This window comes from Maylandia zebra, linkage group LG23, assembly GCF_041146795.1.
Source record: "Maylandia zebra isolate NMK-2024a linkage group LG23, Mzebra_GT3a, whole genome shotgun sequence".
Classification (NCBI taxonomy): Eukaryota; Metazoa; Chordata; class Actinopteri; order Cichliformes; family Cichlidae; genus Maylandia; species Maylandia zebra.
The window spans coordinates 41774226-41835988 of NC_135188.1; the positions used below are offsets into that span (position 1 = coordinate 41774226).

The window sequence follows — 61763 nt, forward strand, 5'->3', positions numbered from 1 at the left end:
GGCTGGTGTGAAAAATTGCTGCCACACCGCCCCCTCGGCCTGTGCTTCGAGGTTTCTGGTAGTTAGAATGACTCGGGGGTGTTGATTCATTTAAACTAACATAATCATCCTGCTGCAACCAGGTTTCTGTAAGGCAGAGTAAATCAATTTGTTGATCAATTATTAAGTCATGTACTAACAGAGACTTGGAGGAGAGAGACCTAATATTTAATAATCCACATTTCACTGTTTTACTCTTTGGTTCAGATGTGGATACTTTATTGTTCTTTCTTTGTAATTGTTTAAGTTGTTTGTTGCTGGTTTTTAGTTTGTTTTTTTGTCTGTTTGGGAGCTGACACAGTCTCTATGGAGATGGGTTTTTGGGGGGGTAGCAGGAGGAGAGAAGCTGCAGAGAGGCGTGTAAGACTGCAACTCTGCTTCCTGGTCCCAACTCTGGATAGTCATATTTTGGGGGGTTTAATAAATTTGTCCATATTTCTAGAAATGAGAGCTGCTCCATCCAAAGTGGGATGGATGCCGTCTCTCCTAACAAGACCAGGTTTCCTCCAGAAGGTTTGCCAATTATCTATGAAGCCCACATCGTTTCTATTATCCCTATTATCAGGATGTCCTAAAAACTCTCTGAAAAGGGAGAAAGACACAATCTGTACTTTTAAAAGGAGGCTTTCCTGTTTGCTAAAGCATATATTTAGGGCTGGACCAGGTGACCCTGAATCCTCCCGTAGTTATGTTGCAATAACTGTAGGCTGCTGAGGAATTCCCATGATGCAATGAGTATTTCCACTTCAGTCAATTTACCATTCACTATGTGTCAGAAAAAATACTGTGAATTAATGTAATTTTCAATTTTAGATTTGAAGGAAATGTCTGTAAATACTGCAGATGATTTACTGTCAATCTACAGAATTTTCTGTTTTACCACAGAAAAGTCTGTGAACCTCTGTAAAAAACACAAAATCTCCTGGCAAAAAACTACCAGGACATTTTCTGACATTTTTATGGAAGTTATTTTTACAGTTTATAGTGCTCGCTCATTCCTAGGTTAAACTCTTTTCCCAGTCTGGCGATTTGAGGAGACAGATGATGCAATTGGTCCAGCAATTTTTGGTTTGGCCTGGGATAGGTTGGTTCCTCTTGAAGCTTGTTTCTCACAGTCAGAGTAGGGTGGAAGTGAAGCTGTGGAAAATGTGTTCAAATCTGGCCCTGGATATAAGTCTGATGATGTTGACCTTGCTGGTCTGTCATTTTGCTCTGGCCTTTTTTGTCAATGTGGTCTAGACTAGTGTGGACAAGAGAGGAGGGAATTCATCAAAGTGACCCAAATAAAACTGAAAGCATGCTTATATAAAAAAACTTGGTCTAGATCAGTGGAGGAAACGGAAGAGAACCACTTTTTTATAGCACAATGGATATTCAGGTATGCTAATGTGTCAATATTGTAGGAAAAACAATGATTAAATACAACTGCCCTACATAAAACAATATAATATAAGAACAAAGAATATATATTTTACCTTAACACCATATAGTCCAATATATAGTCCATGTAGCACCACCTACCTGCTTTATTCACAGGTAGTCGGTGCAAAAAATATGACCTTCATTTGGAAACTCATAAAAATCTATTAGGGATAGCCTGACCTGTAATCAATGTGTGAAGGGGATAGAAAATGACAATATAAGTAGCTTCGGGTAGCTTCAGCTTACTCTTTGGCTGATTTTGCTTTGCCATCATTACAGTCACAGTCACACAAAAATACTTTACATACTTTGAAGTTTCATCAGAAACTTTATCGTACAGATTTTTGTCTCGTTCTTATTTTCTTTAACTTTTTCTTTTGCAAATTAAATCCAAATAACCTTCACAGAAAATCAATACATGTACTTTTGTACTTTTTGTTATTTACTGTATGTTAAAAATGTTAACTATAAGAAAAATGAAAGCTATATCCATATAACCTGTTGTCTGCTGTGTAACTCATTTCAGTCCTTGATGTTAGACTGTCCAAAAAAAATTCTGTTGTTTGTTTTAAGTCTTTAATTGGCCTTGCCCCACCCTCTTACATGTGCACTCACCCTCCTAGTCACACAGGTCAGCTAAGTTGTGAAGTTCGCTGCCATTGCATATTAGACTTGCTTCTGCATTGCGTTTTTTTTAATGTACTTAAGAAACTACTTAAAGTGCTTTAAAACAGTAAAAGGCTAGGCTGGGCTGGGCTTTGCATGTCTCTGCTAATGAATGTGTGTCCTGTACTACCTGTAGAGCACGTTGGCTGAGTGGCTGGATTTCACTGACCTATAAAGAATTCATGATTAGATACTTCTTTTACTTTTCAGTAGTGAAAGACCTACATTTAAAAAGAGCCATTGTATTCCACATGGTCATTATTTGTTATAGCCATGAACTACAACATGTCTATGGAGCTGTCATGGTTTGGTGGGGATTAGTAGTGATGGCCATATGACACCAATGCTTTGATACAAGCTTTGAACTGAAATTTGCATTTTCCTTGAACCACTGCTTCAGAGCTTACTTCGCTGCAGGAGGAAAACCCAACAAACAAACAGGTGGACCATGACGTCTCCTGATTGAGTCGCATGAATGGTTGAACCCATCTTTACTGCAACGGAATGCAAGATTCTTTGTAACGCCTGCTTCCCACGTAAACGTGTATTTTTGAAAGCTGGAGAAGTTGGCAGCAAGAAAAAAAAAAAAAAAACCCAAGACAGTGGAAAAAAATATTGTGATTAAAAATCTTTACATCCCCGTCCCATGTACATAATCATACCCTGACCTAATTACACAAGCACACCCTACCATCCCAGCACGTCCTGTTTCCCCCAGCACAATTTCTTTCAACTGCTACAATACAACTGTTTAAAGGATCAACTTACAAGTCAATCCAGCTCTCCAAAATTGTATTTGTATCAATCATAAAAAACATTGTTACATTCAGCACATAATTACTGAGACATTGTTTTGCTGTCTCCCATTTCGCCGCCAACCTATTTTCGGTTTGCAAACAACTTTTAGGTGCATTTACTGCCACCTTCTGGACTGGAGTGTGGGTTGGAGCAGTTTGTCTACAGTCATGGATACACACCTGTCGATCTTAAAAATCCAAACACTGCCCTATAAATTACATCCCCCGCATTCCTTTGAAATATGTCCCTTACCCTTAGGTGAATTCTATTTTCCTGCAATTCAGACTTCAATATTTCCCTTTCTTGCTTGTACTTATTGCACTCCAGCACTAACTGCTCAAATGTCTCTTCATGTCCACAGAAGTCACAATTCCCTGTGTCATGTTATCCATCTTTTTAAGTGTGCTATTCAAGCCTGTGTGCCCAACTCTTACTCTCAAGATTATATCCTCTTCTCTTCTATGACAGAGCACTAAAGAAAACTGAGGGCTTAAATAGACATCACGCAATCATGGAAAGAGACACAGCTGGGGAAAACAAGGCGCAGGTGAACAGAATCAATTAACTAGCAAGAGGGGACGCTAAACTGAACACAACGTACATGAGATGAGAGACTATCAAAATAAAATAGGAAGCCTAAACACTGAGACACAGACTAAGACACAAACTGGACTGGCACAAACTGGACGGACCAAAGTAAAATCAAAAACAACTGATTCCTGACTAAACACGGGAGACTTAACAGAAACATAGATTATGCACAGGGAACATAGAACAAAAGAAAAAAATAACAAAGAAAACTATGAATACTAAATCAGAATGAAAACACAACCTAAGTCAAGCTAAATTATGTTAAATTTGGGCGAGGTGAGATTGATTACAGACAGAGCAACTTTACTGAAATCCCAGGTAAATCGCGGCATTTATGTTTTGCCCCATTTTTCGGATCCAAAAAGATCTGACGAACCAAGTAGAATAAGTCACGTGATATTATTTACAACAGACACACAGTTACACGATGCTCCGGTTCAGTCAGCTCTGTGAAATGATTTCTCTGCCTCAGATCTGGTCCCAACTCTGCCAACAACACCTCAAGCTGGCCCACTGACATCCTGAACTATGTACGAATACACAACTTCAGCTCCTGGATCCAACCAGGAAATTCTCCCTACTACTGTTTTCTTAGTTTCTTACTTTTATCAGCTCATCATCATTTGACACCATTTTTGTTTTCTGCCAGTGTGAGAGTAGCAACATTGTAATAGTAAACAGTGTAAAAACATTGCTTTACAGACTGTATTTTAGTTAATTACTTGATTGTTCTTATTGTGCTCAGTGTTCAGAGCTGATGTTCACTAGAGAGTGTTATCTGTTGTAATTACTGCTGCTATATCTGCACCTGTTTTCGCAGACAGCCCCATATGTGAACCCACTGTCAGAGTGCCTCTTGAGTATTCTTTGGTCCACTAGAGGACAGTGTTGAGCCACAAATTCAAGATTCTAGAGTCAAAGCTTTTATTGTCATGTGTCCAAAGAAAAAAGCATTTCTCTGTACAATGAAATTCTTTCTGGATAAAATGATGGATAAAAAATAGATAAAATACAAATAGTATTAATAAATAAGATCTTGTTTGTTTTTTTGCAAGGTTATCTGTAGTGACAGGCATCCTTTCCTGTGTTAGGACTTCTGGAAGTTCATAGAAGGCATTGTTGCCCAAACCAGGAATTTCAAGACCAGCAAGTTAGTGTGTAGAGACAACCTTTTCTTGATCCATCGTTTTGTAACAGAAAGTGAGTGTCAGCGGTTGGGTGGAGGCGAGGAAGAAGGAACCCAAACGCAGGACTCGCAGGTAGGTGACGATTTATTATAAGGAGTGGATGAACAGAACAAAGGGAGAAAATGGCTGGCTGGACGGCTGGCTGGACGACTGACTGAAGCACTGACTGACTAACTGAACATACAGACGGAGAGACAACATCACAATAACATCAATGACACGACATTGGACTGGTTGAACTGAGGGACATAAATACACAGGCTGAGTGATGAGAGATTAGAACCTGGTGAGTACACAGCTGAACATAATGAACTAATGATAAACGGGAAGAGGAAGGAACATAATGCACATGGACCAAGGCTAACACAATAAAACAGGAAGTGGAACAGGCAGAAGATAAACAGTGAACGTGAACTGAAAATACTGGGTCACCGACCCAGGAACCCTGACAGTGAGTTTGCCCACAGGTTTTAGCCTTTGCATATGCTCTGAACAGACACTAGCTGAACTGTCAAAATCTAAAATTGCATATATCTGTATGACATGACTACCTTTAACGGACTTTATTTGAACTGGCAGAATGGAAAGCAAACCACTGTCTCTTCTGGCCCCTGTATGACCACATGTTTTTATAGGAGTTATATTCTTCTGTGTGGATTCTGGATTCTGGACTTAAACTATTTGTGTCTCTGTTATCAATATGGAGGACAGTGAGATGACCTTTACCACATGTCCTACATGTCAAACACTTGTACAGTCTTTACTTATGTGCCTAGCACATAAGCAACCAAAACACAGCCCTTTCTTCTTTAGAAAAAGCATTATGTCTCTGTGCTTCTTCCGCTGAAACTGTTGGCACTCCTCCAGTGTGTGTTGTTGAGTACAGCAGACAAAAGATGCCTTTACTGTAAAGTCATGGTTTGTTGTGGTAATTAACCTTCCTGTGCTGTAAGTTTTATCCATGTTCATGGGTGTGACTGTAGAAGCAAAGCTGTTCCCTTTAATTTGTTTGGTTGGGTGTAACTTCCTTCGGTTTGTTGTTGACCTTTCAGACAGGGATTGTTGATCTTACATTCTGAATGTCCCCAAATAAAGGACCCAAAAGAATTTGAAAATTTTTAGAATTTTTCAGTATATCATATGCAAAGGCTCCATTTCTCTCTCATTTTGTATGGCAGTTTGCATAAAATGATTTTCATGTTCTTTGGCATATCCAGTTCCTGCATACATTGCAGGGTTTTCATGACATTACAACTCCCATGTAAGAACAGAGAATGAGCTTTCAATGATTTCACATCTTCTTTTTTAATGGCAGGCCAGGATAATGTCTTTTCAATGTACGCAGTTGCGAGTTTATATTCATTTCCAGTGTTCTTTGAGCATTTGCTTTGCTTGTATATAGCCTTTTCCTGCAGCCATATATTGGCAACTGTGTACTAGCTCTCTTGGCTGTCATGTTGTAAACTGTTCCGAACAATACAGTACAATACAATACAATTTTTTCCACTCCTTGTTCAAACGTGCCGATGAAAGAGATGTACTGAAGAGGATCACCATTGAATACAGGGATTTTCCTGGATGGTATAGATCAGGGGTCAGCAACCTTTAACACCCAAAGAGCCACTTGGACCCGGTTTCCACGCAAAAGAAAACACTGGGAGCCGCAAATACTTTTTGAAATCTAAAATGAAGATAACACTGTATATATTGTTTTTTACTTTTATGCTTTGTGTGAACAACTAAAGTAAGTAAGTAAAGTTTATTTATTAAGCGCTTTTCACAGACAGGCAGTCACAAAGCGCTGTACACAAATATTAAAATAAACAATACAATCAATAGACATTATACACAATGTAAAAGATCAAATGTAAATAATGTAAAGAATATAAAATACGTAGATCAACAAAAGGCTTGTTTGAACAGAAAAGTTTTTAACTGCTTTTTAAAAGAATCCATAGAGCAAATAAGGTGTGTTACTTATGAAATCCATGAAGTGCTGCAGAGAAAATTACATTTTATTTATGTAATTAACACATTTTGAACTCTTAAAGAAATATAACAAAAAGGAAAGACACCCAGCTGAACTAAAATGATCCAGCAAACAAAAACTGTTGTGTGCCACCCTTATATCGCCTTTGGGCTTTTGGAGCCTTGACCTGACTTTTAAAAAGTAATTGGAAAAAAAGCTCTGTGCTGCTAACAAAAATATATATATATTTGCAAAATTCTGCCTAAATATGTATTTTACCTGGTTAATGTGTGTGGCGGGGCGTGGTCTGCAGCGCCGCTGCAGGGGAGGCGACGCACCTGAGCGGCACCCGCGATCACGCCTCGCCGCCTTAAAGTCTGTGCTCTCTCTGCTGTTGTATGGAACGCCAGGACTGCCATAATGAATTAATTAAATACACCATTAAATAATTAATTAAATGTGGCAATAATTAATTAAAATTGGAATTAATTAATTAAATAAATAGTTATGACACATGTAATTAATTAATTATTGACACATTTAATTAATTATTTATGTATTTCACATTTTAATTAATTATTGACACATTTCATTAATTATTGACACATTTAATTAATTATTTAATGCTATATTTATTTATTTCGTTTTGGCAGTCCTGACGCCTGGCTCTCATCATGAAATAATTTTATCTGTCAGCCTCACCCATCAAACTCAGGGGGCGGGGTTAACGCTGATCGAGTCAAAACCATTGCTTTGGCCTGGTGGCCATTGTTTCTAGCACACAACAACCGGCATGTGGAAGCTAACAGAACTGAGCTTTGAAAAACCCTGTTTGTGTGTTACCAAATACCGTTTTAATATTTTTTTAGCCGAGAATGTAGTGGTTTAATCTTCATGTGTCTGGTCGGTTTGTCAAGATACAGCCTCTTTGCAAAAGTGTTTCGATGATTTCGGAGATGTCTGCCCAGTCTCACGGCAAAGCGTGGGATAGACCCGCTCGCCTCGCAAGCAATCCCACCGACAAAGCGCAGGCCCCGGTACACAGCTGTAGTAACCCCCGCTGACTTCTTTTACTGAGGTTATATTTATCGATGTTTTATTTCCTGATGTTCTTATGTGTCCTACGTGTTTCAGTCGCCAATTCTGAATTATAACTAACATTAAAAACATGTTTAAGGAGGAGAGAGAGCAAATAAATCTGTTTAACATCTGATCTTTGGGTTTTTGTTCAGTAATCAGCGTGACCTGTGTATAAACGCATAAAAGAGATAACGTTGGTGTTTCCGTCATGTAGTAACTGCTGGCTTTAACTGTACAAAGGTTGTTCGACACTATGAAACACATACAGACTTCATGATGTTCGGCTAATATTTTTATTGTGAATATTAATCATGCTGACCTCGCTCTGTACACCACGCAGCGAGGTCAGCATATCCACGATATCCTCAGCTCCATGAGTTAACACAAAGTTTCCCAGCTGACTATCTAACTGCCAACTATTCCAGAGACGTGAAAATATACAGCATAAAGAAAAGTGTAAGAGACTCAGCAGCAGATTGGAATAACAGTTATACATTTAATAAATCACCAAATGAATCCAAGAAACGAGCAAACCTGTTCCGACAATTTGAATTTGTATTCCCTCAGCTGCAGACTCGCTGCTGTTTAAATGTTTGAAAAGGAAGATTAGATATAAAAAACGTCAAACATAGACTCAGTCTGCCTTCACATTTGATATGAGGCCAGCACGTATAGTGGCCTCAGCAGGCTATTACTGAAATACACGTGCTATATCATAAACTATGATATAAACAGGGAGGTCCTATTAACATGTTTAGTTTTAAAGGACACCTTCCTGCCTTTAGTCTCATTCATGAGCAGTATTAGTTTTCTTCTAACATCCAGAAGTCTGCACGATGTGTTTCATAGTTTGTAACAAGCCTTTGACAGGTAAACATAACATGACCGAAAAAGCAAAAAAAAAGCAAAAAAAAGAGAGAGTGGTTCATTTATGTCTGATGTGATTATTCCTCCCTAAATATCGTCGGTGAAGTTTGCCATGCATGTCAGATTTTCCTGCGCATTTTTATACCTCTGCCAACAGAGAGAGAAAAAAAATCACATTCTAACAGACAGCTGGTGCTTAGAATACAGTTGAATAACTATTAAAAAACAGATGATATTTAGATGATAGTTCAGTCTAACACATGTGCCAGTGGTTCATTAAACGTCTGTGAAACTATGCAGTTATGAAACGTAACTTTAACCTCAGCCAAACCGATTTGCTCAGTTGTAAATAAAACAGCGAAGTAAACGTGACCCGACAGACAGAACCTGAGTGAATGAAGTCCAGCGTTTAACCACTGAGAGCTAAAACTCAGCTGAGGTTTGAAAGCTGTGTGCCGGTGATTGGACATCAGCCGCTGATAAAGCTGGCTCGCCTATAAAGTGCTCTGTAAGGAAACAAGCTCCAGCAGCTCTGCGCTCGGGGAAAATACTATATTTACTTATCTTGTGCAGAAAAATGCGCTGACATTGCGTTATATCGAGCACCGGCTGCCCAGTTAAACTGTGACTATCACCAGGTAACTAGGCGTGTTTCTTGAATTAGCAGCAGGTGTTAAACAGCTGACAGATGAGGAGGAGGATGCATGCAGGTAAACTGAGGGTCTGCTGAGCTGATCGCTGGTTTCGTGAGAAAAATGTCAGCTCGTTCTTTATGTTACAGAAGCACAGAGACACAAGACCAGGCGGAAAGAGACGATCGTTCGGTGAAAATGAGAATCTGCGAATGCAACATGTGGAACACGGAGAGTGGAATATGTAAACAAACCGGTTAACGTAACCCCCTCGGTGCACTCTGCATGCTAACTGTTAGCAGAGCTAGTGAAATCTCTGAAAACATCTGAGCACTTTTGCAAACATGTTCTATGTTGACAACCTGACCAGACATACGGCGCGACATTCGCGGCTAAAACACTGTTAAAAGTGTAGCTGGTGACAGAAAAACGGGGTATTTTAAAACTACACCACCACCATTGCTGCTTGTGATTTGATCTGCATTCTGGGATACCTGGCTGCCCCAAGTCTACACAAGCAATCGATTATCTAGGATCGACCTGTTTTGACTTACTTTGCACGGCAACCAATCAAATGTTAGAGAAGCTGCATGGGCAGCGTTAACCCCGCCCCCTGAGTTTGATGGGTGAGGCTGACAGATAAAATTATTTCATGACGAGAGCCAGGCGCCAGGACTGCCAAAATGAAATAAATAAATATATCATTAAATAATTAATTAAATGTGTCAATAATTAATTAAATGTGTCAATAATTAATTAAAATGTGAAATACATAAATAATTAATTAAATGTGTCAATAATTAATTAATTACATGTGTCAATAATTAATTAAAATGGGAAATACATAAATAATTAATTAAATGTGTCAATAATTAATTAATTACATGTGTCATAACTATTTATTTAATTAATTAATTCCAATTTTAATTAATTATTGCCACATTTAATTAATTATTTAATGGTGTATTTAATTAATTCATTATGGCAGTCCTGGCGTTCCATACTGTTGTGTTGTCGGGCTGTGAGCTGAAAAGCTACAGCCGGCTGTGTGCGTACAGCAACCGTGTGTGAAAAGTGGTCAATAAAGAGATGCTGAAAAGCCTGTTCATGCAAACATCGTCGGGTCTGCCGTGATATGTTTACAACGGGACTTCTGCTCCTGAACCTCTGCGCACAGCGGCTGCAAATCGGGGTTGTACGAAGTCACTTTCATCTTTACGCAGGACTGTAAGCTGTCATCTGTGAGGCGTGAGTGGTGTTTGTTTTAACATAGTTCATGGTGGAGCTGCTGACATAATGTGGATCCGAAGATCCATAACTGGCCTACCTGGGGTCGAAAGTCTCGATAAATACACGGCGTTTCGGCGGGTACACCGGCTTCCGCGAGTGTGACACTTATTTTGAGCAGTGAAAAAATAATAAGATATAATTTTATTTTTATATTTCAAAATCACAATAATCTTCCGATTTAGAACTACAAGTTAAAAAAAGAACTAAACACAAATAAAATACACTTCAGCGAAATACTTCTAATTTATTTTCCCAAACCACGCGGAGCGCCGCAGTATAAGGACAAAAGAGTCGCATGCGGCTCCAGAGCCGCAGGTTGCCGACCCCTGGTATAGATTGTAGCAGCCTTGGCATCAAGAACGACAGAAGAGTCTCTAACGGGTGCAGCCATTTATTTCCTCTCCACACACGGCTGATTCTCTTGACATTCAGCACCGTGAAAACTATAAAATAAGAAAAAGTTGATACCGTACAGTACTTTTTGAACTAATAACAATGAGCAATAACAACAATGAGCTTAAGTTAATTCAGGTAAGTTCAAAACAAGTAATTCTGAGATATACAGTCACAGATTAAATAAAACAAAAGGGGTTACTTCAAACAGCATCAAGGGGTTACACAGTTCAGTTAAATAAAATATAACAACAGATCACCTCTCATCACATACCTCAGTCCGCTTGCCAACTGCCCTGTTACTGTAAAACCTTAATAAACCACGGTGAAGCAAAATGTCTTGTGCTTAAGACTCTATGTGAAAGTTAAAATATATATGTTCAGTGCACATAGAGATATAGAGTATATAGTTACATAGTTATACATATCATACAAAAATCCTCCACACGGAGAGTATCCTGTCAAACTCCATCACAGTGTGGTACGGGAACTGCACCACTCAGGACAGAAAGGCTTTCCAGCGTGTCATTAAAATGGCACAACTCATCTGTGGAGTACCCCTCCCATCACTACAGGACATTTACAACACTTGGGTCAGGAAAAGGGGTTCATCAAGGACCGCACCCACCCACAGCACACATTGTTCACACTCCTGCCATCTGGCAGATGCTGCCTAAATGTGAAAGAGATAAGATAAGATAAGATAGAACTTTATTAATCCCTCGGGTGGGTTCCTCTGAGAAATTCGACTTCCAAAAAGCACAGCAACGACCGAAGTTACAGTTACAGAATTGTTTTATATATATATATATATATATATATATATATATATATATATATATATATATATACATATATACACACACACACATATATAAATACAGAGACAAATATAAATAAAATATACAAAGGGGATAAATAGAATAAATAGGAATAAAAAATAAAAATACAAGTGAATTGCACATTTCAAGTATTGAGTCTATTGCACTGTTGACTATTTACAAAAAGTATTGCACAAGGTATTGTACAGTGAGGTGAAGAGGCACTACAGCTTAGTTGTTCCCCCCTCCTTTGTCCTCCTGTTTCCCCTCCCTCTCCCCTCCAGGGAGGAGTTAAACAGTTTGATGGCGTGTGGGACAAAGGAGTTTTTAAGTCTGTTAGTTTTTGTCTTGGGGAGAAGCAACCTGTCACTGAACAGACTCTTCTGATTGTTTATGGCCGTGTGCAGAGGATGCCCAGCATTGTTCATAATGTCCATCAGTTTCTTTAATGTCCTTTTCTCTGGCACTGTCACCAGAGTGTCCAGCTTCATGCCGACCACAGAGCTAGCCCTCCTGATCAGTTTCTCCAGCCTGCATGAGTCCCTCTTTGCTGTGCTGCTCCCCCAGCACACCACAGCATAGAAAAGTACTCCAGCAACCACTGACTGGTAAAACATCCTCAGGAGCTTCCTGCAGATGTTAAAAGACCTCAGCCTCCTGAGGAAGTACAGTCGGCTTTGGGCTTTTTTATACAGGTGCTCTGTGTTGCATGACCAGTCCAGTTTATTGTCCACCCACAGCCCGAGGTACTTGTACTTGTTGACCACCTCCACCTCCTCCCCCTCTATCTGAACCGGCAGTGGACCTTCTCTGGACCTCCCGAAGTCCACAACCAGTTCCTTAGTCTTTGAGGTGTTGAGTTGCAGGTGGTTTGTGTGACTCCATGCGACAAAGTTCCTCACCAGACTTCTGTACTCCTCTTCCTGATCATCCCAGATACACCCCATGATGGCCGTGTCATCTGCAAACTTCTGAATATGGCATAATTCAGAGTTGTAGCAGAAGTCAGAGGTGTACAGGGTGAAGAGAAGAGGGGACAGCACAGTTCCCTGTGGTGCTCCTGTGCTGCTGACCACTGTGTCAGACACGATGTCCTTCAGCCTGACGTACTGTGGTCTGTCGGTGAGGTAGTCGGAGATCCAAGCCACCAGGCAGGGGTCCACCTCCATCCTGTTCAGTTTTTCCTGAAGCATACAGGGCCGGATGGTATTAAAGGCACTGGAAAAGTCAAGAAACAGTATCCTGACCGTGCCTTTTCCCCCATCCAGGTGTGAGTGGGCTCTGTGTAGGAGGTACAGGATGGCATCCTCCACTCCGACACCCGCCTTGTATGCAAACTGTAGTGGGTCCTGGGCATGTTGTACCTGTGGTCGGAGGAAGTTGAGGAAGAGCCGCTCTAGAGTCTTCATAAGATGTGACGTCAGTGCCACCGGTCGGAAGTCATTCAGCTCATTGGGCCGGTTCTTTTTGGGGACCGGGACGATGCAGGATGTCTTCCATAGGGCGGGCACTCTCCCCAGTCGCAGACTGAGGTTGAAGACTCGTTGTAGCGGCTCCCCAAGTTCAGCAGCACACGCCTTTAGCATCCTAGGACACACCTTGTCTGGGCCTGCTGCCTTTCTGGGGCGAAGCTTCCTCAGTTGCCTCCTGACCTGATCCACTGTGACACTGGGAGATGTTTGGGAGGAGGGGAGGGGGGGAGATGTCTTGCTGCTGAGAGAGGGATTGGAGGAGGGGGGTGTCATGGTGTCAGGAAGGGGGGGAAGCGAGGGAGGCAGGAGAGTGGAAAGCAAGGAGCACCAGACTAAGAAACTGTTTCTATCCACAGGCCATCAGGCTACTAAATCTCTGACTTACTGTCGAACTGTAATTATCCATAACTGTAAATCTGTTGTGTGAAGGGAACCTGCAAAGTAAGAATTTCATTGCTCTGTATAACCATCTGTATTTTGCAGTGTACATCACAATAAGCTTCTTGACTCTTGAATCTTTAGTTTACTACCTTTTGTTTCCGAGTCCTGCATTTGGGTCCTACCTCTGCTTGCCACACAGCACCACCATGAGCAGCAAGTGTTTTTGTCACAAAATGTACTTGATAATGAGGGTCGGAAACTGCAATAACATCTCTCAGGAGTCCCAAAGGCCGAGAGGTGTAGCTCTCTTCACTACAACACAGACACAGGTCGGTTCTTTGAAACAGGGGTTTATTACTTGGGCTTTCTCTGCTCTTTAGTTATACCATCGAGTCTTCAGGCCTTAACCCCAGTACACCATTATGCCAATACACAGTGAGAACTGTTTAAATTGAGTGAACGGTACACACACATTAGCAATTTTACAGTACATATATTTAGTCCAAACATAAAATAAAGACAGAAATACCTCGTTGACCGCTTGTCCTGAAAAGAGGTCCTGATGTCTTTGTGTTACTTTGCCTTGATTTCAATAAACCTTTAGTTTAGCTTAGCAGAGCTTCATGAGTGACATCTGCTCACCCGCAGTCCAAGAAAGAAATATACTCTCTCATTGTACTCTCTCTTGTATAATCTCGCTAAGGGTGTTCTCATGAGACATTAGCCCTTACACATTACACATATACATTTTAAATGAAGACATTTTTAACATGAAATTACATATTCATGAAATTACACAATCCATGATAAATCAGTCATCCACATCATGAGCTCTAAATAGAACATTGTTTAACAGCATTTACAAGAGGCAATGAGAAGCCTGGCATGCCAGACTGCTAGACCCTGCTACATATGTGTCAAGAACAGGGTCCCAGGTGCTCCACACTATATCTGTGCAGTTTTATCTCAAACGACTGCATGATTCCAGAGAACTTAAATGACCTTTATGCTCAAATGAAACAGGTTCAATAGAATGTGATGACATATCAAAAATTCAGTGAAAATCTTTGTGTTCTCATGAAAATCTAAGTGTTTCTTCTTCTTCCTCACCTACTAAACATTTGTGCAGATGTTCATCTGTTTAATGTCAAACTGCTGCCATACTCTTGAGAAATTAAAGCACAACTCTGCTCAAATTGAATAATTTGAAAGGAATGTGATAACTTAATAAACAAAAAATTACAAAACAATCATATCTGATATCACATATGATAACAGATATCATAATGATATGAAATTCTCAATGAATTTCTCTTTTTTGTGACTCACACTACAAGCTTAAAAATTGTCATCTCAAACCGCTGCAATATTCTTTAGAAAATAAAAAACAATTATGCTAATTTCATTATATCATTCTGCTAAAAAGTTTATTAATATTCCTTATCACAATGTTCCTTTCCAGTTTTGAAGATCAGTTCATTTTATTTCAATCAATAACTTTTTTTGTTCATTCCTATTAACACAAACTTGCCAACATGATGTTTTTTACTTTTCACATACATTATATACCATATGGAGTACAGTTGAATGTTTATCATTTAGTCCTGTGTACAGAAATGGTTGCAGAACTTGAGAAACCGGAGATGAACTTAACAGCTTGAATGTTTCATCAAAACACAGATGCAAAATCAGAGGAACACTGGAGCCAGGAATAGTTTTGCACTCCTTGCTCTGTGTTCCCAAGTTTTTGTTCTAGGGAAAATTGCGGAGTGCAAAAAATTGGAAACAAGTAACGTAAAATTATGACGATAGGACATGACAAAGGACAGTGGAAGATGGAGAAAATAACTGCAGAATGAATAACAAGACAATGGGGTTAACCTACATAGAGGAGAACAGGAGTACTAGACAGGGGAGGGCGATAAATGCAGATGAAACCGAAACACCAAGGAACAAATCAGGATTAACTAGATGAGGGGAGTAAAATTCAATATCAAGCACTTGGACTATCAAAGTAAAGCAGGAAGTAACACAAACACACATACAGTCAACAGGAAGGGGGAAATGACTGAATGGGAGACAAATAAATAGGGAAACAGACAACCTGGGGCCCGTTCTTCGTACGTCGCTTACTACATCCAAGATCAAATGACACATCCAAGACCAAATCATCGCGCTAACCGTGAGCTCGCTAATCCGGTTCTCCGAACACACCTGCTGTTGACGATTAGTACAGCTGGATGAAGTAATGTGAGATCACTGGGTGTCGTAAAAGGGGCTACGCATCGATAGTAGAAACATTGATCGGCAACCCTCTGATTGGTCGGCGAAAATGTCGAAGGAGCGCGCTCGGTATTTTTCGGCAGCAGAGCAAGAACTCTTGAGTGAGGGATTTCAGGAGTTTCAGAGTTTAATCAGAACGCAAGGGAACACTGCAAAGGCTGCAAAAGCAAGGAGAGAGGGCTGGCAGAAAGTTGCTGACAAATTAAACTCGTAAGTATTTTAATAATAACAATAATAATGGAGTGGATTGATATAGCGCTTTTCAAGGCACCCAAAGCGCTTTACAATGCCACTATTCAATCACTCTCACATTCACACACTGGTGGAGGCAGCTACGGTTGTAGCCACAGCTGCCCTGGGGCAGACTGACAGAAGCCAGGCTGCCATATTGCGCCATCGGCCCCTCTGGCCAACACCAGTAGGCGGTAGGGTAAATTTATTGTATTACACTATATTATCCAATATTATATTACATTATATTATGTTATATTATATCCCCTTACACATTAGAGCCACAACAGGACCCACTAGAACATGGGAACAAGTAAAAGTGGAATATAAGAATATGCTACAGAATGGTAATATTTATCACTTATATTGCTTTTCGTCTCTAGGAAAGAGACCCTGAAATAATCTGTTTGTTTGTTCATAACAGCAACCAAGAAAAGGGCAGAGCAAAAAAAAAAAGACAGGTGGTGGTCCTGCACCCCCTCGTCAACAAGTTGGTTAAGTAAATAATGCCCTCACGGGAATATCGATATCTCTCTATGAGCACACTGTCGCGCTGAGCTAAAGGATCCTGTCTATCCCGCAATATACGCTGAATTCTGAAAACTCTCCTTATCAATCTTGCACCTTCCGCAATGGGCTGCTCGCGTATACGGACAGGACATGGCTGCGACAGGCTTCCCAAATCCACCTTCGCTTTTATAGCCGTGGTCTCTCATCTTGATTACACAAAGTAATTTGCAATTACTACTCTGAAATATGAATTACATCTGTAATAATCACATACATGTAATAGAATGTTAATAGTACATTTCCCTTTTTTAGGAAATAACCTGTATGTATCTGTGTGACATCAATAAAAGGATCAAGTGCTGCATTATCTTTAGTTACATTGATAATATTTATTTATGGTGAAACAGTGGTGGAATATCGCTGTTGCTTTCGTATAAATGAAGCGGACATACCTGCGTGGCCGCGATCTAATCCTGTTTACATAAAGTGAACCTGCTCCCGAGCAGGTTTACGCTTACGGCTCTGTTGCTATGGCAGCAAGTCCCGGATGAGCTTCGGGGAACCGAACGATCCAAGATCACGCGAAATCGTCAACAATCTAATCCAGCTAACTTACTTAGCGAGGTACGAAGAACGGGCCCCAGGGCACAAAGAGACAAGACAGATACAGGGACACAAATAGGAAACAGAAAAGAATCATAAAAGAAGGTAAGTTGGAAAAATAAAAACCAAGTAGATAAACTGCATTATAAAGAGAAACTACAGATGATATAATCAATTCTAAAGGAAACTAAACAAACCTAATATACAAAAAGCCAAACTCAAACACAATAGATTCTCAAAAACATCAGGAACATCCAGTAGACGAAAAGGAAAAACTTGAGAATAACTAACAAAGAAAACGATAAATACTAAATCAGAATGAAAATATATCTGGAGCAGATGATAAAAGGTAATATTCAAACTGAAAACTGCAACAAAGGCTAAAACTGAAAACGCTGGGTAAAAATCCTGGGATTATGACGGAAGCAAGTTTTAGATTTTAAGAAATAGATGTTAGTGACACATGCAAATTAAGAAGCTATGCAGCTACAACTACATTAGACTGCCATCAGATAGAGAGAATAATAGAAGTCACATGACCCAAAAAGAAAGTGAAAGGACATTTATAAATCCAAAGTCACACGTCATCTACACCAGTGTGAACAATAAACCAAGGGACGACAACTTCACAGCACAGTTGGACATTCAGGTACGGTAACTTTGTGTTAATAATCCAATGCAAGAAATCCAGTTATTAAATTATTAAATTGACCGGACTGAGTCATCTCTGCCATTTGGTTCAGATTAAGTTAAAAGAATTTAGTTTCTTGAAGAATTTAACGAATTTACTATTTTTTAATTTACTATCTTTTCTGTTTGTTTAATTCACAATTAGTTGATGACAAAAAAAAATGGAAAAAATTATAAATATCTTGTCAGGTAAGCTTTTTTTTCATATTATATTCATTGTTGTTCATTGTTCATAACGTCCTTTGATTTAAAAGTCAAAAAAACATTTAATTTAACTTAAAATCTAATAGAACTGAACTGAATATGGAAAAGTGTTGCTAACATGTTTTTACTTTGTCATATTTCAATTGCAGGAAATCGCTCACCACCTCCTCGTAAGATATTTAAAATATGATACAAAATCTCGAAGACAAAACTTGAGGCTTTTACACACCGGACGTGTAAAATCTGTGAAAATATTTCCTATCTTAAAAATATTGTTCAGACTCATCTGTTCTTTTTGCAGCTGTTCACACTGACCGTTTGAGCTGAACAATTCCAGGAAATGTAAACAAAATTCCTGGACTGGAACTTTGGGCGAGGCACGATTGGTTACAGGCAGAGCAACGTTACTGAAATCCATGAGTAAAAAGCAGAATTGATGAAATTATTTATTTATTTATTTTTGCAATTCAAGATCGATTTGTCAGATTTTTTGGATCTGAATAAAATGACCTGAATAACATATAATAACTGCGTCAGACAACGAGTGCCCTCTAAACTCACACGGCACGCCTACTGAATACACAATCAAATGGAAATAGTCACGTAATACTAATTACCTCAAAAACACAGCTACACAATGCGGCTCAGTAAAATAATTTCCTGCCTCGCCTCAAACTGTCCCACTGACATCCTGAACTGTACAAACACACAGCTTCAGCTCATGGATCCAACCGTTAAATTCTCCCTGCTGCTGTTTTCTTAGTTTCTTACTTTTCTCAGCTCGTCATAGTTTGACGTCGGCTTCAATTTTAGTTTTCACAGTGCGTTTATTGAGGAGGAATTGTCCTCAAAAACACAACGCGTTCAGTGTGTAACAGCCTTAATACATAATGTGTAATTAATTTAAAATGTTATGCTTCCAATGTGACTCATAGAATTTACATTTTTACTTTATAGTGTTAAAGGCAGAAGAGAGGATCATACCATGGGGGTGAGTGTTAAAAGTGTGGTTAATTAGAGAGGTGTACTAGAATTAATAAAAATAACCCTTTTCACCAACTCTGTGTTAATCCTAGAGTCACAATTTTATATCACAAAATCAAAGTGCTGCTCCACATCGAAAGGAGCCAGCTGAGGTGGTTCGGGCATCTGACAAGGATGCCCCCTGGGCGCCTCCTGGGTGAGGTGTTCCAGGCATGTCCCACCGGGAGGAGGCCCCGGGGCAGACCCAGGACACGCTGGAGAGATTATATCTCTCGGCTGGCCTGGGAACGCCTTGGTGTTCCCCCGGATAAGCTGGAGGAGGTGGCTGGGGAGAGGGAGGTCTGGGCCTCTTTGCTTAGGCTGCTGCCCCCGCGACCCGGCCTCGGATAAAGTGGATGAAGATGGATGGATGGAAAATCAAAGTCTTTTGACTTGTTTGATCATTTTGTTAACTTATGTTTAATGTCCATTCAATTTTACTTTAAACCCATCTGTGGATCTCACATTTACATTTTGATTCTGAAGTGATTCTCTGCTGAATAAATTGTATACATTCAAATTGTTACAGCAGCACAAACCTCTGAGTCACAATGTGGAATTCACATACACTGAACAAAAATATAAACGCAACACTTTTGTTTTTGCTCCCATTCCCCATGGGATGGACGTAGAGACCTAAAATTCATTCCAGATACACAATATAACCATCCCTCCCAAACAGTGGTCACAAATCAGTCCAAATGTGTGGTAGTGGGCACATCTGCCATATTGAGATAATCCATCCCACCTCACAGGTGTGCCACATCAGGATGCTGATCTGACATCATGAGTAGTGCACAGGTGTACCTCAGACTGCCCACAACAAAAGGCCACCCTGGAATGTGCAGTTTTGTCTCACAGCAAAATGCCACAGATGCCACAAGCAATGAGGACGCGTGCAATTGGCATGCTGACAGCAGGAATGTCAACCAGATCTGTCGCCCGTGCATTGAATGTTCATTTCTCAACCATAAGCCGTCTCCACAGGCGTTTCAGAGAATATGGCAGCACATCCAACCGGCCTCACAACCGCAGACCTCGTGTAACCACACCAGCCCAGGACCTCCACATCCAGCAGGTTCACCTCCAAGATCGTCTGAGACCAGCCACCCAGACAGCTGCAGGAACAATTGGTTTGCACAACCAAACAATTTCTGCACAAACTGTCAGAAACCGTCTCAGGGACGCTCAACTGCATGCCCGTCGTCCTCATCGGGGTCTTGACCTGACTCCAGCTCGTCGCCGTAACAGACTTGTGTGGGCAAATGCTCACATTCGATGGCGTCTGGCACGTTGGAGAGGTGTGCGCTTCACGGATGAATCATGGTTCACATTGTTCAGGGCAGATGGCAGCTGAGAATGTCCCAGTTCTTGCATGGCCAGCATACTCACTGGACATGTCACCCATTGAGCATGTTCGGGATGTGCCTGACCGGCGTATACGACAGCGTGTACCAGTTCCCACGAATATCCAACAACCTCGCACAGCCATTGAAGTGGAGTGGACCAACATTCCACAGGCCACAATTGACAATCTGATAGACTCCATGCGACGATGTGTTGCACTGCATGAGGCAAATGGTGGTCACACCAGATACTGACCGGTTCTGGGTCCCCAGACCCCCAATAGCGCAAAAAACTGCACATTCCAGGGTGGCCTTTTGTTGTGGGCAGTCTGAGGTACACCTGTGCACTACTCATGATGTCAGATCAGCATCCTGATGTGGCACACCTGTGAGGTGGGATGGATTATCTCAATATGGCAGATGTGCCCACTACCACACATTTGGACTGATTTGTGACCACTGTTTGGGAGGGATGGTTATATTGTGTATCTGGAATGAATTTTAGGTCTCTACGTCCATCCCATGGGGAATGGGAGCAAAAACAAAAGTGTTGCGTTTATATTTTTGTTCAGTGTAGTTTCACATGGTGACACAGAAATGCTTATTTGGTTATTTCAGGCTTCTGACATTGCAGGTAGTAGAAAACAGATGTCAGCCTGTCTCAGTAGTACACCCCTCAAGTGTTTTGCTTGTTTGTTGTTATTTTGTGTTTGTTCATAACACTGTTGTGTAAACTGTAAGTGCACACTAAATCCTATTGTAATTTTCTTTAGAAACAGTGAAAGAGAGCGAGACCTGCAGCTTGTCAGAGATTACAAGCCTCACAAAGATGTCCAGCATCTCAGAATTATGCTTCATGGACCACCAGGTGCTGGAAAGTCCAGCTTCATCAACTCTGTGGACAGTACTTTAAGAGGCAAAATCGCAACTCGAGCATTGGCAGATGCAACCTCTGGTGATAGTTTCACTAATGCAGTATGTATGAGGATGTATCTATCCTTATCATAGTTGCACACTCATTTCCTTTGAGGTTTTCTATGACTACAGGAGCGCACTGCAGTGGTAGCTGCTTTATGAGCATTAAACTATAAAAAGAGTGAAAAATAGTCAGCACAACTAGTGTGTCAATTATTTTGAAAACTGTTTAGGATCTTTAGTATTTGGCACTAATATAACAACACCACATTTTTTATTTACAGTACAGGACATTTAAAATTCAGAAAGGAAATCCAGAAACTTTTTACTCTTTTGTCTTCACTGACACCATGGGGCTTGAGAGGGGCGCTGAGAAAGGAATACATGTGGAAGACATCAAACTTGCCATTAGTGGACATGTCAAAGAAGGTTACACGGTATGATGTTTTTCATCCAGATGCTTGTACACAGTCTGTGATACAGAAACTGTATCGTGCAAAAAGGTTTAAGTGACTTTGGGTTTTTTTTCCCCAGTTCAAACCCACAGCTCTCTTGCGTGAATCGGATCCTTACTACAACAGTTCTCCTACTTTAGATGACAAAGTCCAAATTCTGGCTTTTGTTATTCCAGCTGACACAGTGAGCATGATCAGTGATGAAACTTGGAGGAAGATGAAAGAAGTCAGACTACATGCTCGTGACAAAGGTGAGAGCAGATGTTCTACATGATGTCACGATTTCAAATACTAGAAAAACATGAGATAAAGTGATTGCATTGCTTTCTGTATTGGCAGGGATCCCACAAATAGCCATCATGACCAAAATTGATGAAGCCTGTCCCGAAGTCAAAAAAAACATAAAGAACACCTACAAGAGCAAGTACTTGAATGACCAGGTATGTTCCAGGAAGTAACTTTCATGCTGTACATTTCAGTATATTTGAACAGAAACCTCAGCTGGAATCAGTACAAATAATTCAATAAATAATTTATAATCATGTCACTAGTGCAACAATACAGTTTCAGTTTTTAAATGCAATATTTTTTAAACTTAGATGCAAACACTAAACAGGAACCTGGGTATTCTACTGAACTGCATCTTCCTCGTGAAGAACTACCACAAAGAAACTGACACGAATGACAACATAGATTCACTGATACTGTGTGCACTGAAAAAGATCATTGACTATGGAGAGGACTACCTGAATGACCAGGATATAAATGATTGAATGAATGGTTGTATATTGTTGGGTTGAATAATCCTGGCCTGTAACAGATGTTTGAGGGGGATAGAAAATGAAAATGCTCAGTTACTCTTCAGGTTATTTTTCTTTGCTGATATTACAATCACAGTCACACAAAAAGTGAATTTCATCAGAAACTTTATTGTACTGATTTTTGTCTTGTTCTTATTTTATTTCACTTTTTTTCTTTCGTAAATTAAATCCAAATAACCTTCACAGAAAATCAATATGTACTTTTTATTTACTGTATATTCAAAATGGTAATGGCATAAAGAATGACACATATATGCTTGTAACCTGTTGCCTGCTGTGTAACTCAAATAAATCAGTTCAACCCTCGATGTGAGACTGTCCTCTGTGAATCAGTGATTTCTTGTTTTCTAAACTGTAATGAGAGTTTAGAAGCGGAAGAGGATGGATAGATATTTAATGACTTAGGTTATCAACCCATACGAGCATCCAGGTAATTATACAAGTCCAAATTAGGACTTGTATATGTCCTTAGTCGTCCCCCCCTTGGCTATGCATTTGAGAGCTTAATCAGATGTTGCAGATTATTTGGCTTCTAGTTAGAGTCGGACTACTATTCATGAAACTCGTAAGTTTACCTTCTCAGCTTTTTGTTTAGTTATTTCCATTCAGTCTCCGGTGTAGCGGCACATCCTTCTTTGCCACTTCTGCAGGACGTAAAGTTTCTGACTCATGCTTTTCTTAGATTACTTGTATGCCTTTCAGTAGCAAAAATATCAAAACACAAGCCCTTTGATTTGAGGAAATAAAGACTGAAAGAAATGTCTGATGGAAAAGGAAACACTGTGTTGTGCTGCTAAACTTTGAGGTTATAAGTCATCAGTGTTTAAATAAGAAAATGCCAAGAGGAGACTTGGAGCCCCGAGTCTGCATGCAAAACATGAAAACTCCATAGCAGTGATACTTGTTCATACATAGGTGTGGGCTACTTATTCTTTCTTATGGTGCTTTGCTGTTCCAATGAAACAAGAAGATCTCATTTGAAAGTACATTTTTGGCCATCCTGTGATCTCATTTGCTATATTCTCTTAATATCTTAGAGTTATTTCCAAGGGAAAGAATGTTTATGCTAGATTCTGTTTTAAATCAGGTTGTTATCTAAAAGTCACTCTCATAAAAGTGATTTTAGAGTAATGTGCAGCTATTGTAATGTCTTCTTGATGCATTCTCAGTCATCCAGGTGAGTAAATCTCCAAAAGTCGATTCTGTTCATCTGGGCGTAGCGTTTTCCGTAGGAGAAACAACCTCCCAGCCCATTGTTCCTTCAGTGGGCTGGTTTCAGTCATTATGCAAATGTAATGTTCATAAGATTGGGGAAACCTGCAGTCAGCTGAGACTGAAGAAATCACTTGGATGAGTGACGAAACATTTTTCCCACGGAAAACGCTAATGCTAGATATTCACAAATTTCATTTCACTAGCTGGGCTCACATCCTCATTTTATGTTTGACAGCTTTTTAGTAGGTAAAGATGAATGATTGGACATGAATTGAGCTATGATTTGGGGAAGGACTGTTGACGGTTCCCGGGCCTGGCAGATCCCCATGTACTAGAATTGAGAACAAGGAGGGAGGGAGGGTGGGGCACGTAAACGAGAATGAACAGCTTGCAGAACTGGGGGAACCAATATAGATGACAACCGGAAGGAGCGTGTTAGGAGGTGTGGTCCTGCTCCTGAAATTCCGATACATAATCTCCAACTTTAACAACTTAAGCTGTTTTGTTTTTATGCTTTACACTTTAAACTTCAACATTTTATATTTTCAAATGAAAGCACAGTGATGTTGCTGCATCAGTGTCAAATATTAATTATTCTGGGATTTGATGGTCAAACTATGTGATTTTCCAAATGTGTGTGGAGTAAAATGAACTTTCTCTGATGATGCAAATGTCATGACCAAGAATCATTCAGGATTAACAACACAAACTGTTCTAATAGCAGAAACATAGTCTTATAGTTCTTGGACGTTACCACTAGTTTTACAAACACATTCTTTTTCATGTCTGTCTATGTGGTTTTTATGGATAAAGTGATTTTCAATAGTACAAACATCATCTAACTTTTCTTTGCTCTCCAGTATAAATGCAGGAACCTGCAGGCTTTATTAAAACTGTCATAATTTAACACTCAATGCCGAAAACAGGGTTGATCCATGTTTCTATGAAGACCACTTCATATATCAACAGCTCTGAAAATCCCTTTTGTTTTTAAAAAAGTAATGTAGAACATGATTTCTCTCACTCTGTGTCTCTAAAAACCGCAGCAAACTGGTAATCACTTCTAAACAATGGGTTAGTTTATGGCTCTTTATCAGCCGCAACACCACGTAGCACCTGGATGTTAGAATCTTTTACAAAGCGGCATTGTGTCTGACCTCTAACCCTTGCTGGCATATGGCCCTCTGAGGCACTTGTGCAGTAGCAGTTGCAGTAGCAGTAGTAGTACTAGTATTGTGCAACAACCAGGCTTCAAGAGCGGTCACTCTTCTGGCTTGCAAATGGTGAAAACATATCACATACACATGTCACAATCTTAACTGCAAATCAGAAATGCTGCTAGGTAAATTATAAAAGGGGTTTAAACTTTAGGTTTGGCATAGACACAGACTTTATTAGTCCCACTCTGGGGAAATTCACATGTTACAGCAACACAAGGGTCAGCAAGAAAAATTGAATCCGAGATATATTAGAAAAATACAAAAATAAATAAATAAATACTGCACAAATTTAAAATGAGTAAAAAACCTATGTGAGTAATTACTACTGATCTACAAATGGTGGTTATATACAGCAAATACGCTCAGAGAATTTTAGCATTTTAGCACACAGCCCCTTCCTCTATAAAGCTGAATGTAATTCCTGGTCAGTTCGTGCAGTAATAATAAATTAAAGTTGCACTTCAGTTAACTCTTTTTTTAATAATTAATAACAGGTTTGTTTCTTAGATCTAATGATACAGCCAAAACATACTGCTTGTATAATGCTGTATGTCTCCCAGCACCACAGCAGGATGATTCCGAAAGTATGACTCAATAAAAAAAGACTCTAAAGCCAGAACAGAAAGATACAGTTGGAAGATCAAAGATTAAGGACTGTGTTTTTATAGGATGTAGTAAACTATCCCTTTGTCTTCTTGGCCTTGTTGTGTGTACTTTAGAAGTCAAATTATACATTTGCCAGACTTTGAAAAAACTTTTGAATTTCATTTATAACTGAGATGGCAAGCTCTTATCAGAAATCTTATGCTCACCAGAAGCATGTAATCCCACTTTCAAAACCTTTAAGTGTCAAATCCACAAACCCAACATGGGGTCAGAGCGAATGTCAATTTATCTGCACAGCCCAATGTGTGAAGACGCATTTTGTCAGTGTTAGGGAGTTTTTATTGTTTTATTTGTTTATGCTTCAAAAGTTATGTTACACATATTTCACCAGACACAGTTTTCTGTTGAAACAGGAAGCTGACCCTGTGACCCTGTGACATTTAACGCAAGAGATCAGTACAGAAATACACATCTGCAGAAGTTGACTCGCAGTATATTATTCTTAGAAATTGACTTGCAACACACATACTTTGTGACACACACACACACAGCTTACACACAGACAGCATCAGGACCTGCGTAACAGGAAATGTGATTATATTTGCATATTGACGATGTAACCTATAAAAATAAACGAAGTGTCTCAGTGTTGTTTACTCACCTGACTGTTTGTTAACTGTAAATCTCTGACAGTCAGGGATCCTGGGTCTGAGCAACCCAGGATCCCTGAGCAGTTATGGATTATATTATTATTGTATGTATATTTGGTGTTTCTGTCCTTCTCCCTGTTTGCGTGTGTGTATATGTGTTTCTGCGGGCGCCTTCAGGCCTGGTGGGTGTGGCCCTGCTGGCGGACTGGCCACACCCGAAGCCACGCACCTGCTGCTGATCAGGCCTCGTCGGGGGAGCTACTTAGGAGAGTCTTGGAGCTCCCACTGACGCGGGATCCTTCCATGAGACTCCACGTTAGTCATCCAGTTGAACTGAGTTAGTGTGTGTATGCCCGCGGTTATATGTGTCCTGACGGCTGCGTCTATTGTGTCCCCATGAGAAGTGTGGAGCGCCAGACAGCAGCCAGCACAAGGAGTGCTGAGACACGGGAGCGGAGAGCACTGAGACACGACCCTGTGACTCAGTGCCATGCCAAACCGTGACACATTTTTACTTTTCTCGTTTGTAAGGCCAATTTTGATTCTGATTTCCTTTTTCTGGCCTAAACAAAAGCAAATACAATGTAATAAAGCTGTCCATCGGGGCAAGCAGCCTCCAAATCTCCCCATTTTCACTGTTACAAAAGCAACAGTTCAACTAAGAATTTTATTTTGGCTTGACCCATTTTCACATGCACGCAGACACAGACAGACACACACAGACAGACACACACACATACACAGTCCCCCCAAAAACTAAAAAGGTGGAATGTTTGGTCAAAAAAGTGAACTTTTTGTCAAAAAAGTAAACTTTTTTTTGTCATAAATCATAAGGTGTATGTTCCTACTCTAAAGTGGAATGAAAGTGATTGGTTGAACCGGTGTTCATGATGTCTGTTCTGAGTTATCTGCACTTCCATCAGCGTAAAAAACTCAGCAGCAGATTAGAATCAAACAGAACATCTATTGGCCACATTTAATAAATCACCAAATTAATACACGCATCTGTGACAATGCTACGCACTGTTTGCCCTTCAATCAGTGATTTTAGTACAGCAGGCTCCATGCTGCTCATTTTAAACACATTCCCAAGTTTTAAACACACAAAACATGCGGTAAATAAAAGGCTGAGTGAAAACATGGCACTTCCAGCTGACTTATAATCAGTGTTGGGAAGATTACTTTTAAAATGTATTCCACTACAGATTACAGAATACATGCCCCAAAATGTATTGTGTAACGTATTCCATTACGTTACTCAATGAGAGTAACGTATTCTGAATACCTTGGATTACTTAACATATTATCATGCTTTTTTACAACTATATGAATGTACTATTACCGTGTGATTTATTAGTATTACTGAAGGTTACTCGCCATACCAATACCAACTAGATATTTAAATCTTAATATAAAATGAGTAACAGTAAGGAGGACATTAGGTAAGGCTGCACTTTTTGCAGTGATCTCGTATTGAAAACTATTGATCCTGTGCACGAGAAAATGCTAACTTCCTGGTTTGAGACCGGATGTAGGGTTGTACATTTCCTGTTGCTTTACTGGAAGCAAAGTAAAGCGGGAACACCCCCGCTGTTGTGTCATAAAAAATCGAATGATCAATTTTGACGTTTAAAGAGTTTAGATCGATCAGTTGTTTACATCACTCAACACAAGCAGAACTGCATTACTGCATGCAGAAGACACATCGTCCACATTCAGAAGCACATCTCTGTATAGTGACTGGTCTCATGATTTAAACAGGTAAATGTTCAGCACTCAAACTACAGGTGAACAATAGTCAAACCAGATGTTTCCCCCATTATGTTGAGATCAGCTAGTCAAGTACACACCTACACAGCATGTTAACAAATTGTGAAAAAAGCCACACAAAAAATGAATGATTGCTGGTAAGGGTTTCTATACATTAGTATTTAGAAGGGTATGTTGTGACTTACCTTCAAAATTACAGTGGTCCCTTGCTAATAACGCGGTTCACCTTTCACCTCGCTGTTTCACAGAATTTTTTAGTGCAAGTTTGCACGTTTTTTTTTTTACGTCACATTGTGTCCTGTGTCCTGATCGCTGTAGACGATCTCCTCCGTGACGTCTCTCCTGTACAGTACAGAATCACTGCATCGATCGCTAGAAGTGTGACTCTGAAGTGCAGTACTGGATGTCCACGATGTCCACCAAACGTTTTGCACCGTCAAAAAATAAAATTGGCTACTTGATTTCACCTATCGCTGGTTATTTTTAGAACATAACACCCGCGATAAACGAGGGACAGCTGAGAAATATAACATTTGAATCCCTTTTCTCTTTTGCTCTGAGGCGCAGGGAAAAATATCGACAAGTCGATGAACATCATTTACAGCTATATTGGGTAAATGCCCAAGACATCTATAGAAATGTAAATCGCCGCTTGATTCATTCATTTGTTTAACTTGTTTTGGACCGTAAACCAGGCGCAAATAGGACACCGGAAACAAAGCTCCCCACAGGAGTTTCCGCACCGGAAGTAGCATATGCTAACGTGCACATAGTCAATTCCGCACGTATTCAATTCAATTCAATTTTATTTATATAGCGCCAAATCACAACAAAAGTCGCCTCAAGGTTTAAAACAGGTCCGCGGCTCCGAACCGTAGTAAAGAGACCTCTGGCTAATATGTTGGGCTCGTAGCCGAAAACTAGCTTTACTTTGTTGTCTGGGTCAACTTTGCTAGCGAGAGACAGACAGAGGCGTTGAAAAGCTGCTCCAATGGAACTTATTGTTTCGGAGGAAAACACGAAAAATGCCGAATCTTAATAGCTTACTTACAACTGGGCTCGTCAGGCACTCTTTTTAGCTGCAGTGGTTATTATTTACATGCTTCCAGCTCCCGTTTCTGCTCGGTGACAGCTCATACTTTTCGACTCTCCTTTTTGTTCCTCCCTGGCGCTCACAGACACATAACAGGTATGGCAGTCCATTCTCCCTGCAGCACTACTCTGCCCATAAGGCTACATTCTTTAGGGCGATGCCTGTAACACTCTGCCTATTTCCTTCATATTAAATAATTTTTAAAAATATTTCTTCAAGTCATTATGAGACACGAGATTGAGAGAGGCATTTGAGCCTCTTAATGCGTGTTTTGTTTGGGTTTCCACCGACGTGGAATTACCAAAATAGAGAGGGGATAGCCTCTCCTGAAACAGGAAGAGACCGCGTGTAATCCCTTTATTTCAACAAAGTAACTGTATTCTGAATACCACTTTTTTTAAACGGTAACTGTAATGGAATACAGTTACTCATATTTTGTATTTTAAATACGTAACGGCGGTACATGTATTCCGTTACTCCCCAACACTGCTTATAATGGAAACAATCAAACCTGCTCCGAAAGTTTGAGTTTGTATTCTCTCAGCTGCAGACTCGCTGCTGTTTAAAGATTTGAGAGCAAAGATTAGACATAAAAAGAAACGTCAAACATGGGCTCAGGATATGAGGTCAGTAACTACAGTGTCTGTGTCCTGTTTTAAGATCGATGTAAAATGTATGTAAAATTGTTTTCAGCCAACATGAGAAAATTAAATAAACTTGTGCCTATGATTTTATTACTGATGCCCATCAGGGAAACACAAAGACTGTAGAGGCAGACACGCTATTTTCATCATCAACACGTTTCCATTTGTTTTGCAGTTTATCAGCAGGACCCTGCTGGAAAACTATCTGCACAGCTGATGAATGACCACTTTTTAGTTTCAAAGGGACATGAGGGATACTTCCCAGAGTCTGACCTGCATCGATCCAGCTGCTCAGTGTCCGTGGTTACCATAGTTACTGCATAAGGTCCTGTGAATTAAACAGCTGGCACTGCAGTAACTTACCGGCGAAATGAGTGTTTACATTTTCATTACAAAAGAACTGTCTGGCTTGGTTAACTTGGTTAAATATGACTGACACCCGTAAATGAAGCAGCATCTGGCTGCAGTTTAAAGATATTGTGAATAGCAGAGCAGAGTGCTTTTACTGTAAAATGAAAATAACAGTAAGAGCAGGTTCCACCACAAACCTGCACAGACAGATCAGAACTGTCCATCCCACAGTGCAGTTGGAGGATAGAGGGCAAGCTGGCTCAACGTCTACTGACCCTGTGGTGTCTGGTCCCAAACCAACAACAACTGCTGCAGAAGCTACTAGTGCATCAGCCCATCTTACTGCAACTCAAAGCACAATAAGTCAGTTTATACCAAAGCAGATGACCTCAGCCAAACAGCACAGTATTGATGAGGGGTTGGCTAACATGATTGTCACTGATTTCCAGCCCTTTTCCATTATGGAGGATAAAGGTTTTAAAGGTTTTGTCAAAGCCTTAAATCCCACATACACTCTACCTAGTAGGAAAACACGGTCCCTAACAATAATCCCAAAAGTATATGGCACAGAACATGCATTATGGCAAGACAGGGTGAAAAAAAGCTCCATCCGTTTGCCTGACAACTCACTGCTGGACCTCTTGAACCACCTGCTCTTTCGAGTCTGTCACTTGCCACTTTATTGAAAATTACAAGATGACATCTTTGTCTGCTGGACTGCTTTGACATCACTGACAGACACACTACAGAAATGTTGGTAGAGGAGCTATTAAAAGTGGAAAATGAGTGGCAAGTACAGGACAAAGTGGTGTGATGTGTGAGTGATAATGCTGCAAACATCACCAAGGCCATAAAAATTCTGAAGTGGACCCACCACCCATGTTTGGCACATACATTAAACCTGTTGATAAGAGATTCCCTGAAGGTGGTGAAAACAACCGTGGACAAGGTAAAGGCTAATGTGGAGTTTTTCCACAGAAGCACAGTAGCTGCAAAGAGGCTAAAGTCCACACAGCGCCAGATGGAGTTACCTGAACTGAGGCATTCTTGAAACAAAAGATGCCAGTATCTCCACCATGGCCCTGATCAGTGCACCTGTTGATACGTTAAGTCAAGAGGAATGGGAGCTGGTGAAAGACATCTGCACCGTCCTGCAACCATTTGAGGAAGTGACCGTTGAGATAAGTACAGACAGGTACCTTGCACAGTTTTTTTTTCTCTACTATTCGGTCACTAATATACATTGCAGAAACAACACATATGATTGACAAAACTAAATTGAAAAATTAAATATGCCACATAATTAAAAAACAAAACTAATTTTAAAAGTTGCTGTTTTCTCTCCTTCAGCTATGTCACAGCCTCCAAAATGCTCCTGCTTAGCAAAGGTCTTCAGCCAGTGACAGCCCAACACCAACTGACAGTAACCGTGCAGAAAGTAAAGGAATTGGTTGCGGATCTTTGTTCAACCATGGATCGAAAATATCTGCGTATGGAGTTCAACACTGTCCTCTCAGAAACTGCATTACTGGATCCTAGGTTTAAAAAGCTTCCATTCAGAAATGAAAGAGCTACAGGAGATGCTACAAAGAGAAATACTACATGTTACGACCCGTAAGGGTAAACTTACTAGTTTCATGAGTAACAGTCTGGCTCTTTCTGAAAGTCAAAAGAAAATAGCTCTCAATTGCCAAGACAAAGAAAGGGACGGCTAAGTACTTTGATTGGTCGATTCCGATTGGTCTGTGTGGGGATCACACTTATCCCACAGAGACAAAGCATGTGCTGGCAGGAGGGTTTTTAACAATTCATACATTCTATATTTCAGTTTCATTTTACATGCTAAGAGGCTGTGGTTGTTACATTCTGCCATCACCTAAGAAAGTAAACTTTGAATGATGAAAGATTAGCCTGATTCATCCATCCATCCTCTTCTGCTTATCCAACTCAGGGTCACAGAGGACTGGAGTCTCACCCAGTTGTCACAGGATGGACAGGTCACAAGGTGATTGCAGGGCTAAGACGTCATTGAGGATAATTTATAAAATAAATGTGACTTCGAAGCACACCTTAAACATCAAAATGATGAGCTGTATGTAATCTGATTATTTGTTGTGAATGTATTTAGCTGAACACATTGGAGTTAGATAGAACTTGAAATACCATAAATTGCTAATATTAGCAATGTTTTGTCCGTTTTATTAATACAATAAGTTGATTACTGAACAGATTTAATTACAGTTCTAGAAAGAAGAAATTAGCAGATCAAAATCACCACTCCTACATGCCTACATGCACAATTAGGTGCACGATCAGGTGGTGCCAGCCCAGGCCCCTAATTTGTCCCAGCTGTGTTCCCACCTGTTCCCCGTCCTCTCATTATCTTTCTGTGTACTGAAGTCTTCTGTCCTCCTTTGTTCAGGGTCAGGTTTTCTCTTGTCTTTTGCGCCATGGCTCCAATTGCAAAGTATCTTTGTATCCACGCCAAGTTTCATGTTTATTTTTAGTTTCCCCAGTTTAGGTTATTGTTTTTTCTTGTCTTTGTTTACCTTATGCATTACTCTGCATTTCTCCATCAGCCACATTAAACGGCTTGCTTTTTGCTAATTCAAGTTTTGTTCCTTCGTGTCTGCATACTGGGTCCACTATTCACACAGTCTGCTTCGGCACACTGTGACATTTGTACTACCAAATACAAGCGTGTATTTGGTAGTACAACATTAAGATCATTCAATCCTGCCTGGTACCGCACATGACCATGGCTGGAGTACTCTGTTGTGCAGGATGCATGCTTCTGTTTTGCCTGTCAGAAATAAGGCAGCACTGTTAATGAGAGGGATTTAGTTTTTACCTTAACTGGTTTTAACAATTGGAAAGCAGCACTTGAGACAAGGGGCTGCTGAGTCATGTGTCCAGCCACAACTATGTGCATGCTTCAACCATCTGGACTGAGCATAAAAGCAGAGAGGCCACAGGGGCTGCTTTGGATTCAGTGTTGGTTGGTAAACTATAACCTGGAGGAAAAAAAACATTACTATGTCTTGAGTATTGGTAGTGCTATAACGTTTCTCTGTGTAAATGAGTTGGGGCTCTGTGGGACTGCAGAACCCTTGAGATATGATGCAGGGGTTAACGATAATGACATTGCTTAAGGTATTTTTCTTAAAGTGATGGAATATACCTTAGAGAAGGATGAGGAGCTGGCAAGCATTACTAAGGGTATCCCAAAAAAAAGCAAAATACACAATTTTGGATAAGGACGTCCGAAATGAAATTATCCAATCAGTGGCTGGAGAGGTCAGGAAAAAATATGACCTCTCAGTCAGTTGGTCTGTGCAATGTTTCTGAGGCTCTTAGTGCAGCACCTTAAAGAAACGTGAGGTTTTTCCGTGAGGATGACTGCTGGGGAGTGTCTTCTCCTGATGAGGATGAGTCACATCCAACAAAGAGAAGGAAAACAGTGAGCAAACACCTGGATCAAAGTATTGTGCTCTGAACTTTGGGCCATACAGACTCTGGTGAACTTACCATTTCTCCCCATAAGTCTCTGAAAAGATCCCTGCTCATCATCCTTGACTGGGGCCATTTCAGAAATGGAAACTAGATTTTACCATAAGAATAATGACCTGATGAGAGCCATATCTAGTCTTGCACCCAAATCTAGCACATTTCTAGACCCCACCCTGTTGCACCCTCTGGCTGTGATGGCTGGCACTGTAGCAGATGTTGTAAATCTGAAAAATGAAGTTCTTGTGGCAAAACAGATGCTGCTCAAACAATGTTCAAAGGAAACAGACCTGTCCACTGTGTGTAAAGTCCTACAGGAGTACAAGAAGCTTTTCCTGAGTTGCATAACTTGTGTGTAACAGCCCTGGTGATTGGTGTGTCTTCAGCATCATGTGAGAGTTCCTTCTCAACTTTGTCACAGGTCCTAACCTGTCACACCATGTTACATAAAAGGAAGAGGAATTGGTGATCTTGATCCATAAGAAGTCCATAATGAATAACTTTGGATGAATTTGTAAGAGTTTTTGGAAAGGGAAACAGGAGACTGTTGTTGTAGAGTGGACTGAGGAGAAAGGACAGTGGAGCTGTTCAGTTGCAAAAATCTGTTGTATTCTACAAAATAGTTTTACAGTTGTAGGGAAACATGGTGAACTGTGTTTTTTTTTAATTGCCAACCCTGTAAATATTGGCTATATTGAGAAGTCTTATTTTATTCTTACTTTATTTTGCAAATTTATTTGAGAATTAGGTCATCCAGTTAAGATAAATTTTATGTTCTTGGTTTTAAAGATCTAGATGGATATTTTATTTTATTCTGTATTTTATTTTATTTTTTTATTCTATTTTTCTGTTTGTTTGTTTTTTCAAGACTTGGTGAACTGAGTTTTTTTATAACTCAGCCTAACCCTTTTTAATTTTGTTAATATGAGCAATACTGAGAAGTGTTATTGTTGGGTTTTAATATATCTGATATCGAGTATCTCTTTGTGAGAAATTTCACTTTTGTGAGATACTGTTATCGAGCACACCACCCCTTTCCCGCCTCCATTGCCACCATGTGCCATCTTTACATTTCTGTCTGCCCCCTCATTTATGCCTGTCTAGAACCGGCCCAGAAAATTGATGTAATTGTACTTGACCCCAAAAATCTTTGAAATATGGTATATAATCAGTTGAGTACTCTGGATGGCATTACCTTGGCCTCCAGCAACACTGTGAAAAAACTTGGAGTCATTTTTGATCAGGATATCTAAAATTAAATCCTGTCTCAGGGTGACGCTGAAAAACTAGTTCATGCATTTATTGCTTCTAGTCTGGACTACTGTAATTCGTTATTATCAGGATATCCTAATAACTCACTGAAAAGGGAGAAAGATACCATCTGTACTTTTAAAATGAGGCTTTGAAGGAAATGTCAGTAAATAGTGCAGATGATCTACTGTCAATCTATAGAATTTTCTGTTTTACTAGTTTTGGAAAAGTCTGTGAAAGTCCGATAAAAAAAAAAAAATCTCCTGGCAAAAAACTAACAGGACATTTTCTTTTTTTCAATTGAATTTATTTTTACAGTTTTTAGTGCTCACTCCTTCTTAGGTTAAACTCTTTTCCCAATCTGGTGATTTGAGGAGAAAGACATGGTGCAATTGATCCAGCAATTTTTGGTTTGGCCTGGGATAGATTGGGATTGGTTGCTCTTGAAGCTTGTTTTTCACGGTCAGAGTAGGGTGGAGGTGAAGCTGTGGAAAACTTGTCCAAATCTGGCCCTGGTTTTACGTCTGATGATGTTGACCTTGCTGGTCTGTCATTTTGCTCTGGCCTTTTTTTTTAATGTGGTCTAGACTAGTGTGGACAAGAGAGGAGGGAATTCATCAAAGTGACCCAAATAAAACTGAAAGCATGCTTATATAAAACAAACTTGGTCTATATCAGTGGAGGAAACGTAAGAGAACCACTTTTTTATAGCATAATGGATATTCAGGTATGCTAATGTGTCAATATTGTAGGAAAAACAATGACTGCTGGTCTGTCATTTTGCTCTGGCCTTTTTTTTTAATGTGAGTTAATTTAGCTTCACATTTTATTTCTGCAATTTTTTTATTTGTAAATTGGAAGTTTGGATTATTTTAAGTTGTACTTACTTTGAGTTCAGAACTTGGAATACATGGAGATTCTGTAGAATACATGTAGAGCAAACTGATTGAGTGGCTGATATGCAAACTCTGATCCAGAAAAAGCTGATGCTTTGATACTTTTTTTCTTCCACAACCAAAGGTTAAAAACTTACATTTAGAACCAGGTATTGTGTACACTGTGGTAATTATTAGCATTAGTCATTAATTACCACACACTAAGAAGCTACTTTTGAATCAATAATTCCATTCTAAGAAATACGTGTGTATGACACATACAAACAAAGAAGCTATAACGGACTAGTGTGGACAAGTGAGGAGGGAATTCACAGAAGTCACATGACTCAAATAAAACTGAAAGCATGCTTATATAAAACAAAGTCATACTCAGCCTACATCAGTGAAGGCAACACCAGAGAACCACTATTTTTCCATCACAATTGGATACTCAGGTATGCTAACATTGTGTTATCATTTCAGTACTGTAAGAAAAACAATTATTAAATGCAACTGGCATTTAATCAACTACCTGTTTTATTCACAGGTAGTCAGTGCAAAAAACATGAGCTTCATTAGGAAACTTATAAAATTTATTCGGGGTAAGCAGATTTTTTTTGGGTAACATTTTTATGGCTTAAATATTTGTGATGGTTTGCTTGTTTGTTTGTAGCTCTGCTTTAATAAGTTCTTAAATTTTGAGTTTTTTTGTTTGTTTGTTTTCTGTTTTTCATTTACTCCCAGTATGTTTTCATGCATATTAAGCTCTTTGGGCTTTTTCATATATTATTGCTCTTTACAGATAAAACTTGCTTGACTTGACTTACCAAATAGCTTGATGATATTTACGTTTTGGGGTTTTTTTTTCTGTTGTTATTTCAATTATATTTGCATGTTCGAAATAAAATTATATCTATCTATCTGTCTGTCTATCTATCTACAGCGGGGAAAATAAGTATTTGACACATCAGCATTTTTATCAGTAAGGGGATTTCCAAGTGGACCATTGACACAACATTTCCACCAGATGTTGCCATCAAGCCAAATATTGACGTCATACAAACAAATCAGAACATATAAGTATACAAGTTAAACCACAATAAATAAAGTGAAATGACACAGGGAATAAGTATTGAATACATGGAGATAACAAGGGGCAAAATGACATAGAAAGCCAGGAGATCACCTGAAATCTGTCAGTATTGATAGAGAAATCCTGTCCCCTATCAGTACTAATTGATATCAGCTGCTTTAGTCCTAATTGATGGCCTATAAAGGCTCCTCATTACCCAGAAGGCACACAGGAAAGACCTCATGATGGGTAAAAGCAAAGAACTCTCTCAAGATCTTCGTAATCTTATCGTTGAAAAGCATTTTGATGGGAATGGTTATAGGTGCATTTCCAGAATGCTGAATGTTCCTGTGAGCACTGTGGGGGCCATCATCCGGAAATGGAAAGTGCATCAGTTCACCATAAACCTGCCACGATCAGGTGCTCCACGCAAGATCCCTGTCCGAGGAGTCCAAAGAATAATCAGGAGGGTTCTCCAAGAGCCAAGAACCACTCGGACAGAACTTCAGGAAGACCTTGCATCAGCAGGTACTGTTGTTTCAAAGAAAACTATAAGCAATGCACTGAACCGCCATGGCATCCATGCACGCTCACCACGCAAGACTCCATTGCTGAACAAAAAGCATGTCAAGGCTCGGTTAAAATTTGCACAACAGCATTTGGAGAAGCCTGTGGATTATTGGACGACTATAGTATGGTCAGATGAAAGCAAAATTGAACTTTTTGGCAGTCATTCTACACACCATGTTTGGAGAAGAAATGGCACTGCTCACCACCCCAAGAACACCATACCAACAGTCAAGTTTGGGGGTGGAAGCATCATGGTTTGGGGCTGCTTTTCAGCAAGGGGTACTGGCAGACTTCATATTATTGAAGGCAGGATGAATGGAGAGATGTACCGGGACATTCTGGATAAAAATCTGCTGCCATCTACCAGGAAGCTAAAAATGAAAAGAGGGTGGACATTTCAGCAAGACAATGATCCCAAACACAAGGCCAAGGAAACAATGAAGTGGTTTCAAAGAAAGAAAATCAAGTTGCTTGAATGGCCCAGTCAATCACCTGACCTAAATCCCATAGAAAATCTATGGAGAGAACTGAAGATTAAAGTTCATAAAAGAGGCCCAAGGAACCTTCAAGATTTAAAGACCGTTTGTGTGGAAGAATGGGCCAGAATCACTCCTGAGCAATGCAGACGACTGGTCTATCCATACAAGAGGCGTCTAGAAGCTGTAATCACCAACAAAGGCTTTTCTACAAAGTATTGAATAAAGTGTGTTCAATACTTATTCCCTGTGTCATTTCACTTTATTTATTATGGTTTAACTTGTATACTTATATGTTCTGATTTGATTGTATGACTTCAATATTTGGCTTGATGGCAACATCTGGTGGAAATGTTGTGTCAATAGTCCACTTGGAAATCCCCTTACTGATAAAAATGCTGATGTGTCAAATACTTATTTTCCCCGCTGTATCTACATACCTACATACCTACCTACCAAATAGCTTTTTGAGGTGTGTAAATCAAAGCTGCTAAAATAAGAAAATCCTCGATTCTCGTGTTATCTTGATCTGGATTAGTCATAGATGTTTGCAAAGTGATTTTATAATGCAAAAGATACCATCATGTACTTTTGTTCTGAACGTGGAAAATGGTAACATTTAATTTGACATAAGAAAATGAAATAAGTAAATTATATAAGTAACACTGAATATGGAAAAGTGTTGCAAAAATGTTGCTACATTGTCATATTTTAATTGCAGGTACTCCACCTCCCCCTCCCCCTCCACCTTTATCTCCTCGTAAGATATTTCAAATATAATACAAAATTGTTTAAATATTAAGATTAAATCATCACATGATTATTTTTTTAAAATTCCCTTGTGTTGTTATTCACAAAATTAACATGTTCACTTTACAGTTTTACAGAAAGAAGAAAGGAACATACCATGGATGTGAGTATTATGGGCGTGGTTCTTTTTTGTGTTCCAGAACTTTGATGTGACTCGTGTTTTTTACACATGCTTGTTATTAGATGTAAATGTCAGACCAGATTATATAATGTATAAATGTATCGGTAGAGAGTTTCAGACCTCCAATGTGCAGCTGTTCTGTTGGCAATGAATCACAGTGCTGAGTGTGCACTGAGTGCTAAAATAAATGTATTAAATTAGGAATTCAAAAGATTAATCATTTTCTGCTACTTGTTTGTCTCTTGCTGTTATACTTATTATAATCTTTAGAAATCAGCATCACATTTTCCTCTTCCGCCTCTTACAATCAGACCAATGAGTTACATGAAACATCAAATGCCTCATTTATGTAACTTCGCACACTGAGGCAGAACGCTTGAGTTATCAGTTTATTGTGTTATTTTGTGTTTGTTTATATTACTGTTGTATAATGTTAAACTGTAAGTGCACACTAAATCCTATTGTAATTTTCTTAATGAACAGTGAAAGAGAGCGAGACCTGCAGCTTGTCAGAGATTACAAGCCTCACAAAGATGTCCAGCATCTCAGAATTATGCTTTATGGACCACCAGGTGCTGGAAAGTCCAGCTTCATCAACTCTGTCGACAGTGTTTTAAGAGGCAAAATCGCAACTCGAGCTTTGGCAGCAGCAACCTCTGGTGACAGCTTCACCATTGCAGTATGTATGAGGATGTACAGTGGCTTGCAAAAGTATTCGGTCCCCAGGGCTTCTCACATTTAGTCACATTACAGCCACAAACATGAATCAATTTTATTGGAATTCCACGTGAAAGACCAATACAAAGTGGTGCACACGTGAGAAGTGGAACGAAAATCATACATGATTCCAAACATTTTTTTACAAATAAATAACTGCAAAGTGGGGTGTGTGTAATTATTCAGCCCCCTGAGTCAATACTTTGTAGAACCACCTTTTGCTGCAATTCCAGCTGCCAGTCTTTTAGGGTCTGTCTCTACCAACTTTGCACATCTACAGACTGAAATCTTTGCCCATTCTTCTTTGCAAAACAACTCCAGCTCAGTCAGATTAGATGGACAGCATTTGTGAAGTTTTCAGATTTTCCCACAGATTCTCGATTGGATTTAGATCTGGACTTTGACTGGGCCATTCTAACACATGGATATGTTTGCTTTTAATCCGTTCCATTGTTGCCCTGGCTTTATGTTTAGTGTCGTTGTCCTGCTGGAAGGTGAACCTCTGCCCCAGTCTCAAGTCTTTTGCAGACTCCAAGAGGTTTTCTTCCAAGATTGCCCTGTATTTGGCTCCATCCAGCTTCCCATCAACTCTGACCAGCTTCCCTGTCCCTGCTGAAGAGAAGTCCCCCCAGAGCATGATGCTGCCACCACCATATTTGACAGTGGGGATGGTGTGTTCAGACTGATGTGCAGTGTTAGTTTTCCACACATAGCGTTTTGCATTTTGGCCAAAAGGTTCCAATTTGGTCTCATCTGACCAGAGCACCTTCTTCCACATGTTTGCTGTGTCCCCCACATGGCTTGTGGCAAACTGCAAACGGGACTTCTTATGGTTTTCTGTTAACAATGGCTTTCTTCTTGCCACTCTTCCATAAAGGCCAACGTTGTGCAGTGCACCACTAATAGTTGTCCTATGGACAGATTCCCCCACCTGAGCTGTAGATCTCTGCAGCTCGTCCAGAGTCACCATGGGCCTCTTGGCTGCATTTCTGATCAGCGCTCTCCTTGTTCGGCCTGTGAGTTGAGGTGGACGGCCTTGTCTTGGTAGGTTTACAGTTGTGCCATACTCCTTCCATTTCTGAATGAGCGCTTGAACAGCACTCTGTGGGATGTTCAAGGCTTGGGAATCTTTTTGCAGCCTAAGCCTGCTTTAAATTTCTCAATAACTTTATCCCTGACCTGTCTGGTGTGTTCTTTGGACTTCATGGTGTTGTTGCTCCCAATATTCTCTCAGACAACCTCTGAGGCCATCACAGAGCAGCTGTATTTGTACTGACATTAGATTACACACAGGTGCACTCTATTTAGTCATTAGCACTCATCAGGCATGTCTATGGGCAACTGACTGCACTCAGACCAAAGGGGGCTGAATAATTACGCACACCCCACTTTGCAGTTATTTATTTGTAAAAATGTTTGGAATCATGTATGATTTTTGTTCCACTTCTCACGTGTGCACCACTTTGTGTTGGTCTTTCACGTGGAATTCCAATAACATTGATTCATGTTTGTGGCTGTAATGTGACAAAATGTGGGAAAGTTCAAGGGGGCTGAATACTTTTGCAAGCCACAGTATCTATTCTTATGGCATTTGCTGTTAGAGCATTACATGAAAAAACAGATTTTCTAGCACTACACACTGCAGTGGTAACTGCCATATAGACACTGAACTAGAAAAAGTAAGATAGTAGGTACAACTAGACTGTAAATTATTTGGTAAACTTTTTAGGGTCTCTAGTATCCTGAACTAATGTAACAACACTACATTTTTTATTTACAGTTCAGGACATATAAAATTCAGTAAGGAGAGCCAGGAACGTTTTACCCTTTTGTCTTCAATGACACCATGGGCCTTCAGTCCAGTGACAAAGGAATTCATGTGGAAGACATCAAACTTGCCATTAGAGGACATGTAAACGAAGATTACAGGGTATGAAATCTTCATTCAGATGCTTGTACACAGTGCTGTGATACAGAAACTGTATCATGCAAAAAGGTTTCAGTGACTTTGCTTTTTTCCAGTTCAATCCCACATCTCCGTTGCCTGAAACAAATTCCAGCTACAACAGTTTTCCCACTTTAGATGACAAAGTCCACATTCTGGTTTTAGTTATTCCTGCTGACACAGTGAGCATAATGAATGATGAAACTGTCAGGAAGATGAAAGATGTCAGATCAGCAGCTCGTGACAAAGGTGAGAGCAGTTGTCGTTCATATGATGTACAATTTCAAAAACATGAGATAAGAATTAATCAACATACTTTATTAATCCCTAAGAAATTATGTAATTGATTGCATTGGTTTCTGTATTGGCAGGGATCCCACAAATAGCTATCATGACTAAAATTGATGAAGCCTGTCCTGAAGTCAAAAAAGACATAAAGAACGTCTACAAGAGCAAGTACTTGAATAAGCAGGTGAAGTAACTTTCATGCATATGTAGACAGTTTACACATGAATATAACATCTCTAATTTATCTGTACATTTCAGTATATTTGTACAGAAACCTCAGCTGGAATCAGTACAAATAATTCAAGAAGTAATTTATAATTATGTCACTAGTGCAACAATACAGTTTCAGTTTTTAAAATGTAATTTTGTTTAAACTTAGATGGAAACAGTGAGCATGAACCTGGGTATTCCACTGAACTGCATCTTCCTCGTGAAGAACTACCACACAGAGATTGAGACGGAGAACGATGTGGATTCACTTATACTGAGTGTACTGAAAAAGATCATTGACTATGGAGAGGACTACCTGAATGACCAGGATGATCCTGACCTATAATCAGTGTGTGAGGGGGATAGAAAATGAAAATGTTATACAAAAAAGTCACACAAAAAGTTAATTTCATGAGAAATCTAATCCTACTGAATTTTTGTCTTGTTCTTGTTTTCTTTAACTTATTTTCTTTTGCAAATTAAATCCAAATAACCTTCCTGGAAAATCAATACATCTACTTTTTGTTCTTTACTGTATAATCAAAAATGTTAACTGCAGGAAGAATGACAGATATATGCATGTAACCTGTTGTCTGCTGTGTAACTCAAATAAATCATTGTAAGGCTGTCCTCTGTGAATCAGTGCATTAACGCAGTGAATCCTAATTTTGCTAAGAAAATTAAAAAGCTAAAAAGATACACATGCACAGATGGAAGGTAAATGGAGGTGTGCTGATTTTGGTGGTGGTGACTGTGATCTGTTGAGTTGATTTCTTGTTTTCTGAACTGTAATTACATCTGCATCTTCTGCATCCACACCCATTTTCACACCTTGGCTCGTGTGATTAGGTAGAGGATCAATAAGGGGTCTGTTGGCTTAAAATCTGGGACCTTTACAAATGTTGACATATTACACGTGACTAACATAAACGCAACAGTTGTGTCACAAATAAACATCTTACTTTTCTAACAACATATAAAATACAAATTGCATGCTGCATTAACTTGAAGGGGTTAATCAAAACACATCTTGCAGTGCACACTCTTTAACCACAGCTGGAAAACTTCACTGCTGTCAGGAGCCTGGGTCTCCTGACCCAGCGTTTTTAGTTCTTTGTGATTCTTGTATTTTGTACTTGTGTGATTTATTCTATGGTTTCTAGCTTTGATCCCTTGCCCTTCATGTTTCTCTGTGCCCCCTCTGTTCTGTGTACGTCTGTGTCTTTGCATGTTTGAGCTTCTTGTTTTCTGTCACTCTGCAGTGGCGTGTCTAGAAAATTTTTGTTGGGGGGGCCAGGTAGGGGCACAGATTTGGAGAAGGGTGGCAGATGTAATTGTCAGATAATGTTTAAAAAAAATTCTACCAACCGTTAACCATAATTCAATAACCCTATAAACCTAATAACCAAATGCGCTTTTAACTCTTATTAGAATGAGATTTTAACCACTACGGTGCAAAGTTTTTAGATACTGCGTTGATAAAGTACAAGAGATACAATCAGTCAGTGTTTATTCAGCAGTCAAGGACATCAATATTTGCATAGTATTTTTACTGACATGTAGTGCACATATGTTTTGGGCAAAAACATTTTTGAATATTAAAATACGAACATTTTAACATACAATTGGCAAATTAGCCAATGCAAAACCAATGCCTATTAAAAAAAGAAGATAATCTTCTCACAAACTGGTGTTTGATTTTGAAACAGGAAAAAAGTGTGGAAACAAATGAAAAGACTAACATTTGAATAACACCTGAAAGCAAGTAAATACTTTATATGCTGCCTTATGGTAAACTTTGGTAATATTGATGTATAAAGAACAACACTGGCTGATGATGAAATACAGTCAGCTGGCATGGTGACACTGCCAGTATTAACCTGCAGGGCTGGACTGGGACAAAAAATTGGGCATTTTCACTACAGACCAGCCCACCAGGTATTAAAGCCATAAAGCCTTTGAATGAAAACAAACGCTGTTGTGACAGTGATGTACACTGTCTTTTTGGTATATGTATGATCTCTATACATTTTACGTCAGATAAAAACTTTGTTCGCAAGATTCAGATAATTATTTAATAAAAGCTAAATATTTGAAATGAGAATAAGAAAGAAAAGTATTTCTTTGTACCCCCCTCTCCCTGTTAATGCCCTACCTGGCCCCCTGGCAACACTTTGCTAGATCCGCCCCTGCACAGTTACCAGCTGTCAGCTACTTGGAAAAAGGATGCTGGTGTTATTTGTCTCTCAGAAACAGTTCATAACTTCCCTTCAACTCATTCATGTCACCTAAAAGGTAAACCTGTTTCTCCATCACTGTTCAGCTCTGATGATTCAGTAAGGACATCTCCTGGTTTCATCTTCATGTTTCCCTCTCACCACATATACGACCCATAGTAAGACCACATCTGGATCCCCTTCAGTTCGCTTATCAGCCTCGTCTCGGAACTGAGGACGCCATCATCTACCTGCTCAATCGTGTCTACACCCATCTGGACCAGCCGGCGAGCACTGTGAGGGTCATGTTTTTTTTACTTTTCTAGTGCTTTCAACACCATCAGGCCGACCCTCCTGGGTGATAAGTTAGCAGCGATGCAGGTGGATGCTTCTCTGGTGTCCTGGATTGTTGATTACCTGACAGGAAGACCACAATATGTACGTCTCCCACAGTGTGTGTCTGACAAGGTGATTAGCAACACAGGGGCACCACAGGGGACTGTCCTCTCCCCCTTCCTCTTCACCCTCTTCACCACAGACTTCAGCCACTGCACAGAGACCTGCCATCTTCAGAAGTTTTCTGATGACTCTGCGGTGGTTGGATGCATCAGCAGGGATGATGAGACAGAGTACCGGGCTGTGGTCGACTCCTTTGTCACGTGGTGTGAGCAGAATCATCTGCAGCTCAACGTGGCAAAGACCAAGGAACTGATCGTGGACTTCAGGAAGACCAGGAAACACTTGACCCCTGTTTCAATCCAGGGGGTCAGTGTTGACATTGTGGAGGACTATAAATACCTTGGAGTACACATTGACAATAAACTGGACTGGGCTAAAAACACCACAGCACTTTACAGGAAGGGCCAGAGTCGTCTCTATTTTTTGAGGCGACTGAGGTCCTTCAACATCTGCCAGAAAATGCTGAGGATTTTCTATGAGTCTGTTGTGGCCAGTGCGATCCTCTATGCTGTTGCATGCTGGGGGAGCAGGCTGAGGGTCGCAGATGCCAACAGACTTAATAAACTGATCCGTAAGGCCAGCAATGTTGTGGGGATGGAGCTGGACTCCCTCAAGGTGGTGTCGGAGAGGCGGATGCTGTCCAAGATAAAGACAATGTTGGATAACACCTCCCACCCACTCCATGACATGTTGGTCAGTCACAGGAGCTCGTTCAGTGAGAGACTGAGATTACCGAAAAGCACCACTGAACGACACAGGAAATCATTCCTGCCTGTGGCCATCTCCCTGTACAACGCATCCACTTAACACACTGTTTGCTGCTACAGCTACACATGTTTCTTTTCCAACTATTTATTTATAAGTGACTTATGTATGTATGTATGTATATATATGTATATATTGTACTATTCTTAGTTAGCGTATTGTCTGTCTTGTCTTAATGTTGGTTTAAAATGGAGCACTGTAACAAAAAATAATTTCCCCCAGGGATCAATAAAGTATTCTGATTCTGATTCTGATACAAACCGATATCATGACCAGCAGCTTTACAGCTGTGGCTCCAGCAAACATCAGCTGATACTAGAAATTAATATTAAATAAATTCTAACAACAGCTGATCAAGCTTAAACGTGCTGCTGTTGTTTAGCGTGACATCCGCTGGTTTCCTGTTTCTGGCGCAAAGTGGGAGATAAATAAACAAGAGAGAAAAGCCGATCAGCTGATCATTGATCAGTTTCATGATCAAAGTAGCAACAGAAGAGGGAGGGAGGGGGGGGGGGGATAAGAGAAGAGGCAGCTGTGCAGCGTAAAGACAGAATAACTCCAGCTTTTTGTCTTTTCCCATTCTAGCTAAAGTACGGGACAAACTGTGTCTCTTCTCAGCTCAATACAAAACACATAATATTTTCTCTGAATGAGGGACCATTCCATTTTTTAAGGAGCCGTTGGCAACTCTACTAACTAACCTTATGAATAAAATAAAGTTCACTATCAGTAACATCATAGCAACAGAACAGCTGTATAGAAACTCCTTCATGCTAGCTCACGCAGTACGAGTTATTGTAACTGACTGTAAAAAGTCAGCACAACGAAAATAAACTCCACCTAAACTTGGTTTATATCTGACCCAGATAGACTGCAGGTCATAACTTCTTACCTGAAGTTCAGTTCACCGCCTCCGGCCTCTGCTCCTCCTGCCTTTCCATCATCCACCTGCCAGCGTGTTGCATCTGCTGGCCTCCACCACTTGCTAATGTTACTGAATCTGTGGAAGCTCCGCAATAGCCACCACCAAACAATTGAATTATTTTTACACATCTCCCAGCATCTGGCCAATCCACCACCTTTCAGTGTTTATACTGTTACGGGGAAAAAATGAAAAAAAAACCCATTGGCCCATAAAAACGAAAAATCACCATCGGCCCACCGGGCAAATGCCCAGTATGCCCGATGGCCAGTCCAACTATGTCCTCTGGGCTGGAGGGTGGCGGATTAAAAGCTTTGGTGCATTACCGTGAGGCGAAGGCCATCCATCACAGCTTTTTTGGGTTAGATAAATGAAAACTATGTTTTTGTAATAATTCCTGTGACTCCTCCTGCTTTTTCAACTCAGCCCATCACACGTCTATGTCTCTCCTTGTTTCGTCTTTTATTATGAAAGGGTTGTGTTTCCATGTTCAGTGTGTTTCATTTTGCTTCCCCTGTGGTGTCAGGTTCATTTGTGTCAGCTGTGTTTCCACTTCCCCTTTTATTTTCTGTGTATTTAAGTCCGCTGTCTTCCTCTGGTCAGTGCTGGTGTGTCTGTTTTCCTCCGTTCACATTATTCCGGGTTTCAGGTTATCTCCTGATTCTGTTTAGGTCCATGTTCATGTTCATGTTTTTTCATCAGAGTTTCTCGCATGCACCTCCTCGGATTCATGTTCATGTTTTTCCTGTCATAGTTGTCATAGTCATACTGAGTTATTCCCAGTGTAGGTTTTAGTTTTAGTTGTCGCCCCTGTTTGCTGGGCCTTGTTTTGTGTTCATGTTTTTTCAACCTAATAAATGGTTTGCTTTTTGTTAAGATTCAGTTCCATCTCTCCCTTGTCTGCTTCCGGGTTCATATTGCAATCACATCTGCCACCGTGACAATAAACTTATTTTGATTTTTAACTTTCTTTATTTTTTCAACAATATTATGTATATATAAACGTTTTGCATCTTACAATATAAAGCCTGGATCCTGCACATATTGCACTTTGAACTTTAACTGTGTTGTCTGTTTATTGGAGATTGTACTACTTGAATTCATTATCCTGGTGATATAACACATTAATTCTCCATTTGGAATCAATATAGTATATAATACAGTATCTGTCTATCCATCTATATAGCTATTGAATTGAACTGGAGTGAATGGAAGAGAATTAAATAATGGATTTCATGTTCATGTTTATCTATGTTGTAACAGTGACGACTTGAGACATCTGTTTGGCACTATATGAAGAGAATTAAATAAAATTTGAATAAAAATGATATTAACTGTATTTATACATTTTCTTTTTTTGGATGAGACACTGTCAGTGTGCTGTTATATAACTCAGGTATTTTTAAGGCCCAGTGGCGTGTCCAGCGGGGTGGCCTGGGGGGGCACAGGCCACCCCCCCAACCAGACTGGCCACCCCCAAAGGCAAAACAATAAAATTCAATCAAATATCAAATGTCCGATTATGTTTTCACGGTGAAGTTCAGATATCCGAGTGTAAGTGAATGCAGCATCGGCTTCTGCGCTATGTGCATCACGTTAGCAAAGGTAGGAGAGCCAAGCACGAAAGACGGCACCGCAGGAAACAATTTTTCGGTGAAAGAAAATGAGGACAGAATAAATGTCTCGGTAAGTAATATTAAGTTTGTTGAGTTTAGTAAACTTCGGTGAAATTAGAATACCAAGGAAAAAATAACACTTATTATTGCAGCCGTCGAATATTTCAGGCAGTATGCTACTGAGGGGAGCTAACATAAGAGTTATGAGTTATAAGATATAATCTAAGTCGTAACATTGCTGTATGGAGCTGCAGATTTGGTTGCAGGTTAACATACCTGGACTGGCCATCGGGCATACCGGGCATATGCCTGGTGACTTATTTTTTTTTGTAAGGGCATGAACAATGAGAGGTGGTGGATTGGCCAGATGCAGGTCGATGTGTAAAAATAACTCAGTTGTTTGGTGGTGGCTATGGCGGGGCTTCCACAGAGGCCAGCAGGTGGATGAGGGAAGGGGAGGCAGGAGAAGAGACCCGAGGCAGCCACCAGTCCGAGTGTCAGGTGAACTGAACTTGAGGTAAGAAGTTATGACCTGCAGTCTATCTGGGTCAGATATAAACCAAGTTTAGGTGGAGTTTATTTTCGTTGTGCTGACTTTTTACAGTCAGTTGCAATAACTCGTACTGCGTTCTAGCCAGCTTGACGGAGTTTCTATACAGCTGTTCTGTTGCTATGATGTTACTGATAGTGAACTTTATTTTATTCATAAGGTTAGTTAGTAGAGTTGCCAATGGCTCCTTAAAAAATGGAATGGTCCCTCATTCAGAGAAAATATTACATGTTTCGTATTGAGCTGAGAAGAGACGCAGTTTGTCCCGGACTTTAGCTAGAATGGGAAAAGACACAAAGCTGGAGTTATTCTGTATTTACGCTGCACAGCTGCCTCTTCTCACATTCTCTCCCCCTCCCTCTCCTGTTGAAACTGATCAATGATCAGCTGATCGGCTTTTCTCTCTTGTTTGTTTATCGCCCACTTTGCACCAGAAAGAGAAAACCAGCGGATGTCGCGCTAAACAACAGCAGCACGTTTAAGCTTGATCAGCTGTTGTTAGAATTTATTTAATATTAATTTCTAGTATCAGCTGATGTTTGCTGGAGCCACAGCTGTAAAGCTGCTGGTCATGATGTCGGTTTGGATATGTGGTGAGAGGGAAACATGAAGATGAAACCAGGAGATGTCCTTACTGAATCATCAGAGCAGAACAGTGATGGAGAAACAGGTTTACCTTTTAGGTGACATGAATGAGTTGAAGGGAAGTTATGAACTGTTTCTGAGAGACAAATAACACCAGCATCCTTTTTCTAAGTAGCTGACAGCTGGTAACTGTGCAGGGGCGGATCTAGCAAAGTGTTGCCAGGGGGCCAGGTAGGGCATTAACAGGGAGAGGGGGGCACAAAGAAATACTTTTCTTTCTTATTCTCATTTCAAATATTTAGCTTTTATTAAATAATTATCTGAATCTTGCAAACAAAGTTTTTATCTGACGTAAAATGTATAGAGATCATACATATACCAAAAAGACTGTACATCGCTGTCACAACAGCATTTGTTTTCATTCAAAGGCTTTATGGCTTTAATACCTGGTGGGCTGGTCTGTAGTGAAAATGCCCAATTTTTTGTCCCAGTCCAGCCCTGCAGGTTAATACTGGCAGTGTCACCATGCCAGCTGACTGTATTTTATCATCAGCCAGTGTTGTTCTTTATACATCAATATTACCAAAGTTTACCATAAGGCAGCATAGAAAGTATTTACTTGCTTTCAGGTGTTATTCAAATGTTAGTCTTTTCATTTGTTTCCACACTTTTTTCCTGTTTCAAAATCAAACACCAGTTTGTGAGAAGATTATCTTCTTTTTTTAATAGGCATTGGTTTTGCATTGGCATTGGCTAATTTGCCAATTGTATGTTAAAATGTTCGTATTTTAATATTAAAAAATGTTTTTGCCCAAAACATATGTGCACTACATGTCAGTAAAAATACTATGCAAATATTGATGTCCTTGACTGCTGAATAAACACTGACTGATTGTATCTCTTGTACTTTATCAACGAAGTATCTAAAAACTTTGCACCGTAGTGGTTAAAATCTCATTCTAATAAGAGTTAAAAGCGCATTCGGTTATTAGGTTTATAGGGTTATTGAATTATGGTTAACGGTTGGTAGAATTGTTTTTAACATTATCTGACAATTACATCTGGCACCCTTCTCCAAATCTGTGCCCCTACCTGGCCCCCCCAACAAAAGATTTCTAGACACGCCACTGCTCGTTTACGGAGGGTGCAAAATGCGGCAGCTTGTGTTTTAACTGGCACTCGAAGGTTTGAGCACATCTCCCCTATTTTAGCTTCACTTCACTGGCTGCCCATTTCTTTTGGCATTCATTTTAAAATTCTTTTATTTGCCTTTAAAGCTCTCCATGACCTAGCTGCATCTTAACTCTCTGAGCTGCCACAGTCTTATAAACCCACCCGCTGTCTCAGGTCAGCTGATCAGCTGTTCCTGAATGTTCCCAGGACTGAGCGCAAACTTAGAGGACATCGTGCTTTTGCTGTAGCATCTCTGAAACTGTGACACGATCTGCCTTTAGAGATTAGACAGGCTTCTTCTCTGCCTGTTCTTAAATCACTCCTGAAAACTCATCTCTTCACCCTGACCTTTGACACCTTGTAAGATGTTGGTTTTTAGTTTGAGTTTTTTAGTTTATTTTTGCTGTTTTATCTTGTTTTTAAATATAGGGCTGTTTAAATTTTTTATGTATTATGTGTTTTATTTTCTTACTGTTAAGTTTTATTCTATTGTTGGGTATTTTAAAGTGCTTTCTCAATAAAGATGGATTGGATTGGACTGGAAGATAAACACTTTAGTTTGCAGTACTGTGGTGAGTTCACAGTAAAGCACTGTGTTGGACTGGCGCACAGTGATTGTGGCGTTCATGGTCAGTGTTAGGTTACCTTAGAGCTGGGCGATATAAGATTTTTTCATATCACGATATGTTTTTTTCATTTCAGGCGATAACGATATATATCACGATATAAGCCAAATAACTATATTTGTAAGATTTAAATGTGCCGTTGCTCACAAGTAAAATGTGAAATAATCAGCAGCTTGTTTTTATTTAAATATTTATTTCCCATAATAAGTTCAACAGGGTAGATGTACTTAAGGAACATGAGACTTTTTCAGATAAATAAAGGCAAATATTGCAAACTACACAAAAGGCAGCCGTTAAAGCGTTTAAGTTTCAAAATAGAACAAACGAAACAGACGACTAAATTGTCAATTCCACTTAGCAACAAAATATTAATTCTAAAAATAAATCTTAGTTTGTTTTACAGAAGAACAGACAAAACTCACTAACTTTTGTCAATATCAAATAAACTGAGAACTAAAAGGAAATTCTCAATCTGTCCTTGTTGTATAGCTTAGCTTTTCAAACAGTTGTAACAGTTACTTTAGTCTGACAAAAGCCGAATGACGAATTAGCGCTTCCAGTCAGAGACTGAGGCTACGTCCACACGTACACGGGTATTTTTGAAAACGGAGATTTTCAGTTTTCGTTTTAAAAAATAATCCCGTCCACACATAAAGGCAGAAATGAAGGAAAACGCTGCTATGAACATGCCAAAGCAGCAGGTGGCGCTAGATTCCTAACCGTGCAGAAATGTTGGCCAATCTGGGGCCTGTTCTTCGTACGTCGCTTACTACATCCAAGATCAAATGACACATCCAAGACCAAACCATCCCGCTAACCGTGAGCTCGCTAATCCGGTTCCCCGAACACGCCTGCTGTTGACGATTAGTACAGCTGGACGCAGTAATGTGACATCACTGGGTGTCGTAAAAGGGGCTACGCATCGATAGTAGAAACATTGATCGGCAACCCGCTGATTGGTCGGCGAAAATGTCGAAGGGGCGTGCTCGGTATTTTCCAGCAGCAGAGCAAGAACTCATGAGTGAGGGATTTCAGGAGTTTCAGAGTTTAATTAAAACGCAAGAGAACACTGCAAAGGCTGCAGAAGCAAGGAGAGAGGGCTGGCAGAAAGTTGCTGACAAATCCAACTCGTAGGTAATTTAATAATAATACTAATAATAATGGATTGGGTTCATATAGCGCTTTCCAAGGCACCCAAAGCGCTTTACGATACCACTATTCATTCACTCCCACATTCACACACTGGTGGAGGCAGCTACGGTTGTAGCCAGGCTGCCATATCGCGCCATCGGCCCCTCTGGCCAACACCAGTAGGCGGTAGGGTAGATCTATCATATGACACTATATTGTCCAATATCATATGGCATTATATTATATTATAATATGTTATATTATATCCCCTTTCACATTAGAGCCACAACAGGACCCACAAGAACATGGGAACAAGTAAAAGTGGAATACAGGAGTATTCTACAGAATGGTAATATTTATCTCTTAGATTGCTTTGCATCTCTTGGCAAGGTAATACTGCCCTGTAATACTCTGTTAGTTTGTTCATAACAGCAACCAAGAAAAGGGCAGAGGAAAAAAATACAGGTGGTGGTCCTGCACCCCCTCGTCAACAAGTTGGTTAAGTAAATAATACCCTCACGGGAATATCGATATCTCTCAATGAGCACACTGTCGCGCTGAGCTAAAGGATCCTGTCTATCCCGCAATATACGCTGAATTCTGAGGACTCTCCTTATCAATCTTGCACCTTCCGCAATGGGTGGCTCGCGTATACGGACAGGACATGGCTGCGACAGGCTTCCCAAATCCACTTTCGCTTTTATAGCCGTGGTCTCTCATCTTGATTACACGAAGTAATTTACAATTACTACTCTGAAATATGAATTACATCTGTAATAATCACATACATGTAATAGAATGTTAATAGTTCATTTCCCTTTTTTAGGAAATGACCTGTATGTATCTGTGTGACATCATTAAAAGGATCAAGTGCTGCATTATCTTTAGTTACATTGATGTTATTTATTTATGGTGAAACAGTGGTGGAATATCGCTGTTGCTTTCGTATAAATGAAGCGGACATACCTGCGTGGCCGCGATCTAATCCTGTTTACATAAAGTAAACCTGCTCCCGAGCAGGTTTACGCTTACGGCTCTGTTGCTATGACAGCAAGTCCCGGATGAGCTTCGGGGAACCGAACGATCCGGGATCACGCGAAATCGTCAACAATCTAATCCAGCTAACTTACTTAGCGAGGTACGAAGAACAGGCCCCTGAAGTCTAGAAGCCTCGGTGGGAAAAAGTAAACAAAGCTGGGGCATAGAAGCAGAACCGAGTCGTATGCGTGGAGGGACAGTAACTGTGTGTATATGTAAGCATTTAAACACTGCAGAGAGTAGAATTAACAGTAACAGTATTGTAGAAATTCATTTCACCGAAACAATAACGTGGCACACAGTGTGACGTCAAAAAATGCGCACACCTTTGACGCTGCGTTTTCTCCGTTTTTCTAGTCCACACGTAAATGCAAAAACAGAGTTTTCAAAAATCTTCGTTTTCAGTGACCAAAAACGCCGTTTACGTGTGGACGAAAGGTGCAAACGCATAGAAAAATCTGCGTTTTCAAAAATACCCGGGTACGTGTGAACGTAGCGCATGCACCAGTTTATTGTATTTCCAGACTTGCTTTCGGCACAATTTACAGTGCACGCTACTCTGTTTTTTGTCAGACTTGAAATAGCCGAAATACCTTCACACTACGGAACTTCTATGGCTCTTCTGTTCGACAATCTCTCCGGCATTGGAACCATCATCTGTTTTTTCTTCGGTCACGATCGGTTGATTTTTCTAGTCGGCACACTCATTTCCTCCATTACCCAGGGGGTATGGTGGCTGGCTGCTTCCTAAACAAATACACATGTGCGGCTTGGCACTTGTGCTGTACGTAACAAGTCACGTGACGTGACGCTGCGGCTGTGATTGGTTCGGCTCTGCGCTACTTAATTTGGATTGGCTGTTCTCTTTTTTTTTTAAGAGGACAAGAGCGGCGAGGTCTATCGCGATAGTTTAATTTTTCTATCGAGAAAAAGTTATATCGCGATACATATCGTTATCGTTCTATCGCCCAGCTCTAGGTTACCTCAAGTACAGTGGATTCATTTGCATTTAAGCTGATGATGCTTAGATTAAGTCATCAAATTTCACCTTTATGTCAGCTGTATAAGACAATTCTCAGGATACCGTTAGTGTAGGAAATGGAAAGACAACCAAGATATCTGTGAAACGTCTGCTTACATCTTGAATTCAGCTCCGGCGTATGTGGTAAGTTGTTAATGAGTGACTTTAATTTATTCTTTCTTCAGATGTGGCTATACACTCTACTGAGAATAAGCATACTGTCACGATATGAGTGGATCTTCAAAATAGACATCAAAATAGTTCATGGAGAAAATAAGTAGAAAAAGTAAAGATCTTATTAGGAATAATACTGTTTGGATAATTATAACCATCATAAGCAACCGAATCATCTCAACATGTATATGCTCAAAAATTAATTTATTACTACAAACACGTATTTAATTATCAACACAAGGAAAGTCAACAGTTTCTAGAACTCCAACAGGGGCAGGACTTGGAGGTACTGGGATTTCAGGAGGCAGCAGAATGGTACACTGGTCAGTGTCATTATTATTGACCGGTGATGGTGGATGGCCTTGGGGGGAGCTGAGAGGTAACTCAGACCTCTTATCTTCAGGACACGGAAAGCAAACATACTTCTTTTCAGCAGCTGGAGACTTAGAGACATCCCAAGTCATCAGCCTCATGCGTTTAGGCTGAGGCAAATGTTCCTCTTCATCCTCCACAGAAAAAACACTTGAATATCTGCGCTTTCTGCCCAGACCTAACTCTGCAGTGGGTGGAGGTGTCAGAGGCAGAGGAGACATTAAAAAGGCCAAATCATCATCCAGGGATGAACAATCATATTTAAAATCTGGATGCATGATCTTGTCTGTGTCCTTTGACTGAAAGCTGGCATCAGCAGGTGGTGGACTTGAAGAAAGTGGAACATCAGAACTCATCAGCCTCATGCGTTTAGGCATCAAATGTTCCTCTTCATCCTCCACAGAAAAAACAGCAGAATGTCTGCGCTTTCTGCAGAGACGTAACTCTGCAGTGGGTGGAGGTCTCGGAGGCAGAGGAACATCAGTAGGACACATGAAAAACGCCACTTCATCATCCAGGGATGAACGATCATTTTTCAAATCTGGATGAATGATCTTGTTTGTGTCCTTTGAATGAAAGCTGGCATCAGCAGGTGGAGGAACTGAAGAAACTGGAACATCAGAACTCATCAGCCTCATGCGTTTAGGCATCAAATGTTCCTCTTCATCATTAACAGAAAAAACAGCAGAATATCTGCGCTTTCTGCAGAGACGTAACTCTGCAGTGGGTGGAGGTCTCGGAGGCAGAGGAACATCAGTAGGAAACATGAAAAACGCCACTTCATCATCCAGGGATGAACGATCATTTTTCAAATCTGGGTGAATGATCTTGTTTGTGTCCTTTGAATGAAAGCTGGCATCAGCAGGTGGTGGACTTGGGAGCTCACATGCAGGTGCACTGATAGGTCTGAACATGAAAGCGGGAACTTCATTGTCCAGAGCACAATGGTCTGCATCGGATGAGTGTGGGAGCTTCTCCTTTGCCTGTGGAGGAGGCAGACTTTGAGCCAAAGGGATCTTGTGTTGCAGAGGAACATTCAAGTCATCTGACGTTTTGCTCTGTTACATATTATTGTTGTTGTTGTTGGATTTTTCTTTAAAAATTCACACGATTTAATGTTTAGAAACAGACACAGTGAAGGGTAACTTACCACAGCTCGAGCCATTTTAGGCGTCTGTCAAGGCAAAGACGCAGGATTTGGTTTCTCTGTGTAAGATTACAGGACAGTTGTCAGTTTCATTTTCAAGTCAGTTGGATAAATTCATATCAAACTTCTCAAACTGTATCATTAAAGCATTGTTTAGGTGGACAAATATGAAAGATATGAAGATAAAAACAGTAACAGCTGGCAATCAAGGGACAACAACCTTACGAAAAAGGTCTTAATCATTATTGTTTAAAAGTAAATCTTTCAGTCCTTACTTCAGTGATTGTTTGAAGTCTCTGTGCTTGTTGTCAGTCGCAGATTTGTGTAAAATAGTTGCAGTTTGTGAATAAAGTTTGCAGGAGCTCCAAGGTTTGTCTGTTCAGTACCAAAGTAATGAGGAGACTGAGTGCAGGTTTGGAATCCTCAGTGACAGAAGAATGCAGCAATGTTTGAATTTGAATTTGTTATTGTTTTATTAACAACAACTACCAGGATCATGCCATAGCAACACAGTGATGCCCAGTCAAATGTCAGGTACAAGGGATAGCCCACATACACACCCAACAGCACAGTAAAGCAATGGGCACCAATGCCACCAGTCAGGCCTTAACAGTGGCGTGTCTAGAAAATTTTTGTTAGGGGGCCAGGTAGGGGCACAGATTTGGAGAAGGGTGCCAGATGTAATTGGCAGATAATGTTTAAAAAAAATTCTACCAACCGTTAACCATAATTCAATAACCCTGTAAACCTAATAACCGAATGCGCTTTTAACTCTTATTAGAATGAGATTTTAACCACTACGGTGCAAAGTTTTTAGATACTTCGTTGATAAAGTACAAGAGATACAATCAGTCAGTGTTTATTCAGCAGTCAAGGACATCAATATTTGCATAGTATTTTTACTGACATGTAGTGCACATATGTTTTGGGCAAAAACATTTTTGAATATTAAAATACGAACATTTGTAACAAACAATTGACAAATTAGCCAATGCCAATGCAAAACCAATGCCTATTAAAAAAAGAAGATAATCTTCTCACAAACTGGTGTTTGATTTTGAAACAGGAAAAAGTGGGGAAACAACTGAAAAGACTAACATTTGAATAACACCTGAAAGCAAGTAAATACTTTCTATGCTGCCTTATGGTAAACTTTGGTAATATTGATGTATAAAGAACAACACTGGCTGATGATGAAATACAGTCAGCTGGCATGGTGACACTGCCAGTATTAACCTGCAGGGCTGGACTGGGACAAAAAAATTGGGCATTTTCACTACAGACCAGCCCACCAGGTATTAAAGCCATAAAGCCTTTGAATGAAAACAAATGCTGTTGTGACAGTCCCATATGGAAAAGAAATAGTAAAAACGTATATGATTTACTCATGAAAGTGGCCACTTTCTCATTACTTTCATATATTGTTTTAGTAAGTATCCAAAACATACAAGATTCATTATATAATCTTTCAAGGGATCTTATATCTGTTTTTACTCTTGTATGCTTTTCATACAAGTTTCACACAAGACATTTACAAACTTTATAAAATTTATATATATCTTTTCCATATGTACACTGTCTTGTTGGTATATGTATGGTTTCTATACATTTATGTCAGATAAAAACTTTGGTTGTAAGATTTAGATAATTATTTAATAAAAGCTAAATATTTGAAATGAGAATAAGAAAGAAAAGTATTTCTTTGTGCCCCCCTCTCCCTGTTAATACCCTACCTGCCCCCCTGGCAAAACTTTCCTAGATCCGCCCCTGCACAGTTACCAGCTGTCAGCTACATAAAAAAAGGATGCTGGTGTTATTTGTCTCTCAGAAACAGTTCATAACTTCCCTTCAACTCATTCATGTCACCTAAAAGGTAAACCTGTTTCTCCATCACAGCTCTGATGATTCAGTAAGGACATCTCCTGGTTTCATCTTCATGTTTCCCTCTCACCACATATCCAAACCGACATCATGACCAGCAGCTTTACAGCTGTGGCTCCAGCAAACATCAGCTGATACTAGAAATTAATATTCAATAAATTCTAACAACAGCTGATCAAGCTTAAACGTGCTGCTGTTGTTTAGCGCGACATCTGCTGGTTTTCTCTTTCTGGTGCAAAGTGGGCAATAAACAAACAAGAGAGAAAAGCCGATCAGCTGATCATTGATCAGTTTAATGATTGAAGTAGCAACAGGAGAGGGAGGGGGAGAGAATGTGAGAAGAGGCAGCTGTGCAGCGTAATGACAGAATAACTCCAGCTTTGTGTCTTTTCCCATTCTAGCTAAAGTCCGGGACAAACTGCGTCTCTTCTCAGCTCAATACAAAACACATAATATTTTCTCTGAATGAGGGACCATTCCATTTTTTAAGGAGCCATTGGCAACTCTACTAACTAACCTTATGAATAAAATAAAGTTCACTATCAGTAACATCATAGCAACAGAACAGCTGTATAGAAACTCCGTCAAGCTGGCTAGAACGCAGTACGAGTTATTGCAACTGACTGTAAAAAGTCAGCACAACGAAAATAAACTCCACCTAAACTTGGTTTATATCTGACCCAGATAGACTGCAGGTCATAACTTCTTACCTCAAGTTCAGTTCACCTGACACTCGGACTGGTGGCTGCCTCGGGTCTCTTCTCCTGCCTCCCCTTCCCTCATCCACCTGCTGGCCTCTGTGGAAGCCCCGCCATAGCCACCACCAAACAACTGAGTTATTTTTACACATCGACCTGCATCTGGCCAATCCACCACCTCTCATTGTTCATGCCCTTACAAAAAAAAATAAGTCACCAGGCATATGCCCGGTATGCCCGATGGCCAGTCCAGGTATGTTAACCTGCAACCAAATCTGCAGCTCCATACAGCAATGTTACGACTTAGATTATATCTTATAACTCATAACTCTTATATTAGCTCCCCTCAGTAGCATACTGCCTGAAATATTCGACGGCTGCAATAATAAGTGTTATTTTTTCCTTGGTATTCTAATTTCACCGAAGTTTACTAAACTCAACAAACTTGATATTACTTACCGAGACATTTATTCTGTCCTCATTTTCTTTCACCGAAAAATTGTTTCCTGCGGTGCCGTCTTTCGTGCTTGGCTCTCCTACCTTTGCTAACGTGATGCACATAGCGCAGAAGCCGATGCTGCATTCACTTACACTCGGATATCTGAACTTCACCGTGAAAACATAATCGGACATTTGATATTTGATTGAATTTTATTGTTTTGCCTTTGGGGTGGCCAGTCTGGTTGGGGGGGTGGCCTGTGCCCCCCCAGGCCACCCCGCTGGACACGCCACTGGGCCTTAAAAATACCTGAGTTATATAACAGCACACTGACAGTGTCTCATCCAAAAAAAGAAAATGTATAAATACAGTTAATATCATTTTTATTCAAATTTTATTTAATTCTCTTCATATAGTGCCAAACAGATGTCTCAAGTCGTCACTGTTACAACATAGATAAACATGAACATGAAATCCATTATTTAATTCTCTTCCATTCACTCCAGTTCAATTCAATAGCTATATAGATGGATAGACAGATACTGTATTATATACTATATTGATTCCAAATGGAGAATTAATGTGTTATATCACCAGGATAATGAATTCAAGTAGTACAATCTCCAATAAACAGACAACACAGTTAAAGTTCAAAGTGCAATATGTGCAGGATCCAGGCTTTATATTGTAAGATGCAAAACGTTTATATATACATAATATTGTTGAAAAAATAAAGAAAGTTAAAAATCAAAATAAGTTTATTGTCACGGTGGCAGATGTGATTGCAATATGAACCCGGAAGCAGACAAGGGAGAGATGGAACTGAATCTTAACAAAAAGCAAACCATTTATTAGGTTGAAAAAACATGAACACAAAACAAGGCCCAGCAAACAGGGGCGACAACTAAAACTAAAACCTACACTGGGAATAACTCAGTATGACTATGACAACTATGACAGGAAAAACATGAACATGAATCCGAGGAGGTGCATGCGAGAAACTCTGATGAAAAAACATGAACATGAACATGGACCTAAACAGAATCAGGAGATAACCTGAAACCCGGAATAATGTGAACGGAGGAAAACAGACACACCAGCACTGACCAGAGGAAGACAGCGGACTTAAATACACAGAAAATAAAAGGGGAAGTGGAAACACAGCTGACACAAATGAACCTGACACCACAGGGGAAGCAAAATGAAACACACTGAACATGGAAACGCAACCCTTTCATAATAAAAGACGAAACAAGGAGAGACATAGACGTGTGATGGGCTGAGTTGAAAAAGCAGGAGGAGTCACAGGAATTATTACAAAAACATAGTTTTCATTTATCTAACCCAAAAAAGCTGTGATGGATGGCCTTCGCCTCACGGTAATGCACCAAAGCTTTTAATCCGCCACCCTCCAGCCCAGAGGACATAGTTGGACTGGCCATCGGGCATACTGGGCATTTGCCCGGTGGGCCGATGGTGATTTTTCGTTTTTATGGGCCAATGGGTTTTTTTTTCATTTTTTCCCCGTAACAGTATAAGCACTGAAAGGTGGTGGATTGGCCAGATGCTGGGAGATGTGTAAAAATAATTCAATTGTTTGGTGGTGGCTATTGCGGAGCTTCCACAGATTCAGTAACATTAGCAAGTGGTGGAGGCCAGCAGATGCAACACGCTGGCAGGTGGATGACGGAAAGGCACGAGGAGCAGAGGCCGGAGGCGGTGAACTGAACTTCAGGTAAGAAGTTATGACCTGCAGTCTATCTGGGTCAGATATAAACCAAGTTTAGGTGGAGTTTATTTTCGTTGTGCTGACTTTTTACAGTCAGTTGCAATAACTCGTACTGCGTGAGCTAGCATGAAGGAGTTTCTATACAGCTGTTCGGTTGCTATGATGTTACTGATAGTGAACTTTATTTTATTCATAAGGTTAGTTAGTAGAGTTGCCAACGGCTCCTTAAAAAATGGAATGGTCCCTCATTCAGAGAAAATATTATGTGTTTTGTATTGAGCTGAGAAGAGACACAGTTTGTCCCGTACTTTAGCTAGAATGGGAAAAGACAAAAAGCTGGAGTTATTCTGTCTTTACGCTGCACAGCTGCCTCTTCTCTTATCCCCCCCCCCTCCTCCCTCCCTCTTCTGTTGCTACTTTGATCATGAAACTGATCAATGATCAGCTGATCGGCTTTTCTCTCTTGTTTATTTATCTCCCACTTTGCGCCAGAAACAGGAATCAGAATACTTTATTGATTCTGATTCCTGTTTCTGGCGCAAAGTGGGAGATAAATAAACAAGAGAGAAAAGCCGATCAGCTGATCATTGGAAACCAGCGGATGTCACGCTAAACAACAGCAGCACGTTTAAGCTTGATCAGCTGTTGTTAGAATTTATTTAATATTAATTTCTAGTATCAGCTGATGTTTGCTGGAGCCACAGCTGTAAAGCTGCTGGTCATGATGTCGGTTTGGATATGTGGTGAGAGGGAAACATGAAGATGAAACCAGGAGATGTCCTTACTGAATCATCAGAGCAGAACAGTGATGGAGAAACAGGTTTACCTTTTAGGTGACATGAATGAGTTGAAGGGAAGTTATGAACTGTTTCTGAGAGACAAATAACACCAGCATCCTTTTTCTAAGTAGCTGACAGCTGGTAACTGTGCAGGGGCGGATCTAGCAAAGTGTTGCCAGGGGGCCAGGTAGGGCATTAACAGGGAGAGGGGGTCACAAAGAAATACTTTTCTTTCTTATTCTCATTTCAAATATTTAGCTTTTATTAAATAATTATCTGAATCTTGCGAACAAAGTTTTTATCTGACGTAAAATGTATAGAGATCATACATATACCAAAAAGACAGTGTACATCGCTGTCAC

The 61763-nt window shown here is 40.0% G+C and overlaps 2 protein-coding genes across 5 annotated transcripts; both read left to right on the top strand.

Annotated features, from left to right (window-relative positions):
• Positions 1-17821: 17821 nt before the first annotated feature.
• Positions 17822-22995, top strand: LOC101474693 (interferon-induced protein 44-like). The gene is made up of 9 exons (XM_023152348.3): positions 17822-17884; positions 18071-18114; positions 18279-18299; positions 19087-19120; positions 21272-21473; positions 21698-21850; positions 21948-22119; positions 22208-22308; positions 22468-22995. Exons 2-9 carry the CDS (start codon positions 18087-18089, stop codon positions 22639-22641), a joined length of 885 nt encoding a protein of 294 aa, XP_023008116.3. The 5' UTR covers positions 17822-17884; positions 18071-18086; the 3' UTR covers positions 22642-22995.
• Positions 22996-36274: 13279 nt separating this feature from the next.
• Positions 36275-42707, top strand: LOC143415018 (interferon-induced protein 44-like). 4 transcript variants are annotated; one of them, XM_076880323.1, is made up of 8 exons: positions 36275-36326; positions 36419-36473; positions 38869-38902; positions 39404-39599; positions 41418-41567; positions 41660-41831; positions 41954-42054; positions 42250-42707. In XM_076880323.1, exons 5-8 carry the CDS (start codon positions 41484-41486, stop codon positions 42424-42426), a joined length of 534 nt encoding a protein of 177 aa, XP_076736438.1. In that variant the 5' UTR covers positions 36275-36326; positions 36419-36473; positions 38869-38902; positions 39404-39599; positions 41418-41483; the 3' UTR covers positions 42427-42707. The 4 variants fall into 4 exon arrangements, with proteins under 4 accessions (XP_076736438.1, XP_076736439.1, XP_076736440.1 ...); XM_076880324.1 differs by having other exon boundaries at positions 39404-39579; XM_076880325.1 differs by lacking the exon at positions 39404-39599.
• Positions 42708-61763: the final 19056 nt, after the last annotated feature.

What these genes read in the sequence shown, in the direction of transcription:
- LOC143415018 (XM_076880323.1), top strand. Translation starts at nt 41,484, where the DNA reads ATGGGCCTTCAGTCCAGTGACAAAGGAATTCATGTGGAAGACATCAAA. An exon ending in ATGTAAACGAAGATTACAGG is followed by an intron (nt 41,568 to 41,659) that starts GTATGAAATCTT and finishes GCTTTTTTCCAG; the next exon opens with TTCAATCCCACATCTCCGTT. An exon ending in GCAAGTACTTGAATAAGCAG is followed by an intron (nt 42,055 to 42,249) that starts GTGAAGTAACTT and finishes GTTTAAACTTAG; the next exon opens with ATGGAAACAGTGAGCATGAA.
- LOC101474693 (XM_023152348.3), top strand. Translation starts at nt 18,087, where the DNA reads ATGGAAAAAATTATAAATATCTTGTCAG. An exon ending in AAATCGCTCACCACCTCCTC is followed by an intron (nt 18,300 to 19,086) that starts GTAAGATATTTA and finishes TTTACTTTATAG; the next exon opens with TGTTAAAGGCAGAAGAGAGG. An exon ending in GAGAGGATCATACCATGGGG is followed by an intron (nt 19,121 to 21,271) that starts GTGAGTGTTAAA and finishes AATTTTCTTTAG; the next exon opens with AAACAGTGAAAGAGAGCGAG.